The sequence below is a fragment of the Triticum dicoccoides genome, chromosome 7A (assembly GCF_002162155.2).
Source record: "Triticum dicoccoides isolate Atlit2015 ecotype Zavitan chromosome 7A, WEW_v2.0, whole genome shotgun sequence".
In the NCBI taxonomy this organism is placed as follows: Eukaryota; Viridiplantae; Streptophyta; class Magnoliopsida; order Poales; family Poaceae; genus Triticum; species Triticum dicoccoides.
Window position 1 is genome coordinate 198,087,747 of NC_041392.1, and position 72,089 is coordinate 198,159,835.

Genomic DNA, 72,089 nt, shown 5'->3' on the forward strand with positions numbered 1-72,089 from the left:
ATTCACCGTGGAGTCGTAACTGCTTCTTCATCGCCTCCACGGCCTCCATCTCCTTGCGTGTCTCCTCCGCCATCTTCTTCATTCTGTCCATGACACGGGATTTCTTAACGTGAGCCTTCATCATCTGTTCCACGGCCGCATTACGTACCTTAACAGCAGCCGGGTGCTCGATGCGGAGCTTCGCCAACTCCTCCTTCTGTTCCATGACGAGGGCCTGCAACATCTTCATCGAGGAACTACTACTCTCATGTAGCTTCTTCCAGCCGGCGTTCTTCTCCTTCAGCAGGTCGAGCTCGTGGCAGAGATTCTCCTTGTCCTCCTGAAGTTGCAGGATTTCGCCGGTCGCCTTCTTCTCCGAGGCAATGCTCTTCTTTAGTAGCATCACCAAGCCGGCGGTCAACTCCCCCTGCTTATTGAGCTCAGCGGGCATGTCATCGAGGCTCTCCTTCAGCAGCTCCACCAAGCCATGGATGAACATTGGATGTAAGACCATAGAAGGTTTTATTCATGTAAACAGAACAACAATTATGCTCTGACTTAAATGAATAACCGTATCGCAACAAACATGATCCAATCATATTTATGCTCAATGCAAACACCAAAGGTAGAGGGAGTATGCGATGGTGATCTTATCAACCTTGGAATCATTTCCAACACACATCGTCACCTCGCCCTCAACCAGTCTTTGTTCATTTTGTAACTCCTTTTTCGAGTTACTAATCATAGCAACTGAACCGGTATCAAATACCCAGGGGCTACTATGAACACTAGTAAAGTACACATCAATAACATGTATATCATATTTACTTTTGTTCACTTTGCCATCCTTCTTATCCGCCAAGTATTTGGGGCAGTTCCGCTTCCAGTGACCATTTCCTTTGCAGTAGAAGCACTCAGTTTCAGGCTTGGGTCTGGCTTTGGGGTTCTTCATGGGAGTGGCAACCTGCTTGCCATTCTTCTTGAAGTTCCCTTTCTCTTTTCCTTGAAACTAGTGGTCTTGTCAACCATCAACATTTGATACTTTTCTTGATTTCTACCTTCACCAATTTCAGCATCACGAAGAGCTCGGGAATCACTTTCGTCATCCCTTGCATATTATAGTTCATCACGAAGTTCCAGTAACTTGGTGATAGTGACTAGAGAACTCTGTCAACCACTATCTTATCTGGAAGATTACCTCTCACTTGATTCAAGCGATAGTAGTACTCAGACATTCTGAGCACATGTTCACTGGTTGAGCTATTCTCCTCCATCTTGTAGGCAAAATACTTGTCAGAGGTCTCATACCTCTTGACTCGGGCATGAGTCTGAAATACCAATTTCAGCTCTTGGAACATCTTATATGCTCCGTGGCGTTCAAAACGTTTTTGAAGTCCCGGTTCTAAGCCGTAAAGCATGGTGCACTAAACTATCAAGTAGTCATCATACCGAGCTTCCCAAATGTTCATAACATCTGCATCTGCTCCTACGATAGGTCCGTCACCTAGCGGTGCATCATGAACATAATTCTTTTGTGCATCAATGAGGATAGTCCTCAGATCACAGACCCAGTCCGCATCATTGCTACTATCATCTTTCAACTTATATTTCTCTAGGAACATATCAAAAATAAACGGGGAGCTACATCGCAAGCTATTGATCTACAACATAGATATGCAAATACTATCAGGACTAATTTCATGATAAATTAAAGTTCAATTAATCATATTACTTAAGAACTCCCACTTAGATAGACATCCCTCTAGTCATCTAAATCATCACGTGATCCATATCAACTAAACCATGTCTGATCATCACGTGAGATGGAGTAGTTTTCAATGGTGAACATCACTATGTTAATCATATCTACTATATGATTCACGCTCGACCTTTCGGTCTCAGTGTTCCGAGGCCATATCTGCATATGCTAGGCTCGTCAAGTTTAACCCGAGTATTCTACATGTGCAAAACTGGCTTGCACCCGTTGTATGTGAACGTAGAGCTTATCACACCCGATCATCACGTGGTGTCTTGGCACGATGAATTGTAGCAACGGTGCATACTCAGGGAGAACACTTATACCTTGAAATTTAGTGAGGGATCATGTTATAATGCTACCGCCTTACTAAGCAAAATAAGATGCATAAAGGATAAACATCACATGCAATCAAAATATGTGACATGGTATGGCCATCGTCATCTTGTGTCTTTGATCTCCATCTCCAAAGCACCGTCATGATCTCCATCGTCACCGGCTTGACACCTTGATTTCCATCGTAGCATCATTGTCGTCTCGCCAACTATTTCTTCTATGACTATCACTACCGCTTAGTAATAAAGTAAAGCAATTACATGGCGATTGCATTCCATACAATAAAGCGACAACCATAAGGCTCATTCCAGTTGCCGATAACTTTTACAAAACATGATCATCTCATACAACAATTTATATCTCATCACGTCTTGACCATATCATATCACAACATGCCCTGCAACAACAAGTTAGACGTCATCTACTTTGTTGTTGCAAGTTTTACGTGGCTGCTACGGGCTTCTAGCAAGAACCATTCTTACCTACGCATCAAAACCACAACGATTTTTCATCAATTATGTTGTTTTAACCTTCAACAAGGACCAGCCGTAGTCAAACTCAATTCAACTAAAGTTGGAGAAACAGACACCCACTAGCCACCTGTGTGTGAAGCACGTCGGTAGAACCAGTCTCATGAACACGGTCATGTAATGTCGGTCCGGGCAGCTTCATCCAACAATATCACCGAATCAAAGTAAGACGTTGGTGGTAAGCAGTATGTGAAGGAAATATGCCCTAGAGGCAATAATAAAGTTATTATTTATTTCCTTATATCATGATAAATGTTTATTATTCATGCTAGAATTGTATTAACCGTAAACATAATACATGTGTGAATACATAGACAAATAGAGTGTCACTAGTATGCCTCTACTTGACTAGCTCGTTAATCGAAGATGGTTATGTTTCTTAACCATGAACAAAAGAGTTGTTATTTGATTAACGGGATCACATCATTAGAAGAATGATGTGATTGACATGACCCATTCCATTAGCTTAGCACCCGATCGTTTAGTATGTTGCTATTGCTTTCTTCATGACTTATACATGTTCCTATGACTATGAGATTATGCAACTCCCGTTTGCCGGAGGAACACTTTGTGTGCTACCAAACGTCACAACGTAACTGGGTGATTATAAAGGAGCTCTACAGGTGTCTCCAAAGGTACATGTTGGGTTGGCGTATTTCGAGATTAGGATTTGTCACTCCGATTGTCGGAGAGGTATCTCTGGGCCCTCTCGGTAATGCACATCACATAAGCCTTGCAAGCATTGCAACTAATGAGTTAGTTGTGAGATGATGTATTACGGAACGAGTAAAGAGACTTGCCAGTAACGAGATTGAACTAGGTATTAAGACACCGATGATCGAATCTCGGGCAAGTAACATACCGATGACAAAGGGAACAACATATGTTGTTATGCGGTCTGACTGATAAAGATCTTCGTAGAATATGTGGGAGCCAATATGAGCATCCAGGTTCCGCTATTGGTTATTGACTGGAGACGTGTCTCGGTCATGTCTACATTGTTCTCGAACCCGTAGGGTCCGCACGCTTAAGGTTTCGATGACAGTTATATTATGAGTTTATGAGTTTTGATGTACCGAAGGAGTTCGGAGTCCCGGATGAGATCGGGGACATGACGAGGAGTCTCGAAATGGTCGAGACGTAAAAATCGATATATTGGACGACTATATTCGGACATCGGAAAGGTTCCGAGTGATTCGGGTATTTTTTAGAGTACCGGAGAGTTACGGGAATACGTATTGGGCCTTATTGGGCCATACGGGAAAGAAGAAAAAGGGCCTCAAGGGTGGCCGCACCCCTCCCCTTGGTCTAGTCCGAATTGGGCTAGGGAAGGGGGGCGCCCCCTTCCTTCCTTCTCCTTTTCCCTTCCTCTTTTCCTATTCCATATGGGAGGTGGAATCCTACTAGGACTAGGGAGTCCTAGTAGGACTCCACACTTGGCGCCCCCCCTCCTAGGGCCGGCCTCCTCCTCCCTTGCTCCTTTATATACGGGGGTAGGGGGGCACCTCTAGACACACAAGTTGATATTCGTGATTGTTCCTTAGCCATGTGCGGTGCCCCCCTCCACCATATTCCACCTCGGTCATATTGTAGCGGTGCTTAGGCGAAGCCCTGCGATGGTTGAATATCAAGATCGTCACCACGCCGTCGTGCTGAGGGAACTCCTCCCCGAAGCTTTGCTGGATCGGAGCCCGGGAAGCGTCATCGAGCTGAACGTGTGCCAAGAACTCGGAGGTGCCGGAGTAACGGTGCTTGGATTGGTTGGACCGGGAAGACGTACGACTACTTCCTCTATGTTGCGTCAACGCTTCCGCTTCGGTCTACGAGGGTACGTAGACAACACTCTCCCCTCTCGTTGCTATGCATCACCATGATCTTGCGTGTGCGTAGGATTTTTTTGAAATTACTACGTTCCCCAACAGTGGTATCAGAGCCTAGGTTTTATGTGCTGATGTTATATGCACGAGTAGAACACAAGTGAGTTGTGGGCGATATAAGTCATACTGCTTACCAACATGTCATACTTTGGTTCGATGGTATTGTTGGACGAAGCGGCCCGGACCGACATTACGCGTACGCTTACGCGAGACCGGTTCTCCCGACGTGCGTTGCACAAAGGTGGCTAGCGGGTGACAGTTTCTCCAACTTTAGTTGAACCGAGTATGGCTACGTCAGTTCCTTGTGAAGGTTAAAACAGCACCAACTTGACAAACTATCGTTGTGGTTTTGATGCGTAGGTAAGATTGGTTCTTGCTTAAGCCCGTAGCAGCCACGTAAAACTTGCAACAATAAAGTAGAGGACGTCTAACTTGTTTTTGCAGGGCCTGTTGTGATGTGATATGGTCAAGACATGATGCTAAATTTTATTGTATGAGATGATCATGTTTTGTAACCGAGTTATCGGCAACTGGCAGGAGCCATATGGTTGTCGCTTTATTGTATGCAATGCAATCGCGCTGTAATGCTTTACTTTATCACTAAGCGGTAGCGATAGTCGTGGAAGCATAAGATTGGCAAGACGACAACAATGCTACGATGGAGATCAAGGTGTCGCGCCGGTGACGATGGTGATCATGACGGTGCTTCGAAGATGGAGATCACAAGCACAAGATGATGGTGGCCATATCATATCACTTATATTGATTGCATGTGATGTTTATCTTTTATGCATCTTATCTTGCTTTGATTGACGGTAGCATTATAAGATGATCTCTCACTAATTATCAAGAAGTGTTCTCCCTGAGTATGCACCGTTGCGAAAGTTCTTCGTGCTGAGACACCACGTGATGATCGGGTGTGATAGGCTCTACGTTCAAATACAACGGGTGCAAAACAGTTACACACGCAGAATACTCAGGTTATACTTGACGAGCCAAGCATATACAGATATGGCCTCGGAACACGGAGACCGAAAGGTCGAGCGTGAATCATATAGCAGATATGATCAACATAGCGTTGTTCACCAATGAAACTACTCCATCTCACGTGATGATCGGACATGGTTTAGTTGATTTGGATCACGTAATCACTTAGAGGATTAGAGTGATGTCTATCTAAGTGGGAGTTCTTAAGTAATATGATTAATTGAACTTAAATTTATCATGAACTTAGTCCTGGTAGTATTTTGCAAATTATGTTGTAGATCAATAGCTCGCGTTGTTGCTTCCCTGTGTTTATTTTGATATGTTCCTAGAGAAAATTGTGTTGAAAGATGTTAGTAGCAATGATGCGGATCGGATCCGTGATCTGAGGTTTATCCTCATTGCTGCACAAAAGAATTATGTCCTTGATGCACCGCTAGGTGACGGACCTATTGCAGGAGCAGATGCAGACGTTATGAACGTTTGGCTAGCTCAATATGATGACTACTTGATAGTTTAGTGCACCATGCTTAATGGCTTAGAATCGGGACTTCAAAGACGTTTTGAACGTCATGGAGCATATGAGATGTTCCAGGAGTTGAAGTTAATATTTCAAGCAAATACCCGAGTTGAGAGGTATGAAGTCTCCAACAAGTTCTATAGCTAAAAGATGGAGGAGAATCGCTCAACTAGTGAGCATGTGCTCAGATTGTCTAAGTACTACAATCGCTTGAATCAAGTGGGAGTTAATCTTCCAAATAAGATAGTGATTGACAGAATTCTCTAGTCACCATCATCAAGTTAGTAGAACTTCGTGATGAACTATGATATGCAAGGGATAACGGAAACGATTCCCAAGCTCTTTGTAATGCGGAAATTGATGAAGGTAGAAATCGAGAAAAACATCAAGTGTTGATGGTAGACAAGACCACTAGTTTCAAGAAAAGGGCAGAGGGAAGAAGGGGAACTTCAAGAAGAACAGCAAGCAAGTTGTTGCTCAAGTGAAGAAGCCCAAGTCTGGTCCTAAGCCTGAGACTAAGTGTTTCTACTGCAAAGGGACTGGTCACTGGAAGCAGAACTACCCCAAGTGATTGGCAGATAAGAAGGATGGCAAAGTGAACATAAGTATATTTGATATACATGTTATTGATGTGTACTTTACTAGTGTTTATAGCAACCCCTCAGTATTTGATACTAGTTCAGTTGCTAAGATTAGTAACTCGAAACGGGAGTTGCAGAATAAACAGAGACTAGTTAAGGGTGAAGTGACGATGTGTGTTGGAAGTGGTTCCAAGATTGATATGATCATCATCGCACACTCCCTATACTTTCGGGATTAGTGTTGAACCTGAATAAGTGTTATTTGGTGTTTGCGTTGAGCATGAATATGATTTGATCATGTTTATTGTAATACGGTTATTCATTTAAGTAAGAGAATAAGTTGTTGTTCTGTTTACATGAATAAAACCTTATATGGTTACACACCCAATGAAAATAGTTCGTTGGATCTCGATCGTAGTGATACACATAATCATAATATTGAAACCAAAAGATGCAAAGTTAATAATGATAGTGCAACTTATTTGTGGCACTGCCGTTTAGGTCATATTGGTGTAAAGCGCATGAAGAAACTCCATACTAATGGGTTTTTGGAATCACTTAATTATGAATCAGTTGATGCTTGCGAACCATGCCTCATGGGCAAGATGACTAAAACGCCGTTCTTCGGAACTATGGAGCGAGCAACTGACTTATTGGAAATAATACATACTAATGTATGAGATCCGATGAGTGTTAAGGCTCGTGGCGGGTATCATTATTTTCTGACCTTCACAAATGATTTGAGCAGATATGGGTATATCTACTTAATGAAACACAAGTCTGAAATATTTGAAAAGTTCAAAGAATTTCAGAGTGAAGTGGAGGATCATCGTAACAAGAAAATAAAAGTTTCTACGATATGATCGCAGAGGTAAAATATTTGAGTTACGAGTCTGGCCTTCAGTTAAAACAATGTGAAATAGTTTCACTACTCACGCCACCTGGAACACCACAGCATGATGGTGTGTCCGAACATCATAACCGTACTTTATTAGATATAGTGCGATCTATGATGTCTCTTACCGATCTACCACTATCGTTTTGGGGTTATGCATTAAAGACAGCTGCATTCATGTTTAAAAGGGCACCATCTAAGTCCGTTGAGACGACACAATCTGAACTGTGGTTTGGCAAGAAACCAAAGTTGTCGTTTCTTAAAGGTTGGGATTGTGATGCTTATATAAAAAAGTTTCAACCTGATAAGCTCAAACCCAAATCGGAGAAACATGTCTTCATAGGATACCCAAAGGAGACTATTGGGTACACCTTCTATCACAGATCCGAAGGCAAGACATTCATTGCTAAGAATGGATCCTTTCTAGAGAAGGAGTTTCTCTTGAAAGAAGTGAGTGGGAGGAAAGTAGAACTTGATAAGGTAATTGTACCTTCTCCCTTATTGAAAAGTAGTTCATCACAAGAAATCTGTTCCTGTGACTACTACACCAATTAGTGAGGAAGACTAATGATGATGATCATGTAACTTCAGATCAAGTTAATACCGAATCTCGTAGGTAAATCAGAGTGAGATCCGCACCAAAGTGGTACGGTAATCCTGTTCTGGAAGTCATGTTACTAGACCATGACGAACTTGCGAACTATGAGGAAGCGATGATGAGCCTCGATTCCGCGAAATGGCTTGAGGCCATGAAATCTGAGATGAGATCCATGTATGAGAACAAAGTATGGACTTTTATTGACTTGCCCAATGATCGGCGACCCATTGAGATTAAATGGATCTTCAAGAGGAAGACGGACGCTGATAGTAGTGTTACTATCTACAAAGCTAGAATTGTCGAAAAAAGGTTTTCGACAAGTTCAAGGTGTTGACTATGATGAGAGTTTCTCACTCGTATCTATGCTTAAGTCTGTCCGAATCATGTTAGCAATTGCCGCATTTTATGAAATCCAGCAAATGGATGTCAAAACTGCATTCCTGAATGGATTTCTGGAAGAAGAGTCGATCCAAAAGGAGCTAACAAAGTGTGCAAGCTCCAGCGATCCATTTATGGACTGGTGCAAGCCTCTCGGAGTTGGAATAAACGCTTTGATAGTATGATCAAAGCATATAGTTTTATACAGACTTGCGCTAAAGCCTGTATTTACAAGAAAGTGAGTGGGAGCACTACAACATTTCTGATAAGTATATGTGAATGACATATTGTTGATCGGAAATAATGTAGAATTATTCTGCAAAGCATAAAGGAGTATTTTGAAAGAAGTTTTTCATAGAAAGACTTCGGTGAAGCTGCTTACATATTAAGCATCAAGATCTATAGAGATAGATCAAGACGCTTGATAAGTTTTTTCAATGAGTACATACCTTGACAATATTTTGAAGTAGTTCAAAAATGGAACAGTCAAAGAAAGAGTTCTTGGCTGTGTTACAAGGTGTGAAATTGAGTAAGACTCAAAGCCCGACCACGGCAGAAGATAGAAAGAGAATGAAAGTCATTCCCTATGCCTCGGCCATAGGTTCTATAAAGTATGCCATGCTGTGTACTAGATCTATTGTATACCCTACACTGTGTTAAGCAAGGGAGTACAATAGTGATATAAGAGTAGATTACTGGACAGCGGTCAAAATTATCCTTAGTGGAATAAGGAAATATTTCTCAATTATGGAGGTGACAAAAGGTTCATCATAAAAAGTTACGTCGATGCAAGTTTTGACACAGATCTGGATGACTCTAAGTCTTGATCTAGATACATATTGAAAGTGGGAGCAATTAGCTAGAGTAGCTCCGTGCAGAGCATTGTAGACATAGAATTCGCAAAATACTTACGGATCTGTATGTGACAGACCCGTTGACTAATATTATCTCACAAGCAAAACATGATCACACCTTAGTACTCTTTGGGTGTTAATCACATAAATGATGTGAACTAGATTATTGACTCTAGTAAACCCTTTGGGTATAGGTCACATGACGATGTGAACTATGGGTGTTAATCACATGGTGATGTGAACTATTAGTGTTGAATCACATGGCGATGTGAACTAGATTATTGACTCTAGTGCAAGTGGGAGACTGAAGGAAATATGCCCTAGAGGCAATAATAAAGTTATTATTTATTTCCTTATATCATGATAAATGTTTATTATTCATGCTAGAATTGTATTAACCGGAAACATAATACATGTGTGAATACATAGATAAACAGAGTGTCACTAGTATGCCTCTACTTGACTAGCTCATTAATCGAAGATGGTTATGTTTCCTAACCATGAACAAAAGAGTTGTTATTTGATTAACGGGATCACATCATTAGAAGAATGATGTGATTGACATGACCCATTCCATTAGCTTAGCACCCGATCGTTTAGTATGTTGCTATTGCTTTCTTCATGACTTATACATGTTCCTATCACTATGAGATTATGCAACTCACGTTTCCCGGAGGAACACTTTGTGTGCTACCAAACGTCACAATGTAACTGGGTGATTATAAAGGAGCTCTATAGGTGTCTCCAAAGGTACATGTTGGGTTGGCGTATTTCGAGATTAGGATTTGTCACTCCGATTGTCGGAGAGGTATCTCTGGGCCCTCTCGGTAATGCACATCACATAAGCCTTGCAAGCATTGCAACTAATGAGTTAGTTGTGAGATGATGTATTACGGAACGAGTAAAGAGACTTGCCGGTAACGAGATTGAACTAGGTATTAAGATACCGACGATCGAATCTCGGGCAAGTAACATACCGATGACAAAGGGAACAACGTATGTTGTTATGCGGTCTGACCGGTAAAGATCTTCGTAGAATATGTGGGAGCCAATATGAGCATCCAGGTTCCGCTATTGGTTATTGACTGGAGACGTGTCTCGGTCATGTCTACATTGTTCTCGAACCCGTAGGGTCCGCACGCTTAAGGTTTCGATGATAGTTATATTATGAGTTTATGAGTTTTGATGTACCGAAGGAGTTCGGAGTCCCGGATGAGATCGGGGACATGACGAGGAGTCTCGAAATGGTCGAGACGTAAAAATTGATATATTGGACGACTATATTCGGACATCGGAAAGGTTCCGAGTGATTCGGGTATTTTTCGGAGTACCGGAGAGTTACGGGAATACGTATTGGGCCTTATTGGGCCATATGGGAAAGAAGAAAAAGGGCCTCAAGGGTGGCCGCACCCCACCCCTTGGTCTGGTCCGAATTGGGCTAGGGAAGGGGGGCGCCCCCTTCCTTCCTTCTCCTTTTCCCTTCCTCTTTTCCTATTCCATATGGGAGGTGGAATCCTACTAGGACTAGGGAGTCCTAGTAGGACTCCACACTTGGTGCGCCCCCTCCTAGGGCCGGCCTCCTCCTCCCTTGCTCCTTTATATACGGGGGCAGGGGGGCACCTCTAGACACACAAGTTGATCTTCGTGATCGTTCCTTAGCCGTGTGCGGTGCCCCCTCCACCATATTCCACCTCGGTCATATTGTAGCGGTGCTTAGGCAAAGCCCTACGACGGTTGAATATCAAGATCGTCACCACGCCGTCGTGCTGACGGAACTCCTCCCCGAAGCTTTGCTGGATCGGAGCCCGGGGAGCGTCATCGAGCTGAACGTGTGCCAAGAACTCGGAGGTGCCAGAGTAACGGTGCTTGGATCGGTTGGACCGGGAAGACGTACGACTACTTCCTCTACGTTGCGTCAACGCTTCCGCTTCGGTCTACGAGGGTACGTAGACAACACTCTCCCCTCTCGTTGCTATGCATCACCATGATCTTGCATGTGCGTAGGAATTTTTTTGAAATTACTACGTTCCCCAACAGTATGAGTGTATGACTATTATCGCCCACAACTCTTTGTGTTCTACTCGTGCATATAACATCTACGCAAAGACCTGGCTCGGATGCCACTGTTGGGGAACACAGTATTTCAAAAAAATTCCTACGATCAAGCAAGATCTATCTAGGAGATGCATAGCAACGAGACGGGAGAGTGTGTCCACGTACCCTCGTAGACCGAGAGTGAAAGCATTTAGTAACGCGGTTGATATAGTAACACGGTTGATGAGTGTTTTGCTTTGTGTGACTTGGGTGCTAGTGTTTCTACAATTCCGAAATCTTTATATGATGTGCTTGGTCTTAGCGATGTTGAATCACGTTCTTTAAATTTGCACTTGGCGGATTCTACTATTAAAAAGCCTATGGGAAGAATTAATGATGTTCTTATTCTTTCAAATAGGAATTATGTGCCCATAGATTTCATTGTTCTTGATATTGATTGCAATTCATCTTGTCCAATTATTCTTGGAAGATCGTTTTTTTGCACTATCGGTGCCGTGATTGATATGAAAGAAGGCAATATTAAGTTCCAATTTCCTTTGAGGAAGAATATGGAACACTTCCCTATAACAAGAATTAGGCCACCATATGAATCAATCATGAGGGCATCTTATGGATCTCGAAACAAAGATGTCAAAAATTAGATCCTTGCTTTATGCCTAGCTAAGGGCATAAAATTATAGCGCTTGTTGGAAGGCAACCCAACAAGGACAAGCGTGCCTGGCACTCGGCCTGGATGGAGAAACTCGACAAAGCTCATGTCGTGTACGCGGCCAAGGAGGCGTACACGAGCTATGAGATATACAGGCAGATCATTGACATGAGAAAGTGCCTCCTTCCCCAAAACGGCCAAGGATTCAGCCGGAAGCAGAGCAATGGAAAGCGTCGTCGCAACAAGAAGTAGATGATTAGATGCTCGTTTCTCCTAGTTTAGCACGCATGTAATTGCTTACTTTGGTGTGTGGAAATGTTATGTGTGTAGTCACTGTTGGAAATATGCCCTAGAGGCAATAATAAATAGCTATTATTATATTTCCTTGTTCATTATAATCGTTTATTATCCATGCTAGAATTGTATTGATAGGAAACTCAGATACATGTGTGGATACATAGACAACACCATGTCCCTAGTAAGCCTCTAGTTGACTAGCTCGTTGATCAATAGATGGTCACGGTTTCCTGACCATGGACATTGGATGTCGTTGATAACGGGATCACATCATTAGGAGAATGATGTGATGGACAAGACCCAATTCTAAGCCTAGCACAAGATCATGTAGTTCGTATGCTAAAGCTTTTCTAATATCAAGTATCATTTCCTTAGACCATGAGATTGTGCAACTCCCGGATACCGTAGGAGTGCTTTGGGTGTGCCAAACGTCACAACGTAACTGGGTGGCTATAAAGGTACACTACAGGTATCTCCGTAAGTGTCTGTTGGGTTGGCACGAATCGAGACTGGGATTTGTCACTCCGTGTAAACGGAGAGGTATCTCTGGGCCCACTCGGTAGGACATCATCATAATGTGCACAATGTGATCAAGGAGTTAATCACGGGATGATGTGTTACGAAACGAGTAAAGAGACTTGCCGGTAACGAGATTGAAGAAGGTATCGGGATACCGACGATCGAATCTCGGGCAAGTATCGTACCGCTAGACAAAGGGAATTGTATACGGGATTGATTAAGTCCTTGACATCGTGGTTCATCCGATGAGATCATCGAGGAGCATGTGGGAACCAACATGGGTATCCAGATCCCGCTGTTGGTTATTGACCGGAGAGTCGTCTCGGTCATGTCTGCATGTCTCCCGAACCCGTAGGGTCTACACACTTAAGGTTCGGTGACGCTAGGGTTATAGAGATATTAGTATGCGGTAACATGAAAGTTGTTCGGAGTCCCGGATGAGATCCCGGATGTCACGAGGAGTTCCGGAATGGTGCGGAGGTAAAGAATTATATATAGGAAGTGCTATTTCGGCCATCGGGACAAGTTTCGGGGTCATCGGTATTGTACCGGGACCACCGGAAGGGTCCCGGGGGTCCACCGGGTGGGGCCACCTGCCCCGGGGGCCACATGGGCTGTAGGGGGTGCGCCTTGGCCTACATGGGCCAAGGGCACCAGCCCCAAGAGGCCCATGCGCCAAAGGGACAAGAGGAGGGGAGAGTCCTAAAAGGGGAAGGCACCTCTGAGGTGCCTTGGGGAGGATGGACTCCTCCCCCCCTTGGCCGCACCCTTCCTTGGAGGAAGGGGCAAGGCTGCGCCCTCCCCCTCTCCCTTGGCCCTATATATAGTGGGGGAAAGGGAGGGCAGCCCAACCTAAGCCCTGGTGCCTCCCTCTCCCTCCCATGACACATCTCCCTCCTCCCGCAGCGCTTGGCAAAGCCCTGTTGGAATCCCGCTACTTCCACCACCACGCCGTCGTGCTGCTGGATCTCCATCAACCTCTCCTCCCCCCTTGCTGGATCAAGAAGGAGGAGACGTCGCTGCTCCGTACGTGTGTTGAACGCGGAGGTGCCGTCCGTTCGGCGCTAGGATCATCGGTGATTTGGATCACGACGAGTACGACTCCATCAACCCCGTTCTCTTGAACGCTTCCGCGCGCGATCTACAAGGGTATGTAGATCCACTCCTCCCTCGTTGCTAGATGACTCCATAGATAGATCTTGGTGACACGTAGGAAAATTTTGAATTTATGCTACGTTCCCCAACAGTGGCATCATGAGCTAGGTCTATGCGTAGTTTCTATGCACGAGTAGAACACAAAGTAGTTGTGGGTGTTGATTTTGTTCAATATGCTTACCGTTACTAGTCCAATCTTGATTCGGCGGCATTGTGGGATGAAGCGGCCCAGACCGACCTTACACGTACTCTTACGTGAGACTGGTTCCACCGACTGACATGCACTAGTTGCATAAGGTGGCTAGCGGGTGTCTGTCTCTCCCACTTTAGTCGGATCGGATTCGATGAAAAGGGTCCTTATGAAGGGTAAATAGCAATTGGCATATCACGTTGTGGTTTTTGCGTAGGTAAGAAACGTTCTTGCTAGAAACCCATAGCAGCCACGTAAAACATGCAAACAACAATTAGAGGACGTCTAACTTGTTTTTGCAGGGTATGCTATGTGATGTGATATGGCCAAAAGGATGTGATGAATGATATATGTGATGTATGAGATTGATCATGTTCTTGTAATAGGAATCACGACTTGCATGTCGATGAGTATGACAACCGGCAGGAGCCATAGGAGTTGTCTTAATTTATTTATGACCTGCGTGTCAACATAAACGTCATGTAATTACTTTATTTTATTGCTAACTGTTAGCTGTAGTAGTAGAAGTAATAGTTGACAAGACAACTTCATGAAGACACGATGATAGAGATCATGATGATGGAGATCATGGTGTCATGCCGGTGACGATGATGATCATGGAGCCCCGAAGATGGAGATCAAGAGGAGCAAAGTGATGATGGCCATATCATGTCACTATTTGATTGCATGTGATGTTTATCACGTTCAATACATCTTATTTGCTTAGAACGATGGTAGTAAATAAGATGATCCCTCATTAAAATTTCAAGAAAGTGTTCCCCCTAACTATGCACCATTGCGAAAGTTCGTCGTTTCGAAGCACCACGTGATGATCGGGTGTGATAGATTCTTACGTTCGAATACAACGGGTGTTGACGAGCCTAGCATGTACAAACATGGCCTCGGAACACATGCGAAACACTTAGGTTAACTTGACGAGCCTAGCATGTACAGACATGGCCTCGGAATACAAGAGACCGAAAGGTCGAGCATGAGTCGTATGGTAGATACGATCAACATGAAGATGTTCACCGATGTTGACTAGTCCGTCTCACGTGATGATCGGACGCGGCCTAGTTGACTCGGATCATGTAATCACTTAGATGACTGGAGGGATGTCTATCTGAGTGGGAGTTCATAAGATGAACTTAATTATCCTGAACGTAGTCAAAAGATCTTCGCAAATTATGTCGTAGCTCGCGCTTCAGTTCTACTGTTTAGATATGTTCCTAGAGAAAATTTAGTTGAAAGTTGATAGTAGCAATTATGCGGACTAGGTCCGTAAACTGAGGATTGTCCTCATTGCTTCATAGAAGGCTTATGTCCTTAATGCACCGCTCAGTGTGCTGAACCTCGAACGTTGTCTGGATGTTGCGAACATCTGACATACACATTTTGATAACTACGTGATAGTTCAGTTAAACGGCTTAGAGTTGAGGCACCGAAGACGTTTTTGAAACGTCGCGAAACATATGAGATGTTTCGAGGGCTGAAATTGGGATTTCAGGCTCGTGCCCACGTCAAGAGGTATAAGACCTCCGACGATTTTCTTAGCCTGCAAACTAAGGGAGAAAAGCTCAACTTGTGCTCAGATTGTCTGAGTACAACAATCGCTTGAATCGAGTGGGAGTTGATCTTCCAGATGAAATAGTGATGGTTCTCCGAAGTCATTACCACCAAGCTGCTAGAGCTTCGTGATGAACTATAATATATCAGGGACATATATGATGATCCTTGAGATATTTGCGATGTTTGACACCACAAAAAGTAGAAATCAAGAAGGAGCATCAATTGTTTATGGTTGGTGAAACCACTAGTTTCAAGAAGGGCAAGGGCAAGAAGGGATACTTCATGAAACGACAAATCAGCTGCTGCTCTAATGAAGAAACCCAAAGTTGAACCCAAACCCGAGACTAAGTGCTTCTGTAATAAGGGGAACAGCCACTGGAGCAGCATTACCCTAGATACTTGGTAGATGAGAAGGCTGGCAAGGTCGGTAGAAGTATATTGGATATGCATTGTGTTAATGTGTACTTTACTAGTACTCCTAGTAGCACCAGGGTATTAGATACCGGTTCAGTTGCTAAGTGTTAGTAACTCGAAATAAAAGCTAGGAATAAACGGAGACTAGCTAAAAGGTGAGATGACGATATGTGTTGGAAGTATTTCCAAGGTTGATCAAATGTCGTACGCTCCCTCTACCATCAAGATTGGTGTTTGCGTTGAGCATAGACATGATTGGATTATGTCTATCACAATACGGTTATTCATTTAAGGAGAATAATGGTTACTCTGTTTATTTGAATAATACCTTCAATGGTCTTGCACCTAAAATGAATGGTTCATTGAATCTCGATCATAGTGATACACATGTTCATGCCAAAAGATATAAGATAGTAATGATAGTACCACCTACTTGTGGCACTGCCACTTAAGTCATATCGGTATAAAACGCATGAAGAGGCTCCATGTTGATGGATCTTTGGACTCACTCATTTTTGAAAAGTTTGAGGCATGCGAACCATGTCTATTGGTGTATATGCATGAAGAAACTCCATGCAAATGGACCGTTTGGACTCACTCGATTTTGAATCACTTGAGACATGCAAATCATACCACATGGGCAAGATGACTGAAAGCCTCGTTTTCAGTGAAATGGAACTAGAAAGCAACTTGTTGGAAGTAATACATTTTGATGTGTGCAGTCCAATGAGTGCTGAGGCGTGTAGTGGATATCGTTATGTTCTTACTTCACAGATGATTTGAGTAGATATTGAGTATATTTACTTGATGAATCGTGAGTCTGAATTATTGAAAGGTTCAAGTAATTTCAGGGTGAAGTTGAAAGATCGTCGTGACAAGAGGATAAAATGTCTATGATATGATCATAGAGATGAATATCTGAATTACGAGTTTGGCACAGAAATAAGACGTTGTGGAAATTGTTTCACAACTAATACAGCCTGGAACACCATAGTGTGATGGTGTGTCCGAACATCATAACTGCACCCTATTGGATATGATGCATACCATGATGTCTCTTATCGAATTACCACGATAGTTTATGGGTTAGGCATTAGAGACAACCACATTCACTTTAAATGGGGCACCACGTAATTCCGATGAGATGACACCGTATGAACTATGGTTTAGAGAAACCTAAGCTGTCACTTCTTAAAAGTTTGGGGCTGCGACGCTTATGTGAAAAAGTTTCAGGCTGATAAGCTCGAACCCAAAGCGGATAAATGCATCTTCATAGGACACTCAAAACAGTTGATACCTCCTGTCTCAGATCCGAAAGCAATAAGGGATTGTTTCTAGAATCGGGTACTTTCTCGAGGAAAAGATTCTCTCGAAAGAATTGAGTGGGAGGATGGTGGAGACTTGATGAGGTTATTGAACCGTCTCTTCAACTAGTGTGTGGCAGGGCACAGGAAGTTGTTCATGTGGCACCTACACCAATTGAAGTGGAAGCTTATGATAGTGATCATGAAACTTCAGATCAAGTCACTACCAAACCTCGTTGGATGACAAGGATGCGTACTACTTCAGAGTGGTACGTGATCCTGTCTTGGAAGTCATGTTGCTAGACAACAATGAACCTACAAGCCATGGAGAAGCGATGTTGGGCCCGGATTCCGATAAATGGCTCGAGGCCATAAAATCCGAGAGAGGATCCATGTATGAAAACAAAGTGTAGACTTTGGCAGAACGGCTCAATGGTCGTAAGGCTATTGAGTACAGATGGATTTTAAAAGGAAGACGAACAATGATGGTAAGAATCACCATTAAGAAAGCTCGACTTGTCGTTAAGATGTTTTCCGACAAGTTCAAGGAGTTGACTGCGATGAGACTTTCTGACTCGTTGCGATGCTAAGAGTCTGTTGGAATTATATTAGCGATTACTGCATTATTTATGAAATCTTGCAGATAGGATGTCAAAAACATTGTTTCCTCGATGATTTTCTTGAGGAAAGGTTGTATGTGATACAACCGGAAGGTTTTGTCAATCCTGAAAGATGCTAATAAGTATGCAAAGCTCCAGCAATCCTTCTAAGGACTGGAGTAAGCATCTCGGAGTTGGAATGTATGCTTTGATGAGATGATCAAAGATTTTGGGTTTATACAAAGTTTATGAGAAACTTGTATTTCCAAAGAAGTGAGTGGGAGCACCATAGAATTTCTGATGAATATATGTTGTTGACATGTTGTTAATCAGAAATGACGTAAAATTTCTGGAAAGCATATAGGGTTATTTGGAAAGTGTTTTTCAATGGAAAGCCTGGATTAAGCTACTTGAACATTGAGCATCAAGATCTATAAGAATAGATCAAAACGCTTAATGGTACTTTCAAATGAGCACATACCTTGACATGATCTTGAAGGTGTTCAAGATGGATCAGTCAAAGAAGGAGTTCTTGCCTGAGTTGTAAGGTATGAAGTTAAGACTTAAAGCTCGACCACGGCAGAATAGAGAGAAAGGACGAAGGTCGTCCCCTATGCTTAAGACATAGGCTCTACAGTATGCTATGCTGTGTACCGCACCTGAAATGTGCCTTGCCATGAGTCAGTCAAGGGGTACAAGAGTGATCTAAGAATGGATCACAGGACAGCAGTCAAAGTTATCCTTAGCAACTAGTGGACTAAGGAATTTTCTCGATTATGGAGGTGGTAAAAGAGTTCGTCGTAAAGGGTTACGCCGATGCAAACTTTGACACTAATCCAGATTATTCTGAGTAGTAGACTGGATTCGTATAGTAGAACAGTTATTTGGAATAGCTCCAAATATAGCGTAGTAGCTGCATCTACAAGATGACATAGAGATTTGCGAAGTACATACGGATCAGAAAGATTCAGACCCGTTGACTATAACATCTCTCACAAGCATAACATGTTCAAACCCAGAACTCATCGAGTGTTAATCACATGGTAATGTGAACTAGATTATTGACTCTAGTAAACTCTTTGGGTGTTAGTCACATGGGGATGTGACCTTGAGTGTTAATCACGTATCGATGTGAACTGGATTATTGACTCTAGTGCAAGTGGGAGACTGTTGGAAATATGCCCTAGAGGCAATAATAAATAGTTATTATTATATTTCCTTGTTCATTATAATCGTTTATTATCCATGCTAGAATTGTATTGATAGGAAACTCAGATACATGTGTGGATACATAGACAACACCATGTCCCTAGTAAGCCTCTAGTTGACTAGCTCGTTGATCAATAGATGGTCACGGTTTCCTGACCATGGACATTGGATGTCGTTGATAACGGGATCACATCATTAGGAGAATGATGTGATGGACAAGACCCAATCCTAAGCCTAGCACAAGATCATGTAGTTCGTATGCTAAAGCTTTTCTAATGTCAAGTATCATTTCCTTAGACCATGAGATTGTGCAACTCCCGGATACCGTAGGAGTGCTTTGGGTGTGCCAAACGTCACAACGTAACTGGGTGGCTATAAAGGTGCACTACAGGTATCTCCGTAAGTGTCTGTTGGGTTGGCACGAATCGAGACTGGGATTTGTCACTCCGTGTAAACGGAGAGGTATCTCTGGGCCCACTCGGTAGGACATCATCATAATGTGCACAATGTGATCAAGGAGTTGATCACGGGATGATGTGTTACGAAACGAGTAAAGAGACTTGCCGGTAACGAGATTGAACAAGGTATCGGGATACCGACGATCGAATCTCGGGCAAGTATCGTACCGCTAGACAAAGGGAATTGTATACGGGATTGATTAAGTCCTTGACATCGTGGTTCATCCGATGAGATCATCGAGGAGCATGTGGGAACCAACATGGGTATCCAGATCCCGCTGTTGGTTATTGACCGGAGAGTCGTCTCGGTCATGTCTGCATGTCTCCCGAACCCGTAGGGTCTACACACTTAAGGTTCGGTGACTCTAGGGTTATAGAGATATTAGTATGCGGTAACATGAAAGTTGTTCGGAGTCCCGGATGAGATCCCGGATGTCACGAGGAGTTCCGGAATGGTGCGGAGGTAAAGAATTATATATAGGAAGTGCTATTTCGGCCATCGGGACAAGTTTCGGGGTCATCGGTATTGTACCGGGACCACCGGAAGGGTCCCGGGGGTCCACCGGGTGGGGCCACCTGCCCCGGGGGCCACATGGGCTGTAGGGGGTGCGCCTTGGCCTACATGGGCCAAGGGCACCAGCCCCAAGAGGCCCATGCGCCAAAGGGACAAGAGGAGGGGAGAGTCCTAAAAGGGGAAGGCACCTCTGAGGTGCCTTGGGGAGGATGGACTCCTCCCCCCCTTGGCCGCACCCTTCCTTGGAGGAAGGGGCAAGGCTGCGCCCTCCCCCTCTCCCTTGGCCCTATATATAGTGGGGGAAAGGGAGGGCAGCCCAACCTAAGCCCTGGTGCCTCCCTCTCCCTCCCATGACACATCTCCCTCCTCCCGCAGCGCTTGGCGAAGCCCTGTTGGAATCCCGCTACTTCCACCACCACGCCGTCGTGCTGCTGGATCTCCATCAACCTCTCCTCCCCCCTTGCTGGATCAAGAAGGAGGAGACGTCGCTGCTCCGTACGTGTGTTGAACGCGGAGGTGCCATCCGTTCGGCGCTAGGATCATCGGTGATTTGGATCACGACGAGTACGACTCCATCAACCCCGTTCTCTTGAACGCTTCCGCGCGCGATCTACAAGGGTATGTAGATCCACTCCTCCCTTGTTGCTAGATGACTCCATAGATAGATCTTGGTGACACGTAGGAAAATTTTGAATTTATGCTACGTTCCCCAACAGTCACTTGTGTAATTGTATGCTTAATTTGGTTTTGTAATGTTGTCTTTTTAAGTATATATGTTGATACTCTGTAGACAGAGCGTAGATGTTGTGCGAACAGAGCAAATCACATTGCACACGGACTAAAGAATGGAACCCTTCGGTGATGATTTCATCAATCACTGACAATTGTATACCAGCAATCATTTGCTCACAACACACATGGCTTATTAACAAGAATCATCTGCGTTGTTATCGGTCTTCCCACACATATCCGATTACAGACCTATTTGCCACGTATCACACACATCTTATTAAGTTGAATCATTTCTGTTCTCTTCGCTAATCGAAAACAGTTCATTCGAGTGAACCGTATGCCGTATATCACACACACCTTGATCTGGCTGCCCGTTTCTATTGCTTTCCCTAATAGCAAACAGTTCATCGGAGCGAACTGTATGTCGTATAGCGCGCACACATTGATATGACTGCCCGTTTCTGTTGTTCCGTCTAATTACAAACAGTTCGTATGGATCAACCGTATGCCCAACATCGCACACGCAACTAAAATCTGAACCGTGTTTGATGTATCCACCATCGCAAACGGTTTGCATATTTTTTGACGATTTTTTACACCACCATTTTCGATTAATGCATCGCACACAAATTTGTCAAAGTGTCTCTGGTCGTAGTGTCGCGTTAGCAGCATCCTGCAGTAGTGCATGCCATGCTTCCGGATCAATTTTTGTCAGCTAGCACTGTTTTTGTTTCCTCTTAAGCAAATGGAAGGAGGGGAATCAGATGAATCACTTGATTTTTTTCCCAAATCATCAGAAACCCTAACCCTAGAATTTTTCCCATTTTGAAATTCTCAAAAACAGAGCCCAAAAGTTTGAAATAGAATAGAAAGGAATGGAATTTGGGCTCACCTAGATGACGCCGGCCTTACGGGTCCGCACGACCACTGCCGTGTGTTCTCTCGATTGTCAGAACGCCGTCGTCCTTCGGGACATCGTGTGGAATGAAGGAGCAGCAACCGTCGATGATGCGCTCTAATGGATGCGTGCGTGCCGTGGGTGGTGCATCTCGCACGTGGCCATCCCCGCCAAAAGTTTGCGCCGACGAACGTCGTGCTCACGAGACCCGTAGCCATGCTCGCCGGAGAAGCGCTTCGGACTCGGTCCGCGGCACGCTGCTCCGTCGACAAAAATTGTGGGATGAACGAGGCTGCATGCAATCGTGTGGAGCGAGGCAAATCAATTATGTTCGCTTAATCGACGCAACACCAGTGCATGCCCGATTTAAGCGGACTTACATTCCTATGGGTGAATGCGGTTAGCAGATATGCACGTTTAATTGCTTTCCGCAACTGACTCCAATTAAATACTTGCAATAAGAGCGGTTGGGATGGTGAGGTTGCTAGTGGTCGGCGTCGCCTCTGAGCCTGGTGGAGGCCGTCCTCACCGTCGGGAGGAGCAAGACAGGGTCGCCTTGGGCGCAACAGTGCGCCGAGGAGCAGCACGCGGCGGCTGGATCTGGCGTCGTCCAACTCCAGCGGAGGAGGGCCTCAACCGGAGCAGGGAGTGGACCCGCGCCAAATTACAAAACAGTAAAACTAAGCCACATACGGCTTTCCGCAGCGGTTTGATGTCTATAGTCATCAGATTAGGCTTTTCGGCGTCCCAGATACCGTGAGCATCCCCACATTGCGTAGCCTCCCGTCTTTTACAATCAAGCCCAATGTAATCGGGATGCTACTCCTCAAACCAACCTGGGCCGAGACCTCTTGGGCCACGAGGACACGAAGGGGTGACTATTTTATCGGGCTATTTCCATTTGTAGCTATTGCAGAGTGATTAAAAAAACGTGGGATGAACGAGGCTGCATGCAATCGTGTGAAGCGAGGCAAATCAATTATGTTCGCTTAATCGACGCAGCACCAGTGCATGCCCCATTTAAGCCAGCCTACATTCCTTGGCCTTAATTTGACGCAGTGCGAGCCAGATTGCTTTCTAGAGCAGATCTGACGGCCAAGGACGTCCAGATCATGAAAACGGACATCCGAAAATTCAAATTGTTGTGAGGGCTCGCTTTATGTGTGGTTATACTATCCTTAATTTGGCATGGGTCCACTCCCTGCTCTGATTGAGGCCCTCCTCCGCCCAAGTTGGACAATGTCAGATCCAGTCGTCTCGTGCTGCTCCTCGGCGCACTGCTGCGTCCAAGACGACCCCGTCTTGCTCCTCCCGACGGTGAAGACGGCCTCCACCAGGCTCAGAGGCGACGCTGGCCACTAGCAACCTCACCGTCTCAATCGGTCTTATCGCAAGTATTTAATTGGAGTCAGCTGCGAAAAGCAATTAAACGCGCGTATCTGCTAACCGCATTCACCGATAGAAATGTAGGTCGGCTTAAATCGGGCATGCATGGGTGCTGCGTCGATTAAGCCAACATAATTGATTTGCATCGCTCCACAGTCCACACGATTGCATGCAACCTCGTTCATTCCATGTTTTTTTAATCACTCCGCTATCAGCTACAAATGAAAATAGCCCGATAAAAAAGTCACCCCTTCGTGCCCGCGTGGCCCAAGGAGTCTCGGCCAGGTTGGTCTGAGGAGTAGCAGCCCGATTACGTTGGGCTTGATTGTAAAAGACGGGAGGCTAGGCAGGGCAGGTATGCTCACGGTATCTGGGACGTTGAAAAGCCTAATCTAACGGCTGCAGACGTCAAATCGCTGTGGAAAGCCGTAGGTGGCTAATTACTGTTTTGTAATAGTTCGATCCTGATTCCACCCAACCTTCTCTCGTCCTGATCCACCCTAGCCAGGTTGCCAGCCAGGCAGGCCCCTCGCGCAGCCGGCCTCCCACTCGCCGCTCCTCAGGCCGCCGCACGGAGCTCGCCCCGCCCGGCCACCATTCCGCCACCACCGCCGCAGGAAAGCGAGGTCCTAGGTGCGCCCCTCCTTCCCCCCCTTCCCGCACTCCTTGGCTCTCGCTTCTCCCGGCTTTCGGGTTCCGCGGAGCCCTCCCTTGCTGGTTTGGATCGGGAGCGTGCTTGTTGCCGCGTCTGTTGATTGGGCATGGGGAGGCTCGAGTCCCGGATATTGCGTGGGTGCTGGTTCGGTGCCGTCCCATTGCCTCGATGCGGTCGTCCGTTCCGTGATTTGGCCGTGATTGGTGGTGGTACATGCTGTTGGGACGCGGATACGTCGTGGCCATGAGCTAGCTAGGGTTGGGGGCGCAGGGGAGCTAGCATGTGGCTGTAGCGCTAAGATGAATCTTTATTTCGAGATGGGGAAGGGGTGCTTCCATGGGAGACGCGGGGAAGATGACGAGACTGCCACTGCCTACGTTAGCTAGGATGTGGAAAGATTAGTGATGTTTAAGGGAATCAGGACGATGTGGTGAATAGCTGAATTTCTTGTCTAAGAATTGTTGCCTTTTGCAGTTGTCGGAAGAGTTGGGAATGGAGGGTGCGGCGACGGAGAACTCGACGGTGCCCAGGGTGGCTCCGGAGGCGGCTGACCATGCAGGTCAGCCCGTCGAGGGCTCGACGGTGCCCATGGTGGTGCCAGAGGCGTCTGTTGACGCAGAGCAGGATATCGAGCGCTCTTCAGTGCCCATGGTGGTGCCGGAGGCGGCTGTCCAAGCGGACCAGCATGTCGAGGGCTTGACAGCGCCTGTGGTGGTACCAGAGGCAGCTGTCAACGCAGACCAGCATGTCGAGGGCTCGACAGTTCCTATGGTGGTGCCAGAGGCAGCTGTCAATGCAGACCAGCGTGTTGAGGGCTCGACAGTGCCTATGGTGGTTCCAGAGGAGGCGGTCGACGCAGAACCGCGTGTTGGCGCCGTGGCAGCACCCATGGTGATGATTGAAGCAGATGTAGATGCAGATCAGCGTGCTGATGGCGTGGCAGCACCCATGGTGATGACTGAAGCAGCTGCTGACGCGGATCATCCTATCAAGGATGCGACCACCCAGGACAGGAAGCACGGGTAATCCATTCAAATTTGTGTGGCCGCTGTGGTTCTGTAGATCTAGCTTTAATTATTGTCCTTTTCCTTTTCACTAGAAGCTTTCAATGATTGTTAGGTAGTGAAGCTTATCTGTGCATGCATGGGTACTTGGGTAGAGACATAGAGTACAGAGGATAAAGATGCCCATGTTACCTGGACAATAATTGGTTATCACTGAGGGATGTGTGATGCGTGGCTATTGCTGCATTGGTTGCTTGTATGAGTTTGAAGTGAGGCCAGGTAGATGCTTGTGCATACCAGCTAACCTGAATGCAAGTAAAGTTAAAGAATGGTGAAATAAGAATCCAACAACCATTGTGCTGACGCACATTTTTCCGTCCATTAAACACACAATCACTTCTTTTCTCTTGCAGACTCGCACTATCACATCACCCCATGGCTATGCATTTTCTTTGGGGTCATTCTCACTTTCTTTTCTGTATGGTTTGCATTCAAATGTTTATCCAACCCTGTATTTCCCTAGAATTTGTAATTTGTTTAGATCTATTACATCACTACATTGTGGTTGCTTTCATTTCCCATGCCATATCAATACTGTATTGGCGATGTTGTATATTCATTGTGATCACTGTCAACTTGTTGCTGAGTTGGTGATATGCTTGAATAGAACCAAGTTCGTAATTTCATATTGCTTCTGATTTCAACAAACATAGAAATTGCATTAAATGTTTATGAGTGCAGAGATGTGTACATCTTCTTTTCTTCGAGGAACCATCTATAGGCATTTTCTCTCACCTCACTCACACGGGAGGTGGGAGAGTGTTCACTTATATCAAGACAGATTGTATGTGTGAGTAAAATATGAGCACTCACCCATACAAGTATAGATGGTTCACACTAATGCATATTCAGTGCATTTCAAATATAGAAATAAAAATCTGTTTGGACACAAGATAACAGAACAAGCAAGTACACACCTTCCCCTTTCATGTTCTCACACTCGGTCTGCATCGGGTTAAGTTTATTTAACTATTCAGTGATATATTCGGCCTTCAAAATTCATGCTATGACTGTAAGATGGGATTTTTTTTCTTGCAACACATACATATACTCTTATCTTAAACTCATTGACTTAAAATTGCAGTAAGTAACATAGCTAGACATTTTGATATTTCAACTTGTTAATATTTAAATACACAATTTGCTGAATCCAGTTTTTTTATTTGGTTCTAAACATTCGAAAAATGTATTTCATTATAGGGATGATGACGGAGCTGTCAATGTTACTCCTGAGGAAATGAGAGCCATCATCGAAGTTATAGCTGAGACGGGGAAGTTCTGGTATAATACTGGATCCATTGCTCCCTAGATTCCAATCCCTGATGAATTTACATACTTTAAATCTTACTTAGAGGTTCTTGAATGTCGCAAGCAACTTCATGCTTCATATTTGTGTTCGAGGTCTGCAATTTGTAATTCAGTTTTCTTCCTCATGTGTTTTCTCTTTGGATAAAATGTGTTTCATTGGGTTAATAGCTATCATTTGAAAAGAAGTAACCCCCTTAGTGCTACTTTTAGTAGTTTTATTCTTCTAGGTGAACCAAACTTTAGGTTGATTTAGCTGTTCACGTGTTATTTTCAAGAGAGATGGTCAGGGGCATTTGGACAAAATTACTATAGTGGGATTACTTCTACTCTTGGCCTTGGGATTAACTTCCGTCTTACAGGCACGACTGGAGTTTTCTCAAGAGATTGTTGTCTCTCCAATTGATGCAGGTATGGGGAGGTATGCCATCAAAAAGTTTCACATTGTTTCTAGATCGTTGTATTGGCTATGTTCATCAGATTATAGTAGCTTTACTTATTTTCTGAACTGATTTCCATCATTTCACACATCAAGGTCTTGGGTGAATATTCTGAGGCTCAAATGGCAATCCAAGAGGACGGGCAGCAACAGAATTCCTTATTTAGAGAGACGCACTCAGAGCTGTTTAGCCAGCTCAATGATGGTACTGTTATGAATCTTCAGTTTTCTCAGTTTCTACCAAAGATAATTTGTCTCGAGTCTTAATTTGCTGCTGTTCCGATGTTAAAGTTTTAACAAAATTCTCTATATTATATGATACGTATATGTAATTCTCAAACCCTTATAATCTCATATGGTCCCAGACTCCTAGTGTCCTCTCACTAAGTTCAGCTTATTAAATTCAGTATGGTTCACAATCCAGGCGCAATTCATGTTGACCTTAAGAATATGAACTGGACTCTTTTATGTCATTTGAGTCCAGGCACAAATATGAGAGAATTCCTTATTTGACCCTTTCTTAAAATTTGCTTCCCTTTTTGGCCCTCAAAAATATATTTTTCTCTTTTTGACACTTAAATTTTGTTTTGTTCCCTTCATGACACTTCTGTCAGTTTTGACCACCAACACCGTGAAGTGCAACATGAAAGGTCGTTTTTACCCCTGCTTTAGCTCATTGGTAAAAAGAATCTCCAACGCATCTTCTCTCTCGACTATGGTGTGGTAATTGTACGAGGCAAACGGCGGCGGCGCGAGGCTGAGAGAGTGATGGTGCGATATATCGGAGTGCAAGACCGATGCTGTTGCTGCGGATTGACGGCGGACGGCGGCCTGTGCAGCGCGGCGTCGGGCGGCCATGGAGCAAAGGTGGAGGAGGGTCATGGCGGGGCAGCGGCCTTGGGCCATACGGTATCGGCGTCGGGCGGCCATGCAGGGGCGACGGAGGAGGGCCACAGACCTGCAGCAGCCATAGACGGCCATGGTAGCGCAGCGGAGAAGGGTCGTGCGTTCTCGGCCTCGACGGCCATGGTGGCGCAGTGGCGGAGAAGGGTCTTCATGCTCGTCGTCGTGCATGTTTTTAGCATTAGGGCATGCAACGCGTGTGCTTCCGTGTGCGTGTGTGATGTGTGCTAGTCTGTGTGCTGCCGCGTGTCGTGAGTTTGTGATGTGTGCTTGTGTGTGTTGCAGCTCGCGCTGGGTGTGTGTGCTGCCGCTCGCGCAGGGTGCGTGTGCTAGCTACTGTTGTATTTTAGTTTGTGTGGGTGTGTGACGCGACAAGACGAGCTGCTCACCTGTGTATTCTGGGAGCCGAGTTCTTGACGTAGAGACATCAGGGAGCAGCGCCGAACGCGGACTCTGTCTTGGCGGCCGCTGGCCACGCCGAGGGATCCGAAGATGTGATATATGAACTCGAGCATGATTTGATTCATATCCGTTACGCGGTGGTAAAATTGTAGATTTTTTTTTTCATTTGCTCATGTAGTCAAGACAGAACATCTCACATTACCACTGCTTTTGACTTGTAAATAATTTTGGTCACATAATACACCAGGGGTAAAACGGTATTTTCACGTTAGACGTAACATTGTGAAGTGCCAAAACTGAAGGAAGTGTCATGAAGGGAACAAAATGAAAATTGAGTGTCAAAAAGGGAAAAATATATTTTTGAGGGCCAAAAGGGAAGCAAATTTTAAGAAAGGGCCAAATAAGGAATTCTCTCCACAAATATACTGCTGGACATCTACTTCTAAGAACATGAATAAGAGAGCATGTTTGGAAAATTTCAGTTATGTTACTGAAATTGTTGGCGTGTTGTTTCAGAAATCCCTGACATGTTTTTCTATCTTATATTTGGAATTATGTCGTGTGGTTAAAATAAGGGCAGCATTAGATGGGTTTTGAATTGCTTGTGGGTATGTCACTTTGCTAGAGTTCAATTGTATGTTTTTTCCACTGGACACCTAGACTCGGTTTGGTCTCAGTGTGATGTGTTTATTTTCAAAGCTGATGTGGACAAACTACTCTAGCTGTTCTTTGGCTAATCATATTTAGGTTAAAATAAATTCTTTGGCAGTTCTTTGGCCTACCCCAACTTGTTTGGGACTAATGGCTTTGTTGTTTGTTTTATTGTTTCAGATATAACTTTATTTTGTGTTAAAAAAAAATAGCTAGCCTTAGAAGTGGATCTCCAAAATGTCCTAGTGTGATTCTACTGAGATTTGCACACTCAAAACAACCATAATGGAGCCTTAGAAGTGGATCTCCACTTGAATTCATAGAAGACCTTGCAGATTTGTTGGTTCAACCTCAATATAGATGTTAAGAGGTGATATCTGATGTACTTCCTGTGGACCATGCCATATCTGTGATCATTTTGTTTGCACATTTCTGCAGCTCTCTTGAGGTTTGAAGAGGGTCCTCCGTTTACACTTCAAAGGCTTTGTGAGGTGATGTATTTTCCCTTTGAATCTGCTTCTAAAGTTTCTATTAGCGATCTGTAGTTACTCGCAGAAGGTTATACCTTCATTCTGTGTTGCATTGGTGTTGCTTCAAAACGAGTCTTACACTAGTTCTGTGTTGACAGATTTTGTTGGATCCAAGAGGAACATACACAAAATTGTCGAAGCTTGCTTTGGCCTTGGAGAAGGTTTGCTGACTGAACTTTCACCATCATTTTGCATCTAGTTCTTTGCTCTGTTACCCTGTGCTGTCTTGACTTGTCCATTTATTGAGCCGTTGCTTGAAATAGCAGCTAGTAGGTTAAATGCAGTTTTTGTAAAATGAAATTGATCGTTTTTACCAATTTTAAGCTCTCTTATTTGCAGAACCTCCTAGTCACGTCTACCATAACTAAGTGTACTGAACCCTACCCTACTGCTCATGGGCCAAATTCAGAAGGACCAGTGATCACAGAAAACACAGGTTCTGTTGATGTAGAGCCTGAAAGGCCGGCAGAGCATCCTGCTGCAGTGCCCAATGGAACACAGTATGCAGGAGGTGATGGTGATGAAGAGATGGCTGACGCAGAAGCGGAGGGGCTGCCTGGTAGCCATGATGTCGAGATGCAGGAGGAGAAGCCTGATCAAATTCCAGATGTTAACCCTGACGCCAACTCAGTTACTGCAGTTGCTTGTGAAACAGTTAATGCCAGTGAAAAAGCTCCAGATTCACAAAGTTGAGCTCACTCACAGCGAAGGCCAGAAGACCTAGTGCAGCTCTCTTTAACAATCCAGCTATTGTGACATCTCTGTGCCTAGCTGATTATGCTATGTGGTTCTCCCATGAATCGCGCCCATAGACAATATGATTAGGGGGTCGTGCTTTATGCTTTAAAGTTGTAGTGAGCCGTCGAAGATGGAAATGGATATCTTGACCATGGTTGAGATGAATGAAATTCTCTGAGGAAAAATGTACTCAAAATGGCGATGGCACATTCTCCTTGGTTGTCACCTGAAAGTATGTGGACTTCTTCACTTCACTTCCAGGTGCCAAAAGTTATGATGTACCCAAGGTTAGTCAAATTGGATATTTGGCTATCCTTTTTTGCAATTTGTACTGTAGTGAACTTGTGCATCATTAGAAAGTGACATCTTTCCTGCCCCATTTTTACTGTGAAGCAATTAACCTGGGCTGCGTATTGACCTTCTAGTGTTTCTTAGCACATCCCACTGTCATCTGCGGTTGTTTATGAGTGCACGCCACCGTATTCGTGCTTTTCTGTCGATGCAAGCTTTGTGTATTAGTAATGTTTGTGCTGCTGTCTCATGTTGACAGTAGCGTTTGTGTTAAACTGACGATGTGACACTAACCAGGATTTTGTTGTCGTCCCATGATGACACAAGAAGCTCTTGGACTTGTGTCGATCTTGAATTGGTTCATATGCTGGGTGTCTCAAATCACGATAGATCACCAGCGTCTTAATTTCGAAGGTTGAATGGCGATGCATTTCTTTGATGCGTTTCAGTCACTGGATTAGTAAGAGAGTACGATTATAAGGTGTTCTACGATTTTTGCAAATGAAAAACACTTGTTCCATGGATTATTTTGTGTCTGAGTTCTATTGGCAACTCTTGTATTTTTTTTATTTGTTTTGCGAAATACTCTTGTTTTCTACAATGTCATATATTCACCATTCTTTCATCGGTAAATGATATTTATCCTAGCACCTTATGAGAATCATGTACTATGTAGGATAATTTAACCGTCTGCTGGTGCCTTGCGTGATCATTATCCTTGAAAGTAATACAAATATATTGCCCTGTCCAGATTGCTTGGATTTATATAATGGATTTCTTTTCATGTTATAAGTCAGTAGTAGAAACGCAGCAAACCATATTACGATTGGTTAATTATTATACCCTCTTTCCCTTTGGTGTGCTGCGAGGTGCCATGAAGGATAGGGCACTCGGTACTCAACTCGATCGTTGAATGGTGGCATCGTACGTGTCGATGTATGTATGGTATTCCGGCAATGCTACATGATGTGCTTGAATGCCGTCGCTGTCAGCAAAACTATATCCTCTTTCTTGTCTGCTCTTATCAATCTCACGCAATGTGGCCAAAGTTCAGGAGCCTATGTGCTTAGAGCATCTCCACTCGTTGGCACCCCCAGGAGGCATTTCTTCCGCCGCTTGGGGGGCTGCCGGCGAAAATTTTAGCATGGGGGCGTAAATTTTTCCACTCGTTACATCCCCAGGAGCAGTGTTGAGGTTCAAGTAGGCAGCGGCATTTCGTCGAGCAGGTCACGGCCGACGTCGTGGCGGCCCTCGCGGTCGAGCACACGGGCGTTGGTGGAGAAGCTTGAGGAGACGGGAAGTCCGTGGAAGTGCTCGCGCCGCGCCGCCTTGCCGTGACGCCGCCCGACGAGCTCGCCTGCGGCGAGCGCCACGTACACCAGGGCCCTACTCGCGGCGCAATCCCGTCGTTTGGAGAGGAGGTGTAAGTGCATCTAGTGCCACCTCTAGTTGATTTTGAAGTATTGACGATAAACCTGGTTGAAGGACTAATGCGTTTGTGAGAATTGCAGGATAACACAGGTAGAAGTCCCTCATTGATTCAATTTACCTACCGGAGATGACCCCTAAAAATGTATGAAGACATTGAAGACAAAGGTGGTATGTGAATGTATTCACATTGAAGACTATGACAAGAGAAGACATTTTGTGAAGACTATGGAGCGCGAAGACTTAGTTGTTTCGTTGTTTCATTTTCTTCTTTGTTGAGTTATAGGAACCATCGTACTGTTAAGTGGGGTCCAAGTGAACCAGTCAGAATGACTGAAGTGATGCTTAACCAAAATCCTATGTCTTCGAGCGAAGACAATGAGAGCAAATCTTATCTAGAGCTGAATAAGTCAGCTTTGCTTGTAGCTCAAGTAAAGTTGTCGTGTGTGTTTGAAATCTGACCGTTGAAACACGTGTCAGTTCCTTAGTGACCCAGGGTCATTTCGGACAAATTAGGTCGGATTGCCTAGTGGCTATAAATAGCCCACCCCCTACACCATAAATTGGTTGGCTGCTCAGAGTTAGTGTACGGCTTCTGTCTTTGAGAGCAACCCACCTCAAATCCTTTGAGAGAGAATTCCTTGCGAGGACAAAACCCTAAACACCCAGAGCCAAAGAGTGTTAGGCATCACTGAAGTCTTCCTGTCTGTGTGATCTGAAGACTTATTACACTTGAGGACTGTGAATTCTCCAGCCGGTTAGGCGTCGCGTTCTGAGCATCCAAGAGTCATTGTGGATCGCCGGTGAACAAAGTCTGTGAAGGTTTGGAAGTCTACCTTGAAGACTTACCAGAGTGATTGGGCGAGGACTGGGTGTCCTTAGCTCAAGGGGAATAAGGTGAAGACGCGGTCTTCTGAGTTGAATCTCAGCCTCCCTAACCAGACGTACAGTTGTCACAGCAACTGGAACTGGTCCAACAAATCATTGTCTTCAACGAACCACTGGTTCTATCTTTCCTATCTCTTATTTGCAGATTGGTCCTTGTGAAGTCATTGCCTGTTTGCATTATCTATTTGTCTTCATTGTGTGACTGCTTGTTCTGATTGGCTTCATACTATCTTCCATCCTGATCTATACTGCCTAGCTGCTATTAGTCTTTGTGCTTTTATTTCATTGAATACTTGACTATGGTCTGCTTAGTGTAGTCTACCTTCCGCTGCATGGTAATAGGTTTATTTCTATCGTTTGTCTTTGAAACTTCCATGTTTTGAAGACTTTCATAAAAATCGCCTATTCACCCCCTCTAGTCGATCACTAGCACTTTCAATTGGTATCAGAGCAAGGTACTCCCTTATTCTGTGTGATTCGGTTTAACCACCTGGAGTTTTAGCTATGTCGACTGCAAGGATAATCAAAGTCTCCGTTGCATGCCCTGTCTTCGATGGAACTGAATATCCCTACTGGAAGAATAAGATGCGCATGCATCTGGAAGCCATTGATGTCGACCTTTCGTATGTCGTGAAGAATGACGTTCCCAAGGCTGGTGAAGGTGTCACCGCTGCTGATGTCAAGAAGTTCGTTCAACTGGATTCCACTGCCAAGAACATCATCTGTGGTCATCTGACCAAAGGACAGTATGGCCGTGTGAGTGCTCTGGAAACATCCAAGCTAGTCTGGGACTGGCTCTCCAAGGTCAACGAAGGCGTCTCAACCCAGAAAGATCAAAGAATCAGTGTCCTCCGCAACCTCTTCAACCGCTTCAAGAGAAACGACAATGAGAATATTCAGCTCACGTTTGATCGACTCACTGACATCACAAATGAGCTTCAAGCCCTCGGCGCTACTGAGATCACCAAGCATGAAGTCGTCAAGACACTCCTGAGATCACTTGACAGCTCGTTTGACACCCTAGCCCTGATGATACAAGAACGCCCTGACTTCAAGACACTCGATCCGTCTGACATACTTGAAAGGCTCAACACACATGAGTTTCAGCTTTCTGAGAAAAGAGACATCTACGGTCCCAACTATGGACGAACTCGTGCTTTGAAGGCAAAAACTGTTTCCTCATCTGAAGAAGAATCTGATTGCAGTTCTGATGATCCTGAAGACATTGGAAAGGAGCTTGCTATGCTTGTGAAGAAGTTCCAGAAATTCACCAAGAAGAAAGGCTTCAGAAAGTCCTCACGATCCAGCTCAAGGAATGATGAAGCTTCTGCTCATGACTACAAGAAGAGAACATGCCACAAGTGCAAGAAACCTGGCCACTACATCTCTGAGTGTCCGCAGTGGGACAATGAGAACAACAACAAGAAGAAGAGTAAGGAATATGATTCTGATGACAAGAAGAAGAAGAAGAAATACTCAAAGTCTTTTTCCAAATCTTCATCAAAGTCTTCATCACACAAGAAGAGCTCATCTGGCAAGGCTCGTGCGTTTGCTGGCAAGGAAATGGATTCAGAGGAGGAGTCTGCTTCTGAGGAGGCGAAGGTGGAGTCTAAGGAGGATTCTGATTCTGGCGTTGCAAGTCTGGCTACAGCCTAAGTTGCCAAGTCCATCTTCAACATTGAAGACAATGACTTCATCACCGACGCCGATGCTAATGACCAGGACAACTCCGCTCCCACCTACTGCTTCATGGCACGCGGTGCCAAGGTAAACTCACGCACTACTCACTATCAAACATCCAGTGAAGATGACTCTAATTGTGGTTCCAAACCCAGCTACAAAACACTTGCTAAAATTGCAACTGAACAACATAAAGCTATGGAACATATTCAAAAATTGTTAGACAAAAGCGATAACCTGTTAGATGCTGAAATGACTCGATCTCAGTCCTTAATTGAAGACATAAAAAATCTTCATGTTAAGTATGAGGAACTTGAAAGTCGTCATGAAACGCTCTCAACAACTCATGAAAAGCTTTCCTATGATTATCTTCAAAGGAAGCAAGATCTTGATAAATTGAGAGCGACTCATGAAGATCTTCAAAAGGAAAATGAGTCACTTCGCGCCAAACAAATCAGTTCCGCTCAGGAAGCATTTGAACCACCATGTCTTAAATGCATTGAGCGTGACAACGCTACTTCTGTTGCTGGATGTTCTACTGCTGCTACTGTTGCAATATCTTCAACTGTTGATGTGGTAACTAACCCCTCTGCTGAGGATACCACTGCTATTGCTGATGAAAATGCTAGGTTGAAGACATTGCTTGAAACAGGAATGTACAAAAGTCTCAAAGGGCATCAGACAGTATGTGATGTCCTCAAAAGACAGATCCTGAACCGAAACCCTAGGAAACAGGGTGTTGGGTTCGAAAGGAAAATGAATGCTGATGGCTCTTACTGGAAACCTGAGCAGTGCCCCAAAACCACATGGGTTGCTGCGAAGGAACCTTCAGTGGATCCATCCACCCTATCTGGCTTCACTTGTGCTAATCCCATTGTTATTGATGAATCCTTTGATGCAAACTGTAAACTGTTTAAGAATCAGAATGGTGAAGTGTTTGCCAGGTATATTGGTACTAACTGCAGGTATGGGCCACCTATGAAGATCTGGGTGCCGAAAAAGTGTGTGGAAAATCTTCCTGTGTATGTCGTCATGACACCACAAGTGAAGAAGACAAACCCCAGACCACGGGCTTCATATGGTCCAAAAGCTTCATACAGATAGAGGACTCACCTGAGTCGCACTAACGCAAATGTTTTGCAGGGAAACCATACTCAGGCCTATGAATATGAACACGTTTCATCAAACCGCCATGTTCATAAGACCAAGAACTACTCTGCTTATTCTTATGAGTACTATTGTCCACCTGCAAGACTATTTGCTAGGGCTCCAAAGCCAAAGTTCTCAGATGCTGCACTTAGACTCATTGCTTCGAAGCCACCCTTGAAGATGTGGGTGGCTAAGAAAGCTTAACTCCCTTTTGCAGGGAAGGGTCTCCAGCCGAAAATCAAATGTGTCTGAAGCTATTGCTGGGGACCTTAAACATCTTGTAGGGCGCAAGATCAAATGCCCAAATGGTCTTATTATGTATTTTGTTCCTGAGTCGCTTGCTACTTGCCCTATCAGTCCTAACCTCGATCTAAGCTTTCATAATCCACTTGCTCGTCAAATGTTTATGCTTCACAATTCTCTTCGTGAAGCCTATCCCCCTAACTGCACTATAGGGTATGATACCAGTTGCTTCAGAATGGATTATTGATAGTGGGTGTACTAATCACATGACTGGCAAGCGAAGTCTTCTCATGGACTCAACCCTACGTCCATCTGACAAGAGTCACATCACATTTGCTGATACTGGTAAAAGCAAGGTATTGGGTCTAGGTAGAGTTGCAATCTCAAGGGATCAGCACATGGATAAAGTGATGCTTGTTGAATCCCTTGGTTCCAACTTAATGTCCGTCTCAATGCTTTGCGATTTAAACATGATTGTGATGTTTGGAAAATATCGTTGCCTTGTTCTAATGGAATCTGACAAGTCTCTAGTCTTTGAAGGGTATCGAAAAGATGATTTGTACATGGTAGATTTCTCAGCAGGACCACAACTTGCCGTATGTCTTCTTGCAAAAGCTTCAGAATGCTAGCTCTGGCATCGGAGGCTAGGGCATGCTGGCATGAGGAACTTGCACACTCTTGCAAAGAAGAAGCATATCACAGGCATCGAGGGCGTCAAGTTCAAGAAGGATCACTTATGCGGTGCCTGCGAAGCTGGAAAGATGACGAGGGCCAAGCATCCCTCGAAGACAATCATGACAACGACTCAACCCTTCAAACTGCTACACATGGACCTCTTCGGTCCCACTCACTACTCAACTCTTACTACTACTACTTGTCTCTATGGCTTCGTCATTGTTGATGATTATTCAAGATATACATGGGTGCATATAATTCTCTACAAGACTGAAGTGCAGGATGTCTTTAGACGTTTCGCCAATCGAGCCATGAACAACTATGGCGTCAAGATCAAGCACATCAGAAGTGACAATGGCACTGAATTCAAGAACACCGGCCTCGACACTTATCTTGATACTTTGGGCATCACTCATGAGTTCTCAGCTCCGTACATGCCGCAACAGAATGGCATCGTGGAACGCAAGAACATAACACTCATTGAGATGGCCTGGACGATGCTCGATGAATACAAGACTCCAAGAAAGTTCTGGCCTAAAGCCATTGATACTGCATGCCATATCATCAACCATGTTTATCTTCACAAGCTTCTGAACAAAACATCCTATGAGATTCTCACTGGTAAGAAACCAAATGTTAGTTACTTCAGAGTATTTGGTCCCAGGTGCTAGATCAAGGATCCACATCACACTTCAAAATTTGCACCGAAAGCACATGAAGGTTTTATGCTTGGATACGGAAAGGATTCGCACTCCTATAGAGTCTTCAACCTCTTTCACTATAAAGTGGTTGAAATTGTGTATGTGCGGTTCGATGAGACTAACGGCTCGCAAAGAGAGCACCTGCCAAATGTGCTAGATGAAGTTCCATCCAGTGAATCCATCAAGCTTATGGGAACTGGAGAAATCATACCGTCTGAAGCACAGCCCGAAGAGGAACTCATCATCTCTACACCAGATCAACCAGAAGACAATGCTCAGCCTGAAGACAATCCTGCTAACGATGACAATGATCAGCAAGAGCAAAATCTGTGTCCTGTTCATCCTCGTGTTGCAAATGAAGTACAGATTGAGAAAATAATTGATAGCATCAATGCACCTGGTCCACTCACTCGTTCAAGGGCAACACAACTAGCAAATTTCTGTGGGCACTTCACATTCGTCTCAATATCTGAACCCAAGAAAGTTGATGAAGCCTTGATGGAACCTGAATGGATTCAAGCTATGCAAGAAGTGAAGGAAATATGCCCTAGAGGCAATAATAAAGTTATTATTTATTTCCTTATATCATGATAAATGTTTATTATTCATGCTAGAATTGTATTAACCGGAAACATAATACATGTGTGAATACATAGACAAACAGAGTGTCACTAGTATGCCTCTACTAGACTAGCTCGTTGATCAAAGATGGTTATGTTTCCTAACCATAGACAAAGAGTTGTTATTTGATTAATGGGGTCACATCATTAGGTGAATGATCTGATTGACATGACCCATTCCGTTAGCTTAGCACCCGATCATTTAGTATGTTGCTATTGCTTTCTTCATGACTTATACATGTTCCTATGACTATGAGATTATGCAACTCCCGTTTGCCGGAGGAACACTTTGTGTGCTACCAAACATCACAACGTAAATGGGTGATTATAAAGGTGCTCTACAGGTGTCTCCAAAGGTACATGTTGGGTTGGCGTATTTCGAGATTAGGCCCTCTCGGTAATGCACATCACATAAGCCTTGCAAGCATTGCAACTAATGAGTTAGTTGTGAGATGATGTATTATGGAACAAGTAAAGAGACTTGCCGGTAATGAGATTGAACTAGGTATTGAGATACCGACGATCGAATCTCGGGCAAGTAACATACCGATGACAAAAGGAACAACGTATGTTGTTATGCGGTCTGACTGATAAAAGATCTTCGTAGAATATGTAGGAGCCAATATGAGCATCCAGGTTCCGCTATTGGTTATTGACCGGAGACGTGTCTCGGTCATGTCTACATTGTTCTCGAACCCGTAGGGTCCGCACGCTTAAGGTTTCGATGACAGTTATATTATGAGTTTATGAGTTTTGATGTACCGAAGTTTGTTCGAAGTCCCGGATGTGATCACGGACATGACGAGGAGTCTCGAATTGGTTGAGACATAAAGATTGATATATTGGAAGCCTATATTTGGATATCGGAAGTGTTCCGGGTGAAATCGGGATTTTACCGGAGTACCGGGAGGTTACCGGACCCACCCGGGAGGTATATGGGCCTTAGTGGGCTTTAGTGGAAGAGAGGAGAGGTGGCCAGGGCAGGGCCGCGCGCCCCTCCCCCTAGTCCGAATAGGACAAGGAGAGGGGGGGCGGCGCCCCCCTTCCTTCTCTCTCTCCTCTTTCCCCCCTCCCGACTCCTATTCCAACTAGGAAAGGGGGGAATCCTACTCCCGAAGGGAGTAGGACTCCTCCTGGCGCGCCCTCCCTGGCCGTCCGCACCCCCCCTTTGATCCTTTATATATGGAGGCAGGGGCACCCCTAGACACACAAGTTGATCCACGTGATCATATTCTTAGCCATGTGCGGTGCCCCCTTCCATCATACTCCTCGATAATATTGTAGCGGTGCTTAGGCGAAGCCCTGCGATGGTAGTACATCAAGATCGTCACCACGCCGTCGTGCTGACGGAACTCTTCCCCGACACTTTGCTGGATCGGAGTCCGGGGATCGTCATCGAGCTGAACGTGTGCTAGAACTCGGAGGTGTCGTAGTTTCGGTGCTTGATCGGTCGGGTCGTGAAGACGTACGACTACATCAACCACGTTGTGCTAACGCTTCCGTTGTCGATCTACAAGGGTACGTAGATCACACTCTCCCCTCTCGTTGCTATGCATCACCATGATCTTGCGTGTGCGTAGGAAATTTTTTGAAATTACTACGAAACCCAACAGTGGCATCCGAGCCTAGGTTTTATATGTTGATGTTATATGCACGAGTAGAACACAAGTGAGTTGTGGGCGATATAAGTCATACTGCTTACCAGCATGTCATACTTTGGTTCGGCGGTATTGTTGGACGAAGCGGCCCGGACCGACATTACGCGTACGCTTACGCGAGACCGGTTCTCCCGACGTGCTTTGCACAAAGGTGGCTAGCGGGTGACAGTTTCTCCAACTTTAGTTGAACCGAGTGTGGCTACGCCCGGTCCTTGCGAAGGTTAAAACAGCACCAACTTGACAAACTATCATTGTGGTTTTGATGCGTAGGTAAGATTGGTTCTTGCTTAAGCCCGTAGCAGCCACGTAAAACATGCAACAACAAAGTAGAGGACGTCTAACTTGTTTTTGCAGGGCATGTTGTGATGTGATATGGTCAAGACATGATGCTAAATTTTATTATATGAGATGATCATGTTTTGTACCGAGTTATCGGCAACTGGCAGGAGCCATATGGTTGTCGCTTTATTGTATGCAATGCAATCGCGCTGTAATGCTTTACTTTATCACTAAGCGGTAGCGATAGTCGTGGAAGCATAAGATTGGCGAGATGACAATGATGCTACGATGGAGATCAAGGTGTCGCGTCGGTGACGATGGTGATCACGACAGTGCTTCGAAGATGGAGATCACAAGCACAAGATGATGATGGCCATATCATATCACTTATATTGATTGCATGTGATGTTTATCTTTTATGCATCTTATCTTGCTTTGATTGACGGTAGCATTATAAGATGATCTCTCACTAATTATCAAGAAGTGTTCTCCCTGAGTATGCACCGTTGCAAAAGTTCTTCGTGCTGAGACACCACGTGATGATCGGTTATGCTAGGCTCTACGTTCAAATACAACGGGTGCAAAACAGTTGCACACGCAGAATACTCAGGTTATACTTGACGAGCCAAGCATATACAGATATGGCCTCAGAACACGGAGACCGAAAGGTCGAGGGTGAATCATATAGCAGATATGATCAACATAGCGATGTTCACCAATGAAACTACTCCATCTCACGTGATGATCGGACATGGTTTAGTTGATTTGGATCACGTAATCACTTAGAGGATTAGAGGGATGTCTATCTAAGTGGGAGTTCTTAAGTAATATGATTAATTGAACCTAAATTTATCATGAACTTAGTACCTGATAGTATCTTGCTTATTTATGTTTGATTGTAGATAGATGGCCCATGCTATTGTTCCGTTGAATTTTAATGCGTTCCTTGAGAAAGCAAAGTTGAAAGATGATGGTAGCAATTACACGGACTGGGTCCGTAACTTGAGGATTATCCTCATTGCTGCACAGAAGAATTACATCCTGGAAGCACCGCTGGGTGCCAGGCCTGCTACTGGAGCAACACCAGATGTTATGAACGTCTGGCAGAGCAAAGCTGATGACTACTTGATAGTTCAGTGTGCCATGCTTTACGGCTTAGAATCGGGACTTCAACGATGTTTTGAACGTCATGGAGCATATGAGATGTTCCAGGAGTTGAAGTTAATATTTCAAGCAAATGCCCGGATTGAGAGATATGAAGTCTCCAATAAGTTCTATAGCTGCAAGATGGAGGAGAACAGTTCTGTCAGTGAGCATATACTCAAAATGTCTGGGTATAATAATCACTTGATTCAATTGGGAATTAATCTTCCAGATGATTGCGTCATTGACAGAATTCTCCAATCACTGCCACCAAGCTACAAAAGCTTCGTGATGAACTATAATATGCGAGGGATGAATAAGACTATTCCCGAGCTCTTCGCAATGCTGAAAGCTGCGGAGGTAGAAATCAAGAAGGAACATCAAGTGTTGATGGTCAACAAGACCACTAGTTTCAAGAAAAAGGGCAAAGGAAAGAAGAAGGGGAACTTCAAAAAGAACAACAAGCAAGTTGCTGCTCAAGAGATGAAACCCAAACCTGGACCTAAGCCTAAAACTGAGTGCTTCTACTGCAAGCAGACTGGTCACTGGAAGCGGAACTGCCTCATGTATTTGGCGGATAAGAAGGATGGCAAGGTGAACAAAGGTATATGTGATATACATGTTATTGATGTGTACCTTACTAATGCTCGCAGTAGCACCTGGGTATTTGATACTGGTTCTGTTGCTAATATTTGCAACTCGAAACAGGGACTACGGATTAAGCGAAGATTGGCTAAGGACGAGGTGACAATGCGCGTGGGAAACGGTTCCAAAGTCGATGTGATCGCAGTCGGCACGCTACCTCTACATCTACCTTCGGGATTAATATTAGACCTAAATAATTGTTATTTGGTGCCAGCGTTAAGCATGAACATTATATCTGGATCTTGTTTGATGCGAGACGGTTATTCATTTAAATCAGAGAATAATGGTTGTTCTATTTACATGAGTAATATCTTTTATGGTCATGCACCCTTAAAGAGTGGTCTATTCTTATTAAATCTCGATAGTAGTGACACACATATTCATAGTGTTGAAACCAAAAGATGCAGAGTTGATAATGATAGTGCAACTTATTTGTGGCACTGCCGTTTAGGTCATATCGGTATAAAGCGCATGAAGAAACTCCATACTGATGGGCTTTTGGAACCACTTGATTATGAATCACTTGGTACTTGCGAACCGTGCCTTATGGGTAAGATGACAAAAACACCGTTCTCCGGTACTATGGAGAGAGCAACAGATTTGTTAGAAATCATACATACAGATGTATGTGGTCCGATGAATGTTGAGGCTCATGGCGGATATCGTTATTTTCTCACCTTCACAGATGACTTAAGCAGATATGGGTATATCTACTTAATGAAACACAAGTCTGAAACATTTGAAAAGTTCAAAGAATTTCAGAGTGAAGTTGAAAATTATCATAACAAGAAAATAAAATTCCTACGATCTGATCGTGGAGGAGAATATTTGAGTTACGAGTATGGTGTACATTTGAAACAATGTGGAATAGTTTCACAACTCACGCCACCCGGAACACCACAGCGTAATGGTGTGTCCGAACGTCGTAATCGTACTTTACTAGATATGGTACGATCTATGATGTCTCTTACTGATTTACCGCTATCGTTTTGGGGATACTCTCTAGAGACGGCTGCATTCACGTTAAATAGGGCACCATCAAAATCCGTTGAGACGACGCCTTATGAACTGTGGTTTGGCAAGAAACCAAAGTTGTTGTTTCTGAAAGTTTGGGGCTGCGATGCTTATGTGAAAAAGCTTCAATCTAATAAGCTCGAACCCAAATCGGAGAAATGTGTCTTCATAGGATATCCAAAGGAAACTATTGGATACACCTTCTATCATAGATCCGAAGGCAAGACTTTTGTTGCTAAATTCGGAAACTTTCTGCAGAAGGAGTTTCTCGCGAAAGAAGTGAGTGGGAGGAAAGTAGAACTTGACGAGGTAACTGTACCTACTCCCTTATTGGAAAGTAGTACATCACAGAAACCTGTTTCTGTGACACCTACACCAATTAGTGAGGAAGCTAATGATAATGATCATGAAACTTCAGAACAAGATACTACTGAACCTCGTAGATCAACCAGAGTGAGATCCGCGCCAGGGTGGGACGGTAATCCTGTTCTGGAAGTCATGCTACTAGATCATGATGAACCTACGAACTATGAAGAAGCGATGGTGAGCCCAGATTCCGCAAAATGGCTTGAAGCCATGAAATCTGAGATGGGATCCATGTATGAGAACAAAGTATGGACTTTGGTTGACTTGCCCAATGATCGGCAAGCAATTGAGAATAAATGTATCTTCAAGAAGAAGACTGACGCTGACGGTAATATTACTGTCTACAAAGCTCGACTTGTCGCAAAAGGTTTTCGGCAAGTTCAAGGGGTTGACTACGATGAGACCTTCTCACCCGCAGCGATGCTTAAGTCTGTCCGAATCATGTTAGCAATTGCTGCATTTTATGATTATGAAATTTGGCAGATGGATGTCAAAACTGCATTCCTGAATGGATTTCTGGAAGAAGAGTTGTATATGATGCAACCAGAAGGTTTTGTCGATCCAAAGGGAGCTAACAAAGTGTGCAAGCTCCAGCGATCCATTTATGGACTGGTGCAAGCCTCTCGGAGTTGGAATAAATGCTTTGATAGTGTGATCAAGGCATTTGGTTTTATACAGACTTTTGGAGAAGCCTGTATTTACAAGAAAGTGAGTGGGAGCTCTGTAGCATTTCTGATATTATATGTGGATGACATATTACTAATTGGAAATGATATAGAATTTCTGGATAGCATAAAGGGATACTTGAATAAGAGTTTTTCAATGAAAGACCTCGGTGAAGCTGCTTACATATTAGGCATAAAGATCTATAGAGATAGATCAAGACGCTTAATTGGACTTTCACAAAGCACATACCTTGACAAAGTTTTGAAGAAGTTCAAAATGGATCAAGCAAAGAAAGGGTTCTTGCCTGTGTTACAAGGTGTGAAGTTGAGTCAGACTCAATGCCCGACCACTGCAGAAGATAGAGAGAAAATGAAAGATGTTCCCTATGCTTCGGCCATAGGCTCTATCATGTATGCAATGCTGTGTACCAGACCTGATGTGTGCCTTGCTATAAGTCTAGCAGGGAGGTACCAAAGTAATCCAGGAGTGGATCACTGGATAGCGGTCAAGAACATCCTGAAATACCTGAAAAGGACTAAGGATATGTTTCTTGTTTATGGAGGTGACAAAGAGCTAATCGTAAATGGTTACGTCGATGCAAGCTTTGACACTGATCCGGACAATTCTAAATCGCAAACCGGATACGTGTTTACATTAAACGATGGAGTTGTCAGTTGGTGCAGTTCTAAACAAAGCGTCGTGGCGGGATCTACGTGTGAAGCGGAATACATAGCTGCTTCGGAAGCAGCAAATGAAGGAGTCTGGATGAAGGAGTTCATATCCGATCTAGGTGTCATACCTAGTGCATCGGGTCCAATGAAAATCTTTTGTGACAATACTGGTGCAATTGCCTTGGCAAAGGAATCCAGATTTCACAAAAGAACCAAGCACATCAAGAGACGCTTCAATTCCATCCGGGATCTAGTCCAGGTGGGAGACATAGAGATTTGCAAGATACATACGGATCTGAATGTAGCAGACCTATTGACTAAGCCTCTTCCACGGGCAAAACATGATCAGCACCAAGGCTCCATGGGTGTTAGAATTATTACTGTGTAATCTAGATTATTGACTCTAGTGCAAGTGTGAGACTGAAGGAAATATGCCCTAGAGGCAATAATAAAGTTATTATTTATTTCCTTATATCATGATAAATGTTTATTATTCATGCTAGAATTGTATTAACCGGAAACATAATACATGTGTGAATACATAGACAAACAGAGTGTCACTAGTATGCCTCTACTAGACTAGCTCGTTGATCAAAGATGGTTATGTTTCCTAACCATAGACAAAGAGTTGTTATTTGATTAACGGGATCACATCATTAGGTGAATGATCTGATTGACATGACCCATTCTGTTAGCTTAGCACCCGATCGTTTAGTATGTTGTTATTGCTTTCTTCATGACTTATACATGTTCCTATGACTATGAGATTATGCAACCCCCGTTTGCCAGAGGAACACTTTGTGTGCTACCAAACATCACAACGTAAATGGGTGATTATAAAGGTGCTCTACAGGTGTCTCCAAAGGTACATGTTGGGTTGGCGTATTTCGAGATTAGGATTTGTCACTCCGATTGTCGGAGAGGTATCTCTGGGCCCTCTCGGTAATGCACATCACATAAGCCTTGCAAGCATTGCAACTAATGAGTTAGTTGTGAGATGATGTATTACGGAACGAGTAAAGAGACTTGCCGGTAACGAGATTGAACTAGGTATTGAGATACCGATGATCGAATCCCGGGCAAGTAACATACCGATGACAAAAGGAACAATGTATGTTGTTATGCGGTCTGACCGATAAAAGATCTTCATAGAATATGTAGGAGCCAATATGAGCATCCAGGTTCCGCTATTGGTTATTGACCGGAGATGTTTCTCAGTCATGTCTACATTGTTCTCGAACCCGTAGGGTCCGCACGCTTAAGGTTTCGATGACAGTTATATTATGAGTTTATGAGTTTTGATGTACCGAAGTTTGGTCGGAGTCCCGGATGTGATCACGAACATGACGAGGAGTCTCGAATTGGTCGAGACATAAAGATTGATATATTGGAAGCCTATATTTGGATATCGGAAGTGTTCCGGGTGAAATCGGGATTTTACCGGAGTACCGGGAGGTTACCGGAACCCCCCGGGAGGTATATGGGCCTTAGTGGGCTTTAGTGGAAGAGATGAGAGGTGGCCAGGGCTGGGCCGCGCGCCCCTCCCCCCTAGTCCGAATAGGACAAGGAGAGGGGGCCGGCGCCCCCCTTCCTTCTCTCTCTCCTCTTTCCCCCCTCCCGAATCCTATTCCAACTAGGAAAGGGGGGGAATCCTACTCCCGGAGGGAGTAGGACTCCTCCTGGCACGCCTCCCTGGCCGGCCGCACCCCCCTTTGATCCTTTATATACGGAGGCAGGGGGCACCCCTAGACACACAAGTTGATCCACGTGATCATATTCTTAGCCGTGTGCGGTGCCCCCTTCCACCATAGTCCTTGATAATATTGTAGCGGTGCTTAGGCGAAGCCCTGCGACGGTAGTACATCAAGATCGTCACCACGCTGTCGTGCTGACGAAACTCTTCCCCGACACTTTGCTGGATCGGAGTCCGGGGATCGTCATCGAGCTGAACGTGTGCTAGAACTCGGAGGTGCCGTAGTTTCGGTGCTTGATCGGTCGGGCCGTGAAGACGTACGACTACATCAACCATGTTGTGCTAACGCTTCCGTTGTCGATCTACAAGGGTACGTAGATCACACTCTCCCCTCTCGTTGCTATGCATCACCATGATCTTGCGTGTGCGTAGGATTTTTTTTTAAATTACTACGAAACCCAACAAGAAGAGCTTCAACAATTTGAGCTGAATAATGTATGGGAACTGGTCAAGCGTCCTGATCCTCATAAGCACAATATCATAGGCACTAAATGGATATATCGCAACAAGCAAGATGAGCATGGTCAAGTTGTCAGAAACAAAGCTCGTCTCGTTGCTCAAGGATACACTCAAGTTGAAGGAATTGACTTCGATGAAACATTTGCTCCTGTGGCTAGGCTTGAAGCTATACGCATACTGCTGGCCTATGCAAATCATCATAACATTCTTCTGTATCAAATGGATGTGAAGAGCGCTTTTCTCAATGGCAAGATTGAAGAAGTGTATGTTGCACAACCGCCTGGCTTTGAAGATCCAAAACATCCTGACATGGTGTATAAGATCAACAAGGCACTGTATGGCCTCAAACAAGCCCCTCGTGCTTGGTATGACACACTCAAAGACTTCCTGAAGAGCAAAGGCTTCTAACCTGGTTCCCTAGATCCCACACTCTTCACGAAGACATATGATGGTGAACTATTTGTGTGCCAAATATATGTGGATGACATTATCTTCGGCTGCACTAATCAGAAATACAGTGATGAGTTTGGATACATGATGCAAGAGCAATATCAGATGTCCATGATGGGAGAGTTGAAGTTCTTCCTTGGTCTTCAAATACGGCAGCAACACAACGGCATCTTCATATCTCAAGAGAAATACCTCAAAGATTGCCTGAAGAAGTTTGGAATGCAAGATTGCAAAGGTTACACGACGCCAATGCCAGCTAAACACCATCTGGGTCCCGACGACAATGGTAAAGAGTTCGATCAAAAGGTATACCACCCCATGATTGGTTCTTTGCTTTATTTATGTGCATCTAGGCCAGATATCATGCTTAGTGTTTGTATGTGTGCCCGATTCCAAGCGGCACCAAAGGAATCGCATCACTTAGCTGTGAAGCGAATTCTTTGATATTTGGCTCACACCCCAACACTAGGATTGTGGTATCCAAAGGGCTCAGAGTTTGATCTAGTTGGATTCTCGGATACTGATTATGCTGGTGACAAGGTGGATCACAAGTCTACATCAGGCACATGTCACTTTCTGGGACGCTCACTTGTATGTTGGTCTTCAAAGAAGCAGAACTGTGCATCTCTCTCCACTACTGAATCTGAATACATTGCTGTTGAATCTTGCTGCGCTCAGCTTCTATGGATGAAGTAAACACTCAAAAACTATGGCATTCATCTGAAACAAGTGCCACTCTACTGCGACAATGAAAGCGCCATCAAGATTGCTAACAACCCAGTTCAGCACTCGAAGACAAAGCACATTGAAATTCGTCATCACTTTTTGAGAGATCATGTCATGAAGGAAGATATTGATATCATACATGTCAACACTGAAGAGCAACTAGCAGATATCTTCACAAAGCCCTTGGATGAGAAAAGGTTTTGCAAATTACGGTGTGAGCTAAATATCTTGAAATCCTCAAATGTCCTGTGATCAGGCACACATTCTAACACTTATGCATGTTGATGACTTAGATGTGCAACACACGAAGTAAAGTATATCTTCAAACAATGAAGACTTACATTCTGAGTGTGAATACATTAACGTGGAATTTGACTTCGGAGCGCCACAATAATTGTGTGCCGTGTCTGGGTCTAATACTTCCTATACGGTGGGTAACACCACCACCAAATTCTTCCCTTAGAAGTGTTTTTCTCATGGCGTTACATTTGAAAGTCTTCGCATTTTGTTTGTCTTCAATGTTAACATGGCCTCATGTTTATCTTCAATGTACTGATTTAGTTTCTGTCCTCTACAACATTCACTTATAGCTATGTCTTCACGTTGAATCTTTTGAACTAAGTGAATGTGATCGGACCCTAACCTTTCTATGCTCCTATCTCAAGTCTATCTATCCAAATCATATGCATTCTATTGAAACTGTCGAATGTCTTCGATGTGTCCTTGTCAGCAGAAGATACAAAGACAAACATTAAATCTGTTTTTAAATGTTCAATCTTTTTTACTTGAAACCCGGAGAAGTGGGAACGACCACCCGACAATCCAGGCGTGCAAGGGAACATGGAACAACCTCCAATGTGTTGCATGATCGCCACGTGTCCTTCAGATGTGAACCGCCAGGGGCACCTACGTAATAACGCTGTGCCGTCCCTATCTCTATAAATACACGCCTCACCCTAGTCATTATCTCTTCTTCCACTCTCGCACAAACCCTAGCGCCACCGATAGCCCTCGACGACGCCGTCGACAAAGCGCTTAGCTGTCGCGACCTCACCGACGCCGTCCTCACGCCGGCCGCGGACATCGTCTTCTCCGTCGTCGCTGTAGGTGTCCTCCGGCACCAAGTTAGGGCACGGAAGATCGAACTGCTCGGCCTCCTCTCCCACTCCGTCTAGCAGTTCCTTGTGTGGTAAATAAAACCTCTTTTTATAGTCTTTTTGATCCGATAGATTCATCCTTTTCAACCACAAGTGGTTTATGTTCCCACAAGTTGGATCTATCTCATTCTGCATCTCATAGCATGCATATGTGACGCCCGGATAATTAGGCTACAGTAATCCCACGTTAATGATGCCACGTCACCACGATTACTGTTGTTAATCTCGTGTTAATTCAAAATTGATTTGAAATTCAAACTTAAAATAAAGTCAAACTGTAAAGGTTTTCAAATATTAAACTAAAATGTTGGGGTGTTGCCAAATAATGCATAGGTAATTATTGTGGAGAAACCACATTTTTATAAAAGGTTTAAATGCACTTAAATGATTAAAACAGTAGGTAAAACTATTAAATAAATGCCTTTTGAATATTATAAAATGCTAAACTATTTTGATCAGGGGTAAAACTTTTTGTGGAAGTAGTTGGAATTGTAACTCTATTTTAGGAATGGGTTTTACTTTTTGTAAAACTATAAATTATTAAATAAATAAAAGAAATAAGAAAACAGAAAGAAAAATAAACAAAAGGAAAAAAACAAAATACAAAAAAAGGGGAGAAGGGAACCCTTCCCTCCCTCGGCCCAACTGGGCCTTGGCCCAGCCAGGCCAGACCGCTAGCCCAACCGGCCACCCCACACTCCCATTACACCCACTACCGAAACCCTAACCCGAACGCACTACCCCACTCCTCCCCCCACATCGCCCACTCCCTCCTTGTTCTGGATCGAGATCGAGGGCTCAACCCCAACCGCGCCCCGCCGACATCGCCGTTGCCGCCCGTGGATTTCGCAGCCTGCCGCCGAGCTTCGTCTCCGGATCCTCCGCCTCCTCGTCTCCTCACGCCGCCTCGACCACGCCTCCTCGCCGGTCTACCTCCCCCGACGCCGTCGTCCCCATCGACCACCTCGACCCTCCGCTGCCCGTACCCCCTACGTTCCCTCGGTGAGGCCTCGCCCTCCCCCCTTGCCTGCCTCTGCTCGGTGCCGTCCGCGTGCACGTGCACCACCGCGCCGGCCACGCTGTCGCCGCCTGCAGCTCTCGACCGTGCACCGCGTCCACCCGCTCCCGCCCGCGCTATGCCTAGCTGTTGCCGCACGCGCACGCCCACGCACGTCAACACGCGTGCCTGAGCCTTGCCTCGCTGCGCCTCGCCCTTGTCGCTGCCAAGCGAGGCCGACGTGGCCTCGGGCCCCTGCTCGCCATGCTCGGCCTCCTTCCTTGGCGTCCACAGCCCTGCTCTGGCCTCCCCACGCGGCTGCACCCGCTCTGGCGTCGTCCTCGCGCTCGCCGCGGTCTCCTTCCCCACGCGCACCGCCGCCGCTCCGCCGGGCACCCGCCTGAAAGGACCATGATGTCGCCTAGAGGGGGGGGGGTGAATAGGCGTTTTAAAATCTTTTACGGATTTGGCTATATCCTAATGCGGAAATAAACTAAGCGGATACTTTTCAAGCACAAATCCTAAATATACTAGGCTCACTAAGTGCACCAACAACTTAGGATAAACAAGATGAGAACAACGAGGATATGAGTAAGCACAAGTAAGTCACACTAACTTACTCAATGTATATCATGAGATATGGAAATGAATAATACACACAACCACAAGTAAGCAATACAAGCTTACACAAATTGTATCACAATATATGGAATTGAATGATACAAGCAAACTCAAGTAAGCACTACAAGCTTACACAAGTTATGTCACAAGATATGGAAATGAATGTTACAAGCTAGCAATTCACACTAAGCATAAGATAGAACAATAGTAGAAAGTATGAATTGCGAATATAAAGTGTAGGCCTAAATAATCTCTTCAAGGGAATGGCCAACACAATATAATGAGGACAACAAGATACAATGAATGCACGGTCAAGTGACCAAAGTAAACCACAAGTAAGGAGTTAGGGTTAGGGATAACCAAAGTCACAAAGACGAGGATGTATCTCGATGTTCACTTCCTTGGAGGGAAGCTAGTCACCGTTAGAGAGGTGGATGTTACCACGAAGGCACACCAACGCCACGAAGGCTCACCCTATTCTCCTTGAGATATCACCACGAAGGCGATTCTCATCCACTAGTGGTAGACCTTGAGGCGGCCTCCAAACCTTCACAAACTTTCCAGGGGACAAATCACAAGTTGATTCCTCACCGGAGCACTCCTACCGCCTAGGAGTCTCCAAGCTCCAAGAGTAACAAGAACAAAGGGGAAATGCTCAAGACTTGCTCAAATCACGAATTCCTTTGGTCAAGAGAGGGGGAGGGAGTGGATCTATCACTTGATTGGAAAATCTCTCAAGAACTCTCATGAATCTCTCTGGGATCTAAGATTTGGTGTAGGAGAAGTGAGAGGGAGCCTTTTTGTGTTCTAGGGTTCATATGAATGTGTTGCTCAACCCCTCCATGAAGTAGTGAAGGGGTATTTATAGTGTGGCCCCAAATGTGGTCGTTGGGGAGAATTCTGCTCAGGAAAGTGTCGGACGTCCGGTGGATTACCGGACGTCCGGTGGAACACCGGACGCCCGACGACCGTAGCATGCCATCAGACGAATGTAGCAGGATATTTGCGAAACAGGTTTGTCGGACATCCGACACTTGCCGGACATCCGGGCACCGGACATTCGATAAGTACCGGAAATCCGTCTGTTTGCTTCTGGACCGGCACACCGGATTTCCGGACGTTAACGGACGTCCGGCCAAAATAACAGCAGGAACCCCAAAACTAAAACATGCATAACTTTCACATCCGAACTCTGATTTTGATGATCTTGGGCTCGTTGTGAAGCTATGGAAAAGCTCCAGGTCCTCACATAGAGAACCAACCAAGATAAACCAAAATGGAGGGTGCAAAGTATGGAAAGGTTAGATCATATATTTTGGGAAACTATTTGGCTTTGGCTTTTCTTTGGTATATAGGATATGAGTGGAATTGTGTATAGAAGATGTTGAATTGAGCAAATCCATCATAAATCCCTTTTATCACTTCTTAATAGTACGGGATCCCTATAACTCAAGAATCATAAAAGAGCTACACTACATAGCTATCGAGAATCCATTCTTGAGTGTATATGTTTCTTTGGTGGTCATCACTCCACAACACTAACATCAAAGGAACTAATACCTTCGACACTAGCCGTTCACTTGAGCTTGATGTTGATGTCTCTTCTTGGCTCAAGATGAAGGCAAGACATTGGTAAAGTCTTCAAGTCTCTCCCCCCATACACAATGTGGAAAGCTTTGCTTTGTATTCATCTTCACTTGTCCATCATTTGATCATCCACAAGCTTCAAGAATGTAATCCTTTGGGATGGTTATCTTGAACTTGCCCTTGTCAAGCATGATCACCAACACTTGATGTCATCCTCTCATAGACACTTGAAATCTCTTTCTTGATGCGAGCCCATGAGAATCACCTAACCCTCAAAAACATAGACAACACATAGTATGGGTTAGTACACAGAGTGCAATTGATAATTTCTTATCATACCACAAGATCCTATGTGGTGCATCATTTGTGCTCGTGTGTTGTCCATTTAGAGTTCGATCTTTGAGCTTCATCTTGGTCAACCTATATCTCTACTCCATGTTTAATCTTGACGTCTTGAAGAGTATATTGAATTCTTCACTTGAATAGCTTGCTTGAACACTTGATCAATCATGACTCAACACATGAGTCCATTATGATCATATCTTTGAGTCACTCCTAGAATTCATCATTCAAATCATCCTTTTAAGATCTTGATCCATTATGGCTCAAACCATAGCTCTAAGCATGGCAACCCTTAAGATACTCCAATGAACTCCAAATGTATATCTCAATGCAAACATTTGATGATAGTATTGTTATTTAATTACCAAAACCACACATGGGGACTACATGTACTTTCAATCTCCCCCATTTTGGTAATTGATGACAATATCAACAAGAGGGTTTATATATGCAATTTTTAAATAAGCATGCAATTTATCCGAGGGTAAATTGTATACTTGGGATGGTTGTACTATCATCAAGACACTACACAAGCATTTGATGATAGTACATCCATAGTATATAGAGCAAACTCCCCCACAATATATGCATGTGTGAATGAACTTTGAATGTCATTGCATATATTGGTTGACATAAACTAGGAGAAGATTTCCCTATATACAATACTCATCCATGCAACAAGAATATATAACAGGGGTAGATATGCATGAGTGACAACAAGCACTACAAAAATACTTATCTTGAACCCTCTAAACTTCTCCCCCATTGGCAACAAATGCCAAAATGGATGGAAAAATCTAGAAGACTAATATAGTATGAGTTCCTCCTTAATGTGTGCATATCGCGAAAATGTGAGTGAAATCAAATGCACGTATTCAATGATGAAAAATTTGAGGAGCTCAACCCATATATAGTATATAGAATGCAACAAGATAGTATGATATGAAAATAAGATTAAACATGGGAGGAAAACATTCAAAAGATCCAAAGAACATATTTTGGATAAGATAAAATAGGAATATCCAATGTGATCATCATGTCAAGTATGGGTCCAAAATACATCCAAAACACTTGAGTGCGCAAGGATATATGCAATGCATACAAGCACTCACGACACAACCTCTTACCGAAGCCACTATACGAATAAAAGGAACACACAAAGTGGCCAACAAGGACTAAATGATATCAAGGAAAGATATGAACTTTCTTATGTATAAAATTTTCTAAGTGGCCAATAATAATCATGATATGTATCCACAAAGAAACCCATATACACAAAAAAAGGTTGTAATTGATAAGAACATGATATCCACAAGTGAATCCACGATTATACAACTTTGAGCCTGGCATAAGAGCAAGGCACATGGCACAAAGTACATGGCACAAATTGATCTCATTTGCATAACACAATGTGATGCAAGCAATCAAAAGATCCGACGAGCTAGAAGGATAAAAGAATATTATGATTTGAGCAAAGGAGTGTTCTAAGGAAATAGAGAAGCTCCCCATGATTTGTGCACTATTTAGATTTTTTTTATTTGGATACAAGTGCACAAAATAGGATCATCACTCCGCCAAAATCAATAGGAACACAAAACAATTGCAAGCAAACATATGGTTGAGCAACATGTAAATGAGGCAACCTAATAATAGGCACAACCAAAATGATGTGTGTGAGTCACGTCAAAGCACTTGAGAAGACTAATATAAGGATGAGAATTAGGCATCAACATAGTCTTGAGTAAATGAGATACAAGGTGCCAGGCATGTCCTTCCCACACACACGAAGTTAAGCAGGTCACACACACATCAAGCAAATGGGTTCACAACCTCACTAATAGGAAATTTTTAAAAAATAAAGCTTGTGACAACCCATGGTGAAGATAGGAAATAATAGGCTTGTCAAGACAAGCACGGGGACAACAAACTTCACCAAAAATGAATGCACTAAGATTGAAAGAGGTAAGACACACACTCATACAATGAATGCTTCCACGGAGCCACCAAAGATATAAAAAAGAGAATGAAACGGTGGACATGAAAGAATAGGGATATCAACTAGAGATGTAACTTCTCTCACGTGTATAAGATTCTAGGTAGATGGCAATCATGGTGATATATATCCACAAAGAAGCATGTACACATGAAATAGTTACAAAAGGAAAGAATAAGATATCCAACCGGGAGTCATAAAATATACCAATGAGATCTTTGCTTGAAAGCATAGCACATGGCTTAATATTATCTTACTGTATATTAATGAACTCCAAACACACAACCATCAAAGACATCACAACTAGCAACAAGAGATCATTATTGGGATGCTTTGAGAAAGGAAACAAGTATCACATGAACGAGTCAAGAAATTCATGCCATGATGCAACCTACACAAGGTTGACCCCATTTCTATATATATGCATGAAGTAAATACTTGTTACCGAGATAGCATTGGTATGAAGTCGTAGATCAATAAAATGTCCAAGCTTGGCTCTAATTTCCTCATAGTGCCACAACCTTCATGAATAAGCCAAGCACCTAGTGCTTCTCAAATGTACCTAAAACATTTTAAGTACAATATGGTCCCCAAACTTATTGGGTCCGAAGTAGTTAGCATGACTACAACACATAGGGTAAAACCACTTAAGTATGTGCATATCGATATGAATTTGAATTTCATGCACATCTTAGCTATTAAGAATTTGATGGATTTACCATATATATATATATATATATATATATATATATGGGATCAAATAAAGCAAACAAGGCATGCAAATTTACACATAGTAACTATGCATATGCACATGCCTACCAAAATCCAGGGAGATACAAAATGGACAAATGAACACATAACCATTAATACTTCCAATAACATCACTGGTCATTCATGTTGTCCAAAATAAATCAAAGTGACAAATCAACATATGATAGCACACAAAGTTCAATATATGAACAAAGGAAAACCAATGAGCATATAAGATATGCATTGCACACATACTCATAGGAATATCTCACTCAAGTAGATATAGGATACTATAGACAATGAGATAACAAACTCCCATAACTCCATACAAACTAATAAGATGAACTCGAACAAAATGGTCTTTCGAGTTATTATTTGGCGTAGAAACCACATAAGTACATGATCATCTATACTAACACAAGCATGACATGAGAGATTAGAAATAAACACAATGCTTGGATAGCATATTATTAACATACCAATTAGATAGATCAACATGCAAAGCAATAACTGGAATAGCTTTAATCAAACGATTTCCCAAATATGTTTTTTTAAGATAACCAAGGGCAAAACCACACAAGAATGCCATGCGTAAACAAGGCATTGCAAGCCACGGTGATATAAGATAATCTCATATATAAATTCTAAGTGGCATCCCTCAATTGTTCATATTAACAAGGATTGTGATATGCACAAAGCATATCACTTCTCCATAATATGATGATCCATGTATTATCCGTAAGAGGCAAATGAAACCCAACTAAGTATAATCAATGGATGAGAATTTGAGTTTCAAATGAGCTTTACACACCACATAGTAACTAGATAATATTGCACTAACAATACTAGGTGGTATCCCACATATATACACATTAAAGGTTTGTGATATGCGTAAACATAGCACTCCCCCATAATGTGGTGATCCATTAATATCTCAAAAGAGCCAAGGAAGATTCAACTAATGAAGCAATAAAGGCTCGAAACCACACACACAACTATATGACAATCATAACAACCTACACATGCTAGATAACACAAATCAAGCATACTAAGAGGCATAACATTAACAAATACATACTAGGTACAAAACCTAAACATGCATGGGGCTAGTAACTTTCAATGTAGACAATATAAATACAAGTTACCGCCAAGAGGAGCATTGGAATGACAAATATGACGATAATTCACTTGACTTGCTTTGTATCATAATGAATGCATGGTGAGAATAATTTTTCTTCATGAATTAGCCAAGTCTCCAATGCCCTCCACACACCTATTGATCAAGTTTGATCTCGATGGTCCCCAACCACGTTGGGTCCTAAGAAGTTAGTAACAATAGGCTTGGCAACCCAAATGGTCTTATCCACTTTCAAACCACTTTGGGCACCAACATACTTGGCAAACATATTACCATCAATATCCTTCCTAAGTAAATAATGATCATTGATAATTGGAGGCTTAGAGATGTTACCATTGGGACATGATGAAGCTATGTGTCCCTTCTTACGGCAAATATAGCAACATGTACTCCTCATTCTCTTCTTCTTTACTTTCTTAGCTTGGGAAGTAATAACATGGTTCATCATGGATAGTGGCCGTTCTTCAACTTGAGGTTGAACTTGAGATTGAGCTTGAGGCCGCTTCCCATGTAGCCTCCCTTTATAAGCCCTTTTCTTCAATGGACAAGATCTCACATGATGTCCAACCTTTTTGCACTTAAAGCAAGAAATGTTGGACTCGTTCTTGGCTTGGTCTTGCCCCCTTTTCTTGTTCATGGATTTCTTCTTGTTGGAGTGAAAAATATGTCCATCATCACAGTTTTCCAAGTCTTTCTTCAAACTAGTGACTTGGGCCTTGAGCTCATTAATTTCCTCTACATGGTTAGTTTCAAGACTAGAAACAAGAGGACTAGTGGAAGTAGAAATTTCATGGTTAGAGCAACAAGAAAAGGTAAGCAATTCATCATGAGGTGTATCAATATCATGTAGAGAGGAAGTGCAAGGACTAGCACATGGAAATAAGGCATTTTGAGTAGAAGATGTGCTAATATCCACATGAGACTCACACGATTTTACCTTTGTGAACATAGCCTCATGAGCTAACTTTAGCCCATCATGAGAGATTAGAAGATCCTCATGAGTGCCCGAGAGCTTTTCATAACTTTCTTCCAATTTCCCATAATTGCTAGTTAGCAAATCAAGTTGAGTCCTTAGCTCAACATTTTCTTTCAACATCGGTGCTTCACACAAGATCGAGTTAGTAGCACAAGCATCATTATCAATATGAGAGGAGCATGTAGAAACTAGAGACTTCGTATGAGTAGCTTGAAGTTCCTCATGAGACTTAGAGAGTTTGGTGAGCTCTCCTTTGACATTCTTGTAGCCAAGGTCAAGGTGCTCAAAATCCTCTTTAAGTTTACAATGAGTAACTTCAATCTCTTCTTTTAAAGACCTCAAGTCACTAAGACATTGATGAGCCTTAGCAAGTTCATGTTCAAGTTGTTCACTTTTCGCTTGCTCGCTAAGAAATAAATCATTACGTTTTTGAAAGCAAGCAAGAACATCTTCGAACATTTTATAAGTGTTATTTTTAGCTCTATGAAGAGTTTTCCCAATCTCATAGAGATTTTGAGTCAAGTCATCATCATCATCCTCATTACAACTATCATCATTATCACTAAGAGAAGATGATACCTCGTCATTACCTCTTGCCATGAGGCACATGTGAACAAAGGGGGTTGATGATGATTCTTTTGGAGAAGAGGGTTCTTCATCAATCAAGCATGCCTCATCTTTCTTGATTTCCTCTACATGGTTAGTCATAGAACAACTAGAGGAAACCAAAGAATTTCTATCATGGCCACATGGGAGATCAAGCATATCATCACAAATGAGCTTAACACCATCATCACAAAATATTTCTTCACTCACCATGTCATTACCTTGTGGCACGCCACATGTTGGTGAAGTGGAAGATATTGAAGTGTCCAATTTATTTGAGGTGGAAGCAATAGAGAGTTCTTCATGATTTGAAAATGTGGAGAACTCCTCCATTAACTCCCCGAAAAGAATATTGTCTTCATCAAGATTGGACCCACCATATATATCTTCAAGTTTGGTCCAAGCCTCATGAGCCGACTTGCAAGTAAAGATATCCTTAAACACTTCGAAGGATATAGCTTGGTGAATGGCACTCAAAACTTGACTATCAAGATGCATATCCTCAAGTGATGAAGATTGTCCATCCTTTAGATTTGAATCCCCTACAACAACAATCCACAAAGCATTTGGACCCATGGCCCGAAAGTGACAAATCATGTGTAATCTCCACATAATGTAATTTGTGCCATTAAAACAAAATGTGTCATCGTGCACTAGTTCACTAGTCGACATCGTTACTCTCTAGGCGGTGAAGCCTAATAAGGAGAGACCGGGCTCTGATACCAATTGAAAGGACCACGATGTCGCCTAGAGGGGGGGTGAATAGGCGTTTTAAAAATCTTTTACGGATTTGGCTATATCCTAATGCGGAAATAAACTAAGCGGATACTTTTCAAGCACAAATCCTAAATATACTAGGCTCACTAAGTGCACCAACAACTTAGGATAAACAAGATGAGAACAACGAGGATATGAGTAAGCACAAGTAAGTCACACAAACTTACTCAATGTATATCATGAGATATGGAAATGAATAGTACACACAACCACAAGTAAGCAATACAAGCTTACACAAATTGTATCACAATATATGGAATTGAATGATACAAGCAAATTCAAGTAAGAACTACAAGCTTACACAAGTTATGTCACAAGATATGGAAATGAATGTTACAAGCTAGCAATTCACACTAAGCATAAGATAGAACAATAGTAGAAAGTATGAATTGCGAATATAAAGTGTAGGCCTAAATAATCTCTTCAAGGGAATGGCCAACACAATATAATGAGGACAACAAGATACAGTGAATGCACGGTCAAGTGACCAAAGTAAACCACAAGTAAGGAGTTAGGGTTAGGGATAACCAAAGTCACGAAGACGAGGATGTATCCCGATGTTCACTTCCTTGGAGGGAAGCTAGTCACCGTTAGAGAGGTGGATGTTACCACGAAGGCACACCAACGCCACGAAGGCTCACCCTATTCTCCTTGAGATATCACCACGAAGGCGATTCTCGTCCACTAGTGGTAGACCTTGAGGCGGCCTCCAAACCTTCACAAACTTTCCGGGGGACAAATCACAAGTTGATTCCTCACCGGAGCACTCCTACCGCCTAGGAGTCTCCAACCTCCAAGAGTAACAAGAACAAAGGGGAAATGCTCAAGACTTGCTCAAATCACAAATTCCTTTGGTCAAGAGAGGAAGAGGGAGTGGATCTATCACTTGATTGGAAAATCTCTCAAGAACTCTCACGAATCTCTCCGGGATCTAAGATTTGGTGTAGGAGAAGTGAGAGGGAGCCTTTTGTGTTCTAGGGTTCATATGAATGTGTTGCTCAACCCCTCCACGAAGTAGTGAAGGGGTATTTATAGTGTGGCCCCAAATGTGGTCGTTGGGGAGAATTCTGCTCAGGAAAGTGTCGGACGTCCAGTGGATTACCGGACGTCCGGTGGCAAAATAGGCACCGGACGTTCGGTGGAACACCGGACGTCCGATGGCCGTAGCATGCCATCAGACGAATGTAGCAGGATATTTGCGAAATAGGTTTGTCGGACATCCGACACTTGCCGGACATCCGGGCACCGGACATCCGATAAGTACCGGAAATCCGTCTGTTTGCTTCTGGATCGGCGCACCGGATTTCCGGACGTTACCGGACGTCCGGCCAAAATAACAGCAGGAACCCCAAAACTAAAACATGCATAACTTTCACATCCGAACTCCGATTTTGATGATCTTGGGCTCATTTTGAAACTATGGAAAAGCTCCAGGTCCTAACATAGAGAACCAACCAAGATAAACCAAAATGGAGGGTGCAAAGTATGGAAAGTTTAGATCATATATTTTGGGAAACTATTTGGCTTTGGCTTTTCTTTGATATATAGGATATGAGTGGAATTGTGTATAGAAGATGTTGAATTGAGCAAATCCATCATAAATCCCTTTTATCCCCTCTTAATAGTGCGGGGTCCCTATAACTCAAGAATAATAAAAGAGCTACACTACATAGCTATCGAGAATCCATTCTTGAGTGTATATGTTTCTTTGGTGGTCATCACTCCACAACACTAACATCAAAGGAACTAATACCTTCGACACTAGTCGTTCACTTGAGCTTGATGTTGATGTCTCTTCTTGGCTCAAGATGAAGGCAAGACATTGGTAAAGTCTTCAAGTCTCTCCCCCATACACAATCTGGGAAGCTTTGCTTTGTATTCATCTTCACTTGTCCATCATTTGATCATTCACAAGCTTCAAGAATGTAATCCTTTGGGATGGTTATCTTGAACTTGCCCTTGTCAACCATGATCACCAACACTTGATGTCATCCTCTCATAGACACTTGAAATCTCTTTCTTGATGCGAGCCCATGAGAATCACCTAACCCTCAAAAACATAGACAACACATAGTATGGGTTAGTACACAGAGTGCAATTGATAATTTCTTATCATACCACAAGATCCTATGTGGTGCATCATTTGTGCTCGTGTGTTGTCCATTTAGAGTTCGATCTTTGAGCTTCATCTTGGTCAACCTATATCTCTACTCCATGTTTAATCTTGACGTCTTGAAGAGTATATTGAATTCTTCACTTGAATAGCTTGCTTGAACACTTGATCAATCATGACTCAACACATGAGTCCATTATGATCATATCTTTGAGTCACTCCTAGAATTCATCATTCAAATCATCCTTTTAAGATCTTGATCCATTATGGCTCAAACCATAGCTCTAAGCATGGCAACCCTTAAGATACTCCAATGAACTCCAAATGTATATCTCAATGCAAACATTTGATGATAGTATTGTTATATAATTACCAAAACCACACATGGGGACTACATGTACTTTCACCGCCCCTGCATCGCCTTGCCTACACCCGCTGCTAGCACCGCTGCTGCCGCGCCGCGCCCACCTTCTGCCCACTGCTGTTGGCCGCCCCGCCTCCGCCCGCTAAATTGCGCTGCTGCTGCCATCTCGCTTCCCCTGCGCACTGCGCCTGCCTCCCGCGCTCGTGCGCCGCGCACGTCCGCAGCCTGCTGCTGATGCAGCTTGCTGCCGCTGCTGCCCGCCTCCACTCGCCGGCGGCTGCGGCATGCCCTGCTCGCCGCCTCGCCTCCTCTGCTGCCGCCGCAGTGCCGCCAGCCACCGCGGCCAGCCTGGCCTCTGGCCTCGCCCCGCCGCTCCCTACGGGCGAGCGCCCGTGGCGCCCGTAACCCGCATCGCCCCCTCGGCCTATGACACATGGTCCCTGCCCAGAGAACGTTTAAAAAAAGGGGATTAAAAAAATAATAAATAAAATTAATTAATTAATTAACCTAATTAATTAATTAACTTAATTATTCTTAATTAATTAATTGAACTAATTAATCATGATTAGATTAACCTAATCAATTAATTAAACCGTAATTGACCTAACAGAGTATGACAGGTGGGTCCCGCTAGACCCACGCGTCAGTTTGACCCAGTCAACCCCTGTTGACTGCTGGCGTCAGCATGACATCATGCTGATGTCATAAATCTAATTTTGAATTAACTTAAATAATTAATTAAATTCTAGAAAATTAATAACATCTTTAGAAAATCATATCATTTAATCCGTACTCGGATTAAAATATTTTCAACATGAAAGTTGCTCAGAACGATGAGACGAACCCGGATACGCATCCCGTTCGTCCGCCACGCATCCCTAACCTATCGAACACGCAACTTTCCCCCTCCGGATCCTCTGCCCGAAAACGCAAAACACCGGGGATACTTTCCCGGATGTTTCCCCCCTTCACCGGTATCACCTCATACCGCGTTAGGGCAACCCTAGCACCGATACTTGTCATGTCATGCATCGCTATGCATCTGTTTGCTTAATATTTATTATTTCTTCCCCCTCTTCTGTCGCTAGACACCGAGACCGACGCCGCTGCTACCCAGTATGACTACGGTGTTGACGACCCCTCTCTCTTGCCAGAGCAACCAGGCAAGCCCCCCCTTTGATCACCAGATATCACCTATTCTTCTCTCTACTGCTTGCATTAGAGTAGTGTAGCATGTTACTGCTTTCTGTTATCCTATCTTGATGCATAGCCTGTCCTTGCTACTACTGTTGTTACCTTTATCTGCAATCCTAAATGCTTAGTATAGGATGCTAGTGTTCCATCAGTGGCCCTACACTCTTGTCCGTCTGCCATGCTATACTACTGGGCCGTGATCACTTCGGGAGGTGATCACGGGCATATACTATATACTTTACACTGTTACATTACCTGTGGTACTATTCGGAGTTGGGGGCTGAAGGGGCAGGTGGCTCCATCCCGGTAGAGGTGGGCCTGGGTTCCCAACGGCCCCCGACTGTTACTTTGTGGCGGAGCGACAGGGCAGGTTGAGACCACCTAGGAGAGAGGTGGGCCTGGCCCTGGTCGGCATTCGCAGATACTTAACATGTTTAATGAGATCTTGGTATTTGATCTGAGTCTGGCCACTGGCCTATACGCACTAACCATCTACGCGGGACAGTTATGGGCACTCGACGTCGTGGTATCATCCGAAGCCTTCATGACGTCAACGACTGAGCGACGCGCGCCGAATTGGACTGTAAGCCTGCTCTTGTATTAAGGGGCTAGTTCTGCTTCCGGCCGCCCTCGCAACGTGCAGGTGTGCAATGGGCGATGGGCCCAGACCCCCGCGCCATAGGATTTAGACCGGTGTGCTGACCTCTCTGTTGTGCCTAGGTAGGGCTGCGACGTGTTGATCTTCCGAGGCCGGGCATGACCCAGAAAAGTGTGTCCGGACAAAGGGGATCGAGCGTGTTGGGAAATGTGGTGCACCCCTGCAGGGAAGTTTATCTATTCGAATAGTCGTGATCTTTGGTAACAAGACGACTTGGAGTTGTACCTTGACCTTATGACAACTAGAACCGGATACTTAATAAAACACACCCTTCCAAGTGCCAGATACAACCCGGTGATCGCTCTCTAGTAGGGCGACGAGGGGAGGATCGCCGGGTAGGATTATGCTATGCCATGTTGCTTGGTGAACTTACCATCTACTCTCTTCTTCTGCTGCAAGATGGAGGTTACCAGAAGCATAGTCTTCGATAGGACTAGCTATCCCCCTCTTATTTTGGCATTCTGGAGTTCAGTCCACATATGATACCCTTATTCCATTTGATACTAATGCATACATATGTAGTGTAGCTCCTTGCTTGCGAGTACTTTGGATGAGTACTCACGGTTGCTTTGCTCCCTCGTTTCCCCCTTTCCATACCCGATTGTTGCGACCAGACGATGGAGCCCAGGAGCCAGACGCCACTGTCGATGACGACTACTACTACTCGGGAGGTGCCTACTACTACGTGCAGCCCGCTGACGACGACCAGGAGTAGTTTAGGAGGATCCCAGGCAGGAGGCCTGCGCAATTTCGATATGTATCCTAGTTTGTGCTAGCCTTCTTAAGGCAAACATGTTTAACTTATGTCTGTACTCGGATATTGTTGTTTCCGCTGACTCGTCTATGATCGAGCTCTTGTAGTCGAGCCCTCGAGGCCCCTGGCTTGTAATATGATGCTTGTATGACTTATTTTTATTTGTAGAGTTGTGTTGTGATATCTTCCCGTGAGTCCCTGATCTTGATCGTACACGTTTGCGTGTATGATTAGTGTACGGTCAAATCGGGGGGGCACAAGTTGGTATCAGAGCCGACTGCCTGTAGGAATCCCCCTTCCAAACTCCTTGGACGAAGTTGAGTCTAGTCATTAAAAAAAGTTTTTACTAACATGGCTGTGCGGCTTACGGGCCCACGTCGCCATTGGGTGGTATTAGGATCTTTTATTCCCCGTCTATACTCTGGGACTCTGATCTCTCTTCTATTCGGGTTAAATGATTTTGTTAACTCTAACATTAGGATCTCGTGATCACTTTCATCTGGAGAGCACCTTATTACTGATGATCGTCTACTGCACGTGAAGACCCTAAAGATACTCTCCGCTGTTAACCCGAGAACTTTTGTTCATCGCGTTTGCAATTCCCCTTCCATCGTCAACCCTTATGGATAACTACTTGTAGTTGTTATTCTTACATTCATCCCCAGTTGGTCTTGATATTACAAGATACCCCGAAATACTCGTCGTTGTTTCGATAATCCTTTGAGCTTACTGCCTTGCTGTTGTTTGTCACCTGAATACCCCTACGGATAATTCTTGCACTTATCGAGTATCCGCTCATCCCCCAGTTGTTCATGTGTTTCACAATGGTCTTCGAATACTATTCGGTCCTCCAAAAATCCTTAGTAGCTTATTGCTCTGCAATACTTGTCTGCTTGCATGATGGATGCTTTCCATATGTCTGGCAATATTCGTTAGTATCCTTAGGCACCGTCATCTTGATCCTTTTGATTCAACATGAGTGTGAATGCACGCAATCATGAGTTGATCCTTTTAAATTATCTTTCCAGCTCAGGCGTCGTTTTAAACATGAGCTGGTTCTCAACCAACCCAATTGCCGTCGATTGTACCCCTTAGGTCTATTGAACTTATCCACCCTTGATCAGAGCGTCTGCTTCTGATCCTTCGATTTGGAAATCATAATACCTCTGATTCTAAGCATCGAATCAGTCAGTTGTTTCTATAATCCAATGCCCTTGCATGGTTACTTCCTCTGGTTGTGTGCCGATGCTCACAACAGCTCTGTTATTGACCGGCAGATCCTTTAATGGATTTTATCCGACAGCGTCCTTCATATTCAATAACTTTGTGAGTCTTTTCTCGGATACATAATGCCTTTGGTAAATTGTGTCCTCTGCTTTGTCAACCATGCTCTGCTTTCGAGCTTGTGTTATTTACTCCTGAAGTTTGTGGTATATGTTCCTAAGAGGCCCCGATGGGTTGGACATATGCCTTTTTCTAATCTGTGTGAACCCGGAAACTACTATGGGTCATACTCTACTGGTGTTATGTCAGATAAAATTTCAACACCACAACTTCGTTGAAGGCAAGAAGTGAATGAAAGGTTATGCATTAAAGATGTGGGAGTCGACCTTGAACTTTGTGTTCATGCCCATGGACACGATGTAGATCCTATCATGGAAACTTATTGTAATGATAACTATTTCCTTGATATAATATCATCTGATATCGGTGAATTGACCCTTTGCAGTCGTGGTTCCGACCATGTTCTCCTTTAAATACCATTTCTCAGGCAAGTGAAAACACTCGTCTTCTACAGATCAATACATCTCCGCAACCCCTATGTCGATCTTCCTCATCATATCATTTCTCCTTGAACAACAAACTTGATTTCAAGTTTGTGTCGTACCCATGGTTCCAATAACATTTTGCTTCATCATTCCTTTGACTCGATGTCGTCGCTGATTGATTACATCTTCATGAAATCTCTCGACAAATGTGTCGTGATCATCATCAACCTTATGAGCTCTTCCAGGATATCAATCGGATTCATGAAGAGAAATGCCATCCTTGCCCTCGATGAGTCGTGTTATCATCGGCCACTTTATTGCCTTCCCTCCGACACAAACTTGTTTGTGTTTTGTGTTATACCTTGAGTTCGTTCTACCCAGCATTGTTCTTCTTTACATTGGAGTATTACCATCTTTTATGTCAAAATGTTGTGAGAATTTCACCACCTCTTAAGAAATTCTTGTTACAGTGATGCTTCTCGCCATCACCATTCTTTTCTTGGCCCCCGTGTTGAGTGAACTCTGTTGTGGGAATTTGATATCTCTAGCAACCCTATTGTTTTGAAGTGAATGGCCGATAGTTTCGTTATCGAATCACCATTCTAGCTTTGAACGTCCTACTTGGTCCATATTTCCAGGTGCATTTTCGTTCAATATTTAATTGTGGAAATCTTGATGAATTGTCGCTGAGTTCATAAGCCACCTCCTCATCCTCTCCATGGTTTACCGATGAAATCTTGTTTTGGGACTCGCTTCCATAGTTCATTGCTCGAGAATCTTAAAATGTCCTCACGTTAATTTGTGTTACACCTTGTCTTCTCGGGCATCCTGAGTCTGAGGTATCCTAACACCAACCAGGTCTGAAACTCGGTCAGATATGATGGTTGGAACATTTTCCAAGAGTCATAACGTTGGTCTTTCTATAACCCAATAAGGTGATGTCATGCCTAGCACACCTGGTTGGAGGACCTATTGCAAGATTTATTCTACAAGTTATTCCTGATAAATCCATTGTGTATCCAAAGTCCGACCTTTGCTTGAAGACCATGTCAATGCTATCTCGAAGCATGTCTGTGGTACTCCGATTTTTGACAAGAACATTTGCGGTCCAATGCTAAATGTTTTCTTGCTCAATTATCCAAACACCGTCGTATGGGTAATGTCATGAAATTTCTCTCCCCTTACCTAAAGAGTTTTCTACATTATATCCTGTCATGGATATCATGCTCTGCTTGTCCTTGGGAAGGATATACCATTGAAATATGTGTTTAAACACAATTTCCTTTCCATTGTTCGGCTTAAACCTGATAATCATATTTTCCTTTCCATTGTTTTGTTTAACCTTTCTGGTGATCTATATGATCTAAGCAGTAATATTCTCCTGCTTTTGTAAACACCTCGGTGTACAATTCTGTCAGAAAGACCCTGTTACTTTTGTTGATGACATTCCGGTAACCACCGATGGACGAGAACTTTGCCTATTGGTCCGCCTCGTTCAACGAGCAGGAAAATGGTTCTCTTCATCCCTCGCCATTGGTACCGACGTTGTTGCCGACATAATTAACAGGCTATACTCTGACCTGTCTTGCTATCATGACTATGCAAGATGTCACCGCTTCTCCTACTTTTAACCCATGGTGGGCCCATAACCCACAGTTCCACAGGATCGAAAACTGACTCTCCTGTACACCTTGTTGACAAAGTTATCCCTTGCTCTTGGTTTCGTAGGTAATTTGCGAGCCACCTTCCTAGCGATCTATTCTGGTATCAGACACAATGCTTATTCACATTGCTCTAAACCCCTTTCACACTTGTTTCAGGCAACAAACGATTGCCTATGCGCTTGAAGCTTCCATTTTGCACCTTCGTACTTTGCTCTCGAAAATTTCTTAAGTATGAATTCGAGAGTTACTTTCCGCCACTTTTCCTGAGGTTATCTACCAGATAAGCAACATTGTAGCGGTCCATTCTTCCGAAGTTAACCCTTGACCTTCGTACGTACGATGGAGTTCCCGAGGAAAGAATGACGACTTCATCATGATGACCTGAAGCAGAGGAATGAAGACATCAACATAATGGATCGACCCCTTGGAGAAGAGCAACTAAGACCGGGAACACTCGCTAGAATTTCGTAGCCAGAACCTTCCCCCTTACCCACCTCTTAAATCTCGGGACGAGATTTCTTGTAGTAGAGGAGAATTATGACGCCCGGATAATTAGGCTATAGTAATCCCACGTTAATGATGCCACGTCACCACGATTACTGTTGTTAATCTCATGTTAGTTCAAAATTGATTCGAAATTCAAACTTAAAATAAAGTCAAACTATAAAGGTTTTCAAATATTAAACTAAAATGTTGGGGTGTTGCCAAATAATGCATAGGTAATTATTGTGGATGAAAGGATCAATATGGTTGACTAGAGGGGGGGTGAATAGGCAACTAACAATTTTTAGCTTTTCTTTAACAATTTAAACTTTGCATCAAAGTAGGTTGTCTAGATATGCAACTAGGTGAGCAACCTATATGATGCAACAAGGATAGGAACACAAGCAAGCAAGAGATATGAAACAAGTAAGCTTGCTCAAATAAAGGCACGAGATAACCAAGAGTGGAGACGGTGGAGACGAGGATGTGTTGCCGAAGTTCCTTCCCTTTGAGAGGAAGTACGTCTCCGTTGGAGTGGTGTGGAGGCACAATGCTCCCCAAGAAGCCACTAGGGCCACCGTATTCTCCTCGCGCCCTCACACAATGCGAGATGCCGTGATTCCACTATTGATGCCCTTGAAGGCGGCGACCAAACCTTTACAAACAAGGTTGGGGCTATCTCCACAACTTAATTGGAGGCTCCCAACAAAACCACGAAGCTTCACCACAATGGAATATGGCTCCGAGGTGACCTCAACCGTCTAGGGTGCTCAAACACCCAAGAGTAACAAAATCCACACAAGAAAGTATGGGGGAAGCAAATATCCTTTGGTGGAAGTGTAGATCTAGGTCTCCTCCTTCAATCCCTAGCAAATCAACAAGTTTGAGTGGCTAGAGAGAGAGATCGGGCAAGAGAGCTTGAAGTGCATCAATGGTGGAGTGAGAGAGGTCAAAGGTGAAAGTGGTAGGTGGGAGAAGCTCCCTTATATAGTCACCCACAATTCCAACCGTTACTGCGTTTTTTGCACTACAGCGGTACAACCGGTCCTTGTCCCGGTACAACCGGGACTCACGGTGTATCTGCAGAACCCTACCAAGCGGTACAACCGGACAGGCGGGCGGTAGTACCGGCTAAGAAAAATAACCAGACTAACCGCCTGGCCACCGCACAACCACCGCATCAAAACAGGAGCTTGACCGGTACTTGGGCGGTGCCTGGCCGGAACAACCGCATGGCCTTGAGCTCTTGGGCGGCTAAGTTCTGAGCGGAAGAACCGCTCGAACCACCGGTGGTACCGGTCATCGTGGAACGACCAGACCAACCGGGCCACTACCGCCCAAGAACCGCATCAAAACAGAAGCGAGAGCGGTACTTGAGCGGTGCATGGACGGAACCACCGCCCCAGCTTTTGCAGAGCATGGTGGCGGTACCACCGCCCGGAGGCAGCGGTACAACCGCTCGAGCAAAGCTGGTGAGCGACAAGACCCAGCGGTACAACCGCTCCAGAGAGCGGTACAACCGCTGGGCAGAAATAGTGAGCAGGAAAGATAGGGGAAGAGGCAAGGAAAACTCTCTCTCACACACACACCTGAGGAAGGCAAAGAGAGGGTGAGGAAAGTGTACGTGAACTAATTCCCCCAGAGCTTCCTAATGAGGATTCCCTCTTGATAGTACGGGTACTCTATGACCAAAGAAAATAAAAGCGTAGAGGACACGTCTTCGATCTTTTCCCTCCAGAGACAATAGCAATCCGATGTAAGCCTAAGCATCAAGAACCTGAAACATATAGCACACAATTAGACCACAAAGGGTTGTCATCATCATCCAAAACATAAAGTAGGGAAATGCCCTTTCAATCTCCCCCTTTTTGGTGGATGATGACAACAACACGATTTGCAAGAGATAAGTCAATGAAATCTAGACGGAACTCCCCCTGAATGTGTGCCCCAACAAGAACTAGCTGTTAGAAAGCATGGGCACACTTTCAGGACTAGACTCCCCCTAGATTTTATAGACTCACCACTCTGAGCACAAAAAGGAGAGACAATATAATACTTAGGGGCAATAATAACGATAATGATCTACGAACGTAAAGGTAACCGGAGTAACATAAGTCTCACACACAGCAAGGAATGAAACAAGTCCACGAACAGAGACCAACACTAAACACGAGAAAAAGAGAAAAACCCAAGCAAATCCCTGAGACCTATAGAACCCTCTCCCGCTTTGGCATCAAGACACCAAAAAGGAAAAGAGCGAAGCTAGCGTTCCAAAGCTCAGGCATCCTCCTCTGACTCCTCGGTCGCATCTGGATCCTCATCATCAGAGTCGTCATTGTCGTCGTGATCAGATTCTTCCATGGAATTGTCAGCTGCTGCAAACGAGGAGGATGGCTGGGGAGGGGCTCCATCATCAGTCCAGGTGCTATGGGTAGAAATCCAACGCTCCTCTGGAGTGATGCTCTTCTCAGAGCCACTCTGAACCTGCATGTTGAGGTGCTTCATCATTGCAATTTGGCGATGCCGTGCAAGCTTCTCATTGACATGTGCCTCATACATCTTCTTCTGGATGTCAGCCTGGAGACAAAAGGTCTTCTTCACCTTGGCAGTAAGTTTGGCCACCCACGAAGGCTTGGCCCCTGGCTCCAGCTCAAAGTCCTCATTGTCAGAAGTAGCATAGACATCCTCAGGAGCATTTTCAGGGAAGCGAGGCTCGGCATGCTTCTTCTTCTTAAGGAGCTTGACCTCATGAACAGTGAGGTTGTCTGGAGAAGTGAGGAGCTCTCCAGGATGACGAACAGCCCATACAGAGTTCAGAAAGCACATGACAAACGGAGCATAGATTGGGACTTTACGGTAGATGACCATGTTGTACATCTCATGCCACAGCCAATTTGACACATCAAACGTTGCCCCTGTCCCCACCATGGTCTTCATAGCAACCATCAAATCAACCAGATAGCCATGAATCTCATCTTGATTGCCCACCTTGGGCAAGAGCACATTGCGGAACACTCGGTGCATGATGTCATAGACCTTCTCCAAATCCTTGGGTTCTCCAATAATCCCACGGCCCCGAATGTACAGAGGGGCAAGCTTCTCCTTAGGCATGGACTCAGGAAAATCATGAGGGCGAATGCCACCCCTTCCTTCCAGACCGGTATTCTCATACCCAATAGCATTGCAGAATGCCCTCCAGGGAACGTGAAACAATTCATCGCGACACATGAAGGTGAGAGTGCGCGCATCATCTTCCCCAAAATGAACCGTGGCATAGAACTGATGGATAAGTTGAACATCAAAGTCACAGTTGACTGACATGATCTTGACAAGATCAAACTCCTCGCAGAGAGCCAGCGCCTCACCAAAATACTCCATGTTGTTTCTCTAATGGTCAAAATCAATTGTCCACTACTTGGCATATATGTTCTTGTTGTGTTCAAAGAGTTCATGAACAATCCGCACTTGCATCTCATTCCGGAACTGAACAGTGGTCCAGCGGGAGCAATGGGAACCTCATACGGATTCTTTGATCGGAAGGCTTCCCAATCCTTGGCTTTCTAACGATGCAACGGCATAACCACACGTTGCTTAGCAGCTGCAGACTTTTCACGACGAGTGGGCTTGGTGGGAATCACAACTTCTTCTTCATCATCAGACACAACCGGGCGCAAGGTCCTTCGTGCCCTCTTCTTGGTCTTGCGAGGATCAGAGCGAGAACTAGAGCCACCTAAACACACACACAAAAAGAACACACAAAAACCCAACAAGGATGAGAGGATTGCACCCACTAGCAGAAAAGGAACAAGTTGCAGCAACAGAGAAGATAGAACAGTGCTTTGTGGTTGATATCCTCCGGTTGGACCGGATCTTTCGCCGGTAGTACCGCTCCAGCATTTGTACCGCCCGTAGGGACGGTAGAACCGCTGACAGTGGCACTACCAGGGAAGATAGATCTAACCGAGGCATACGAATCACACAAGTAATATTCCGAAATCTAAGTGCTGCAAACAAGACAGGAGGCTAACAAAGATCTCTTCTAAACCATAGTTTGAACACTAAACGCGGAACGTTAAGTAATGCCCTAGACAAGGAAGAACCCTAGAAAGATCTAGAAGCAAAGAACACGAGGCATTACCACCATCCATGGGAAGAGATCGGGAGGCCTCCATGGAGAGAATCCACGGAGAGCCAAGGATCCGAAGCGCGAGACGCACTCCGGGGCAGGGGAAGAGATGGCCGGCGGCTAGGGCAAAGAGAAGAGGAACAAGGACGAAGGGAAAAAGGACAACCCTTCAGCCTCGTCAAGTATATATAGGCCCGTAGACACGCCCCGGTAGAACCGCTTAGGGGAGCGGTTGTACCGCTCGTCTGGTACAGACCGGTGGTTGGAGGTGATACTTCTGGTGCCTGGGAGGCAGCGGTAGTACCGCACGGCATCAACCGGTAGTACCGGACGTTGGTTACCGTGGGTTTGAGCGGTGGAACTGCCCAAGCACCGAACGGAGACCCATTGGGACGGCACAACCCGGTACCAGCGGTAGAACCGCCCGTGATACCGGTTGTACTGCCCGACCACCTATGCCCAAGCCAAGATCAAAAGAGTGCAATCCGAAGGGAGGAAGAAGGGGCACAAAACAGGAGAGAAGCAACACCCTAGGAGAACCTAACACAAAGAGCAAAGACAAAAGAGAGAAAACAACACGAGAACAACAAGG

The 72,089-nt window shown here is 44.2% G+C and overlaps 1 protein-coding gene across 1 annotated transcript; it reads left to right on the forward strand.

The window, feature by feature from the left end:
• The first annotated feature begins 23,725 nt into the window (after nt 1–23,725).
• Nucleotides 23,726–30,323, forward strand: LOC119328667 (serine/threonine-protein phosphatase 4 regulatory subunit 2-A-like). Its single transcript, XM_037601650.1, has 8 exons — nt 23,726–23,869; nt 24,366–24,913; nt 26,156–26,236; nt 26,623–26,671; nt 26,796–26,904; nt 29,094–29,146; nt 29,284–29,346; nt 29,525–30,323. The coding sequence occupies exons 2-8, from the start codon at nt 24,384–24,386 to the stop codon at nt 29,876–29,878; spliced, it is 1,239 nt and encodes a 412-aa protein (XP_037457547.1). The 5' UTR covers nt 23,726–23,869; nt 24,366–24,383; the 3' UTR covers nt 29,879–30,323.
• Nucleotides 30,324–72,089: the final 41,766 nt, after the last annotated feature.

What these genes read in the sequence shown, in the direction of transcription:
- LOC119328667 (XM_037601650.1), top strand. Translation starts at nt 24,384, where the DNA reads ATGGAGGGTGCGGCGACGGAGAACTCGACGGTGCCCAGGGTGGCTCCG. An exon ending in ACCCAGGACAGGAAGCACGG is followed by an intron (nt 24,914 to 26,155) that starts GTAATCCATTCA and finishes ATTTCATTATAG; the next exon opens with GGATGATGACGGAGCTGTCA. An exon ending in GTTTAGCCAGCTCAATGATG is followed by an intron (nt 26,905 to 29,093) that starts GTACTGTTATGA and finishes ACATTTCTGCAG; the next exon opens with CTCTCTTGAGGTTTGAAGAG.